General features: G+C 44.6%; 1 protein-coding gene across 1 annotated transcript; it reads right to left on the bottom strand.

Moving 5' to 3' along the window:
- Positions 1-42374: 42374 nt before the first annotated feature.
- Positions 42375-50745, bottom strand: LOC123425624 (organic cation/carnitine transporter 7-like). Its single transcript, XM_045109316.1, has 5 exons — positions 50260-50745; positions 48643-48880; positions 47706-48237; positions 47122-47324; positions 42375-42661 (listed from the first exon to the last, which is right to left on the bottom strand). Exons 1-5 carry the CDS (start codon positions 50547-50549, stop codon positions 42452-42454), a joined length of 1473 nt encoding a protein of 490 aa, XP_044965251.1. The 5' UTR covers positions 50550-50745; the 3' UTR covers positions 42375-42451.
- Between the last annotated feature and the right edge of the window lie 21344 nt (positions 50746-72089).

The following is a 72089-nucleotide window of genomic DNA, read 5'->3' as shown; positions in this document are numbered from 1 at the left end:
TAGATCACACACCCACGATATTAGAGGTGGTGAGTCTGCACCCCCTTAATCAAATCATCATCTTCATCAATGAAACACAAGCAGGACGTAGGCTTTTACCTCCATCGGAGGGGCCAAACCTGGGTAAACTCGCGTCTCTCGGTTCCGACCAACCCCTCTCAAGCCGCCACATAGCTGCGATGGCCTCACACCGAAGTTCTCTCACGAGGACATCTGTCGTGACAAAACCACGACACGCGACCTTATCGACCTACGAGGTTTGTAGTAACTTGATCCGAAGATTAATGATCACCATCATCAGTTTCCACTTCAATTGGTGTAGGCGCCTGATACGTCTCCGTCGTATCTACTTTTCCGAACTCTTTTGCCCTTGTTTTGGACTCTAATTTGCATGATTTGAAGGGAACTAACCCGGACTGACGGTGTTTTCAGCAGAATTGCCATGGTGTTGTTTTTGTGCAGAAATGAAAGTTCTCGGAACGTCCTGAAAATTTATGGAGATTTTTTCTGGAATAAAAGAAAAATACCTGCGCAAAATTCCACGTGAGGGGGCGTGCCAGTGGGCCACAAACCCCTGGGCAGCGGCCACCCCCTATGGCCGCGCCATGAGGGCTTGTGGGGCCCACGTGGCACCACCGCCCCCAAGCTCAGTCCTATATCTTCCGTTTCGCCTGGAAAAAAAATCAGAGAGAAGGTTTCATCGCGTTTTACGATACAGAGGCACCGCCACATCCTGTTCTTCATCTGGAGGGCAGATCTGGAGTCCGTTTCGGGCTCCGGAGAGGGGAAATCGTCGCCATCGTCATCATCAACCTTTCTCCGTCGACAATTTCATGATGATGTTCATCGTTCGTGAGTAATCTCATCATAGGCTTGCTGGACGGTGATGAGTTGGATGAGATCTATCATGTAATCGAGTTAGTTTTTGACAGGGATTGATACCTAGTATCCACTATGTTCTAGATTGATGTTGCTACTACTTGGCTATGCTTAATGCTTGTCACTAGGGCTCGAGTGCCATGATTTCAGATCTGAACCTATTATGTTGTCGCCAATATATGTGTGTTTTAGATCCTATCTTGCAAGTTGTAGTCACCTACTATGTGTTATGACCCGGCAACAATAGCCGGAACCACTCCCGGAGATGACCATAGTAAGAGGAGTTCATGTATTCACCGCGTGTTAATGCGTTGGTCCGGTTCTTTATTAAAAGGAGAACCTTAATATCTCGTAGTTTCCATTAGGACCCCGCTGCCACGGGAGGGATGGACAGTAGATGTCATGCAAGTTCTTTTCCCTAAGCACGTATGACTACATATGGAATACATGCCTACATTAGATTGATGAACGGAAGCTAGCCACATATCTCTCCGTGTTATAGCTGTTACATGATGAATCACATCCATCAGACTCATCCATCACCGATCCACTGCCTACGAGTCTTTTACTACTGGTTCTCGCTACGTTACTTTGCCTAGGCTTGTCCCTTGCTACAAGAGGGATTGGGCCACTTTGTTGCTGTCACTTTGCTGTTGTTACTCGTTACTTTGCTGCTGCTACTGCTACTGTTCCTTGCTACTCCGCTATTACTTGTTGCAAGACTTTGTTGGTGTTAACATCCCGTCAACATGGCCTTTTCTGGCGCCATTGCTGGGAATTGTTAAAGCTTTTTCTGGTGCCGTTGCTATCATACTACCTTGCTACTGATACTTTGCTTGCAGACACAAATCTTTCAGGTGTGGTTGAATTGACAACTCAGTTGCTAATACTTGAGAATATTCTTTAGCTTCCCCTTGTGAGCGAATCAATAAATTTGGGTTGAATACTCTACCCTCGAAAACTGCTGCGATCCCATACGCTTGTGGGACATCAAGGCTTTTTTTGGCGCCGTTGCTGGGGAAGCACAACTATATTCTCTGAGTCACTTGGGATTGACGTCTGCTGATCACTATGAGGAATCCGAAAGATCCAAGAACTAAAATCTTGCCTTCCACTACGAGGAGAGGTAAGGAACTTCCATCTAGCTCTGCACTTGATTCACCTTCAGTTTTGAGTAAGTTTGCGACTTCACCTCCTGCTAGAAATCTTGGTATGTCGCCTGTGCTTGATGATGCTACTTCTGCTATCCATGATGCTTATGATGCTATGCTAGATACTACGCCTGATGATGCTATGCTAGATACTATGCCTGATGATTCTATGCTTGATACTATGCCTGCTATGCCTGATATTGCTTTGCCACTTGGTGCCCTTGATGCACATATTGCTAGAGTTGCTGCTAGATGTGATGATACTTCTGAGACTACTGATACTATTGAAGTAGAACCTGCTACTATGCCTGAATTGCCAGTTATGCCTGATACGCGCTATGTTATGGAGGGAGAGATAGTTGAGGACTTTCTTGCTGTAAGGATAGCTATGATGTTGAGAAACTTCTGCGCAAGTGGAAAGAAAAATCTCTGAACGCTAGGATGAAATACGACCCGAAGTTTTCCACTTCACTTATCTTTGTGACCGATAAGGATTATGAATTCTCTGTCAACCCTGAGTTAATCACTCTGGTAGAATCTGATCCTTTTCACGGTTATGAGTCTGAGACGGTTGTAGCCCATCTTACCAAACTGCACGATATAGCCACCCTATTCACTAGTGAGGAAAAGATCCACCACTACTATATGCTCAAGCTGTTTCCTTTCTTGCTAAAGGATGATGCTAAGACGTGGTTCACTTCTCTTGCTCCTGGTTGTGTGCGTAGCCCCTAGGATATGCTCTACTACTTCTCTGAAAAATATTTCCCCGCCCATAAGAAGCAAGCTGCCTTGCAGGAAATATACAACTTTGCTCAAGCTGAAGAAGAGAGTCTCCCACAAGCTTGGGGGAGGCTCATCCAGCTACTGAATGCTTTGCCTGATCACCCTCTTGAGAAGAACGAAATACTTGATATCTTCTATAATGGACTTACCGATGCTTCCAAAGACCACCTTGATAGTTGTGCCGGTAGTGTTTTTAGGGAACGGACCGTAGAACAAGCTGAGACTCTACTCAATAACATCTTGTGCAATGAGAATGCTGGGACTATTCCCGAACCACCTCCTAAGCCAACTCCGAAGAAAAGAGGTATTCTATTCCTCAGTCCCGAAGATATGCAAGAAGCCAAGAAATCTATGCGAGAGAAAGGCATTAAATCTGAAGATGTCAAAAATCTACCACCTATCGAAGAGATCCATGGTCTCGATAACCCGATACAGGTAGTAGAAGTAAATTCTCTGCGTAGGTTTGATGAGAGTGATATTCCTTTTGATAAACCTGCTAGCTTATGCATGGATGAATTTGATAACTTCGTTGCCAAACAACAAAGTTTCAATGATTATGTTAGCACACAACTGGAAAAGAATGCTCGTATGCTTAGTCATTTGAGTGCTTGTGTGGACAGAAACGTCAATGATCTTAAGCTTCTTAGTAAACATGCCTCTATGGTTACTACTCAGGTAGAACAAGTACTTAAAGATCAAAATGACTTGCTCAACGAGTTGAATGACAATGCCATCAGAGTCGTCACTAGAGGCGGTAGAATGACCCAGGAACCTTTGTATCCTGAGGGTCATCCGAAGAGAATTGAACAAGATTCTCAAGGAGTTAGCACTAGCAACCCTGTTGCTGCTACACCTGAGAGTCCAAACGATGCCCTGTCTCTGATGCTGAAACACAATCTGGTGATGAACATGAGCCTAATGATAATATCAATAGTGATGTTCATGATGATGCTCAACCTAGCAATGAAAAGGATGTGGAGATTGAACCTAGTGTTGATCCTGATAACCCACAGCCTAAGACTAAGAGATACGATAAGAATGACTTCACTGCTAGGAAGCACGGTAAAGAAAGGGAACCGTGGGTTCAGAAACCTATGCCCTTTCCTCCCAAACCATCCAAGAAAAAGGATGATGAGGATTTTGAGCGCTTCGTTGAAATGATCAGACCTGTCTTTCTGCAGATGCGTTTGACTGATATGCCCAAGATGTCTCCGTATGCTAAGTACATGAAATATATTGTGACTAATAAGAGCAGGATACCTGATCTTGAGATCTCCGCCATGCTTGCCAATTACACTTTCAAGGGTGGAACTCCGAAGAAACTAGGTGATCCCGGTGTGCCCACTATACCTTGCTCCATTAAAGGCAACTACGTTAGAACTGCGTTATGCGGCCTTGGAGCCGGTGTTAGTGTTATGCCTCTCTCTCTTTATCGTAGGCTTGAACTGGATAAGTTGACACCCACTGAAATCTCTCTGCAAATGGCCGACAAATCAACTGCTTTCCCTATCGGCATTTGCGAGGATGTGACTGTTGTGGTTGCCAACACCACTATCTTAACAGACTTTGTTATCTTGGATATTCCCGAGGACGATGCCATGGCTGTCATCCTCGGAAGACCCTTTTTAAACACTGCAGGGGCTGTTATAGATAGCAACAAAGGCAATGTCACTTTCCATGTCAACGGTAATGAGCATACGGTGCACTTTCCGAAGAAACAATTTCAAGTACATTGCATCAATGCTATCGAAAAAACTTCATCGATTCTTATTGGGAGCTTTGAATGCCCTATTCCTCGTGTCAAGATGAAGTATGATTTGCTTGTTGGGGAGATACACATCCCCATTGAGGTGACCTAGTGACTATTCGGAAATTCTCTGTCTTCTTTTGCGATTCGAGAAAGTTTTGTCGAGGGGATTTGATCAACCCCATTGACGGATTTCTTTCGATGACCATGAGATGGATGAATCGAGGAGTCGCAAACCTCTCTTCCAAGCTTTCACTTTAGGTTGCTTAGAAGAAAAATAATAGATTTAGTTTAGTTTTCCCTGTTTTCTGTTTTAGCGTCCCATAGAAAAGTAGCCCGAAAATCAAAGTTCTGCGAACGCTGTGAAAATCAAGTATCATTTTTCTGGAATATTTGAAAAATACTGGGACAAAGAGTCTGTCTGGGGGCCACGCCAGTGAGCCACAAGCCCTAGGGGCGCGGGCACCCCCTGGCCGCGCCACCCAGGCTTGCGGGGCCCACAGGCACCCCCTCCACTCATTCTTGCTCCCATCCAGTTCTCCTACCACCAGAAAAAATCGTTTCGCAGTTCAAACCCGTGTTCTTTCTCCTCTTGCTGGGATTTTCGATCTCTTTGCTCAAATCACCGTTCTCCGAACTGTTTTGGGGAAATTACTCCTGGTAAGTGACTCCTCCATTGGTCCAATTAGTTTTTGCTCTAGTGCCTTATACTCCGTGTATTTTTGCTGCATTGGTGACCATGTTCTTGAACTTTGCATGCTGATTCTAGCTGGTCCCAAGTAGTTTTGATGCGTAATCTCTAGGCACTTGTTGGAGTAGTTGCTACAAGTTTCATTGAGCCTTATTCACCTTGCCTTAGAATCACTAAAAATTTCAGAAATTTTCAGAGATAGAAAGTGAAAGGATGAGGAGGTTCTTAAGAGGCTCGTCAAGCCGTGACCCCAAGGATGATGGGAGTGAGAAGAATCCCAAGTATCTGGTCCCTCGAGTCGCAGAAGTTCGAGCGTGTGAGTGGCCAAGCGACGTGTTCTTACGCGCTGCTGGAATTTATGAGGACTTTCATCACTTGGTGGAGAACGTAGGCCTTACCGCCTTTGTTGAAGATAAGTGTTCGCAATACCTCCTCCTCACTAATATCTTCGTACAAAGCTTTAACTTCTAACCGAGGAAGAATCCTCCTATGGTTGAGTTTAAACTTTATGATGTCCCAGTGCATGTCACTCTAGGATTTTTGCAATGTTTGCAAATTACCTTACGTTGGGGATATTTCATGAACCTCATCCACGGGACTTGGAAGCTTTCATCGGTACAATTGTTGTAGGAGAGGAGAGAGGAGTGTCTTGCGCTAGAGCTGCTAGCATTCATTTTCCCGTGCTTCGGTACTTCTCACTATTTGTGGGAAAATGTTTGATTGGCCGTGGAAAAGCTGGGTCACTTAGTTCCCCAGATCTTGCGGTCTTGCGCGAAGCCCTTTATAACGATAAAACTTATAGCTTGGGCGCTACAGTAGCTCAACGGTTGAACCTGAACCGTTCTAAGGGTGTTGTGTATGGAGGTATCTATGCTACTCGTCTTGCTAGACACTTTGAGATACCCATTAGACTTGAGGAGGAAGAAGAGATGCTTCTTCCCGAGAGATATCTAGATTATGATAGCATGATTCGCCATGACTTTCTTGATAGAGATATAGGTGGTAGGATGATTTATAACCTAGTATTTAGTCACGGTACTCGTGAGACTATTACTTTGCCTGATCCTTCTTTGTTCAATCTTCATGCAGACAGGTACACTATTATGCCCTCGGACATCTACGAATATTGGGGCTTGGCCCAACCACAGGTGCCCGTGCCCGAGCCGCCACTCGAGTACCAGATGCCAGTTTATCAGTGGGAGCCATAGGAGCTCACACAGCAGTGGCATCCTCAGTCCACTCCGGAGTACCCCGGAGTTGGTTATTCCCTCCTTGGGAGTAGACCAAGTTAGGCCAAAAGCCTAAGCTTGGGGGAGTACGTGTTTTCACCGACTTTACATTCTTGCTTATGCTTTCACTTTGTTAGCCGGTGTTCACACTTTGCCACTGTATCATCCATGCTAGTTTATTTTTCTTTTTCTCGTTTTCTTTTCATGTGTCTGTCTAGTTTGAGAAAAAAAACCAAAAATGTTTTCTTTTCTTCTTTTGCTTGTTGGGAGCTTTCCCGTGTAGATAGTTTTCTTTTTCTTTGGGTCAACATAGAAGACCATGGTTACAATGTTGAGTGGCTCTTGCATGCATACCTGTTTAGCTATCAAAGAGCCATATTACTTTGTCTTCTCCTTTGTGTTTTCCTGTAGATTCCAGCTTTAGTCCAATGCACGAGCACTCTTATTATTGTTCACATCGTTTGGTCGTGCAAGTGAAAGGCAATAATGACGATATATGATGAAGTGACTGAGCGTGGAAAAGCTGGTATGAACTCGATCTATTTTGTTTTTGTAAATATGACTAGCTCATCATGCCTGATTCAGCTTTGTTGTGAGAGAAACATGTTTGCAATGACAACTTAGAGATCATAGTTGCTTATGCCATGCTTACTTAGCGAGGAGCTTATAATGGTTTGTCTTGGTTGCCCACATGAATGTTGAGATGACTATGATGTAGTATGATAGGATGGTATCCTCCTTTGAATGTTTCAAGTGGCTTGACTTGGCGCATGTTCACGCATGTAGTTGAAACAAAATCAACATAGCCTCTATGGTGTTCATGTTCATGGTGATTTATGTCCTACTCATGCTTGCACTCAATGTTAGTTACTCTCAATGCATTTTGATGACTGTTGTTGCTCTCTAGTTGGTCGCTTCCCAGTCTTTTGCTAGCCTTCACTTGTACTAAGCGGAATACTGCTTGTGCATCCACCTCCCATAAACCCAAAGTTGTGCCATATGAGTCAACCATACCTACCTATGTGCGGTATCTACCTGCCGTTCCAAGTAAATTTACATGTGCCACTCTCTAAATCTTCAAGAAATAATATGTTTTGCATGCCTAAACCGCTCATGTGGTGACAGGGGGCTATTGGTATCTTCCATGCTAGGCATGTTATCCTCGATATGTGTTTATTCACTATCATTCACGAGAAAGGGGTCGGTAATTGGAATTCCCAGTTCCATGCTCAAATCGAAAAGATAATTGCAAACAAAACTCCCCCAGGATTGATGTTGGTTTGGACGGTACCCGAGGATTTGACTAGCCGTGGAGTGTGATTGATTGGTGGTGGGGGAGTCAAAACTTTACTTTTCTGTTTGGGAACCGCCTATAGCACGTGTAGCGTGGAAGATGTTGAGAACTCTTAGTCATTGCGTTGACAATGAAAGCATGCCACCCAAAATTATTATCTCTGTTTTAAAAGCTTGAGCTCTGGCACCTCTGCAAATCAATGCTTCCCTCTGCGAAGGGCCTGTCTATTTATGTTCCTGTTGAGTCATCCCCCTCTTACAAAAGCACCAATTAGAGAGCACCTCTGTCATTTTTATGCTTTGCTTTTAACTGTGTTGAGTATGACTATGACTGGATCTTCATTGCCTTGAATTACAATGTTTAGTCAGCCCTTGGTCTTTTAAGGTGCTCTGCATTTATGTTTTGCGGTCTCAGAAAGAGCTAGCGAGATACCATCTATTCATACTGCTTCATGTTGTTTTGATTGAAGTGTTGACATTTGAGGCTTATTATTATTTGCTCGCTAGTTGATTATGCCATTGATATGAGTTTAGCGTGAGACCTAGATGTCATTTGCTTTTGTGGTTTGCTTGTGATGTTGCTGAAATTCTGGTAGTGAGTTAGACATAGTTGCAACAACAAGATCAAACAGAGTTCGTCAAAGTTTTTATTCTGTCTCTTTCAGTTTGTCAACTGAATTGCTTGAGGACAAGCAAGGCTTTAAGCTTGGGGGAGTTGATACGTCTCCGTCGTATCTACTTTTCCGAACTCTTCTGCCCTTGTTTTGGACTCTAATTTGCATGATTTGAATGGAACTAACCCGGACTGACGCTGTTTTCAGCAGAATTGCCATGGTGTTGTTTTTGTGCAGAAATGAAAGTTTTCGGAACGTCCTGAAAATTTACGGAGATTTTTTCTGGAATCAAAGAAAAATACCTGCGCAAAGTTCCACGTGAGGGGGCATTCCAGTGGGCCACAAGCCGCTGGGTCGCGGCCACCCCCTATGGCCGTGCCATGAGGGCTTGTGGGGCCCACGTGGCACCACCGCCCCCAATCTCAGTCCTATATCTTCCGTTTCGCCTGGAGAAAAATCAAAGAGAAGGTTTCATCGCGTTTTGCGATACGGAGGCGCGGCCACATCCTATTCTTCATCTGGAGGGCAGATCAGGAGTCCGTTTCGGGCTCCGGAGAGGGCAAATCCTCGCCATCATCATCATCAACCTTTCTCCATCGACAATTCCATGATGCTCTTCATCGTTCGTGAGTAATCTCATCGTAGGCTAGCTGGACGGTGATGAGTTGGATGAGATCTATTATGTAATCGAGTTAGTTCTTGACGGGGATTGATCCCTGGTATCCACTATGTTCTAGATTGATGTTGCTACTACTTGGCTATGCTTAATGCTTGTCACTAGGGCCCAAGTGCCATGATTTCAGATCTGAACATATTATGTTGTCGCCAATATATGTGTGTTTTAGATCCTATCTTGCAAGTTGTAGTCACCTACTATGTGTTATGACCCGGCAACCCCGGAGTGACAATAGCCGGAACCACTCCCGGAGATGACCATAATATGAGGAGTTCATGTATTCACCGCGTGTTAATGCGTTGGTCCGGTTCTTTATTAAAAGGAGAACATTAATATCCCGTAGTTTCCATTAGGACCCCGCTGCCACGGGAGGGACGGACAATAGATGTCATGCAAGTTCTTTTCTCTAAGCACGTATGACTACATATGGAATACATGCCTACATTAGATTGATGAACGGGAGCTAGCCACATATCTCTCCGTGTTATAGCTGTTACATGATGAATCACATCTGTCACACTCATCCATCACCGATCCACTGCCTACGAGTCTTTTACTACTGGTTCTCGCTACGTTACTTTGCCTAGGCTTGTCCCTTGCTACAAGAGGGATTGCGCCACTTTGCTGCTGTCACTTTGCTGCTGTTACTTGTTACTTTGCTGCTGCTGCTACTACTGTTCCTTGCTACTCCGGTGTTACTTGTTGCAAGACTTTGTTGGCCTTAACATCCCGTCAACACGGCTTTTTCTGGCGCCATTGCTGGGAATTGTTAAAGCTTTTTCTGGTGTCGTTGCTATCATACTACCTTGCTACTGATACTTTGCTTGCAGACACAAATCTTTCAGGTGTGGTTGAATTGACAACTCAGCTGCTAATACTTGAGAATATTCTTTAGCTTCCCCTTGTGAGCGAATCAATAAATTTGGGTTGAATACTCTACCCTCGAAAACCGTTGCGATCCCATACGCTTGTGGGACATCAGCGCCACAGGAATATCTTCCCGCGCCCTGCTACACACTGGTTGAAGTGGCGGTTCACTAACCTCATCAAGTTCCACCACCCTCCCACTCAATTCTTTCGAGAGAAACTTTTCCTCGAGAAAGGGCACGTTTCTAGAAACAAACACTTCGCTTCCGGATCTGAGATAGGAGATGTACCCAACTGTTTTGGATATCCTATGAAGACGCATTTATCCGCTTTGGTTTCGAGCTTATCAGACTGAAACCTTTTTCACATAAGCATCGCAGCCCCAAAATTTTAAGAAACGACAGCTTAGTTTTCTCCAAACCATAGTGTATACTGTGTCATCTCAACGGAAATACGCGGTGCCCTATTTAAAGTGAATGCATTTGTCTCTAATGCATAACCCATAAATGATAGTGGTAATTCGATAAGAGACATCATAGTATGCACCATATCAAATAGGGAGTGGCTATGTAGTTCGGACACACCATCTCACTATGGTGTTCCAGGTGGCATGAATTGTGAAACAATTTCCACATTGTCTTAAGTGTGTACCAAAACTAGTAACTCGGATATTCATCTCTATGATCACATCGTAGACAGTTTATCCTCTTGTTATGATGATCTTCACTCTAAAATGGCTTTGAACTTTTCAATATTTCATACTTTTGATTCATCAAGTAAATACTCTTGTATCTACTCAAATCATCAGTGAAGTAAGAACATAATGATATCCACTGTGTGTCTCAGCACTCATTGGACTGCACACATCAAAAATGTACTACTCCCAACAAGTTACTCTCTTGTTCCATGTGGTATGATTTTGCATGTCTCAAGTAAGAACATAACGATATACAGGTCGAGGCCTTAGGTTTACAAGAGTCCAGGTTACATTATAAGCCATGACCTGACATGTCTCTAAGCCGCCATGTCTCTTAAACAAGGAAACTCCCCGGCGAGTCTTCCTCTTCTTGGGCCTTCAGTCACCATTTGGGCTCTTGGGCTTGGCAGGCTCTTTGCTGGAGACCACCTTACGCCTTACGCATCCTGGGTCTAAGCCCATCTTGAATCATGAATGTTGAGTCACCATGAACCTGATGTTGGGGAACGTTGCATGGGAAACAAAAATTGTCCTACGCAGACGAAGACCTATCATGGTGATGATCATCTACGAGAGGGAGATCGGATCTACATACCCTTGTAGATCGCTAAGCGGGAAGCGTTAAGAAACGTGGTTGATGTAGTGGAACGTCTTCGCGATTCAAATCGCCGTCCCATGATCCACCTCGATCAAGTACCAAACGGACGACACCTCCGCGTTCAGCACATGTATAGCTCGATGACGATCTCCGACTTCTTGATACAGCGAGAGAGATGGGGAAGTAGATGAGTTTGTCGGCAGCATGACGACGCGCTGGTGGTGGTGGTGAATCTGTTTCTGCAGGGCTTCGCCTAAGCACCGCAAAAAAACCGATCTAGAGGAGAAACTGTGATCTAGAGTTGAGGTAGCACGTGGCTGAAAATATTGTATCTCAAAAGCCCTCAAACCTCTAGTATATATAGGAGGAGAGGAGGGAGGCCGTTGGCCCTAGGGTTTCCCCTTTGGGTCGGCCGAAGTGGGAGGAGAGGAGCATTCCTCTTCCAATCCTACTCCTAGTAGGATTCCCCTTCTCCCACTTGGAAACCTTTTCCACCTTGTGTTTTTCCATTATTCCTCATCCAGCCGCATGGGCCCTTACAGGTGGTGTTGGCCAGACCACCAGGGGCTGGTTTGCCTTCTCCCTTGTCCCATGAAGCCCCTAGGGTCGTTACACCCCTCCCGGTGGTCCCCCGGTACCCACCCTGCACTCCCGGTACACTACCGATGAGCCCGAAACCTTTCCGGTGACCAAAACAGGACTTCCTATATACCAATCTTTACCTCAGGACCATTCTGGAGCTCCTTGTGGTGTCCAGGATCTTATCCGGGACTCTGAACAATCTTCGGTCACCAGCACCTATAACTCAACTATACCGAAACATCATCGAACCTTAAGTGTGCACACCCTGCGGGTTCGAGAACTATGCAGACATGACCTCAGACACTCTTCGGTCAATATCCAATAGCGGGACCTGGATGTCCATATTGGATCCTACATATTCTACGAAGATCTTATCGGTTGAACCTCTATGCCAAGGATTCATATAATCCCGTATACCATTCCCTTTGTCCTTCGGTATGTTACTTGGCCGAGATTTGATCGTCGGTGTCTCTATATCTATTTCAATCTCATTACCGGAAAGTCTCTTTACTCGTTCCATAATACAAGATCCCGCGACTAACTCTTTAGTCACATTGCTTGCAAGGCTTATTGTGATGTTGTATTACCGAGTGGGCCCCGAGATACCTCTACGTCACACGGAGTGACAAATCCCAGTCTTGATCCATGCCAACCCAACAGACACCTTCGTAGATACCTGTAGAGCACCTTTATAGTCACCTAGTAACATTGTGACATTTGATACACACAAGGTATTCCTCCGGTGTCCGAGAGTTGCATGATCTCATGGTCAGAAAACATCAGAACAAACTGACACGGTCATATGCTACGTTTATAGTTTGGGTCTTGTCCATCACATCATTCTCCTAATGATGTGATCCCCTTATCAAGTGACAACACTTGCCTATGTCCAGGAAACCTTGACCATCTTTTATCAACGAGCTAGTCAACTAGAGGCTCACTGGGGACAGTGTGTTGTCTATGTATCCACATATGTATTTGAGTTTCCAATCAATACAATTCTAGCATGGATAATTAATTATTATCATGAACAAGGAAATATAATAATAACCAATTTATTATTTCCTCTAGGGCATATTTCCAACAGTCTCCCACTTGCAGTAGAGTCAATAATCTAGTTCACATCACTTTGTGATTGTAATGAATCTAATACCCATACAGTTTTGGGGTTTGATCATGTCTTGCTTGTGAGAGAGGTTTTTAGTCAACGGATCTGAACCTTTCAGATTCGTGTGTGCTTTACAAATCTCTATGTAATCCTACATATGTTGCTACTACACGCCATTTGGAACAATTCCAAATGACAACTCCACTATATGAATCCGGTTTACTACTCAGAGTCATCCGGATTAGTGTCAAAGCTTGCATCAACGTAACCCTTTACGACGAACTCTTTTATCACCTCCATAATCGAGAAAAAATCCTTAGTCCACTAGTTACTAAGGATAAATTATGTCCGATGTCCAGTAATCCATTACTGGATCACTTTTGTACCCCTTGATAGATTCATGGCAAGGCACACATCAGGTGCGGTACACAACATAGCATACTATAGAGCCTACGGCTAATGCATAGGGGACGACCTTCGTCCTTTCTCTTTCTTCTGCTGTGGTCGAGCTTTGAGTCTTACTCAAATTCACACCTTACCATACAGCCAAGAACTCCTTCTTTGTTGATCTATTTTGAACTCCTTCAAAAACTCGTCAAGGAATGCATTTCGTTGAAAGTTCTATTAAGCGCTTTGATCTATCTCCATAGATCTTGATGCTCAATGTTCAAGTAGCTTAATCCAGGTTTTACTTTGAAAAACTCCTTTCGAACAACCCTTTATGCTTTCCAAAAATTCTACATTATTTCCGATCAACAATATGTCAACCAGATATACTCATCAGAAATTCTATAGTGCTCCCACTCACTTCTTTGGAAATAAAAGTTTCTCATAAACTTTTTATAAACCCAAAAACTCTGATAATCTCATCAAAGCGTATATTCCAACTCCGAGATGCTTGCTCCAGACCATAGAAGGATCATTGGAGCTTGCACACTCATTAGCATCCTTAGGATCGACAAAACCTTCTGGTTGTATCACATACAACCTTTCATCAAGGAAACCATCGAGGAAACAATGTTTTGACATCCTATCTGCAAGATTTCATAAATAATGCAGCAAGTGCTAACACAATTCCAACAGACTTATAGCATCGCTACGAGTGAGAAAGTCTCATCATAGTCAACTCTTTGAACTTGTCGGAAACATGTTTGCGACAAGTCGAGCTTTCTTAATGGTGACTTTTCACCATCATCGTATGTCTTCCTTTTAACTATCCATCTGTACTTAATAGTTTTACGACCATCAAGTAGTTCATCCAAATTCTACACTTTGTTTTCATACATGCATCCTCTCTCGGATTTCATGGCCTCCAGCCATTTGCCGGAATCCGGGCCCACCACTACTTCTCCATAGCTCGTAGGTTCATTGTTGTTCAACAACATAACCTCTAAGACAGGGTTACCGTACCTCTCTGGAGTAGCACGTGACCTTGTCGACCTACGAGGTTTGTAGTAACTGGATCCTAAGCTTCATGATCACTATCATCAGCTTCCACTTCAATTGGTGTAGGCGCCACGGGAACAATTTCCTGCGCCCTCTTACATACTGGTTGAAGTGAAGATTCAATAACCTTATCAAGTTTCCACCATCCTCCCACTCAATTCTTTCGAGAGAAACTTTTCCTCGAGAAAGGACCCGTTTCTAGAAACAAACACTTTGCTTCCGGATCAGAGATAGGAGATGTACCCAACTATTTTGGGTACCCTATGAAGATGCATTTATCCGCTTTGGGTTCGAGCTTATCAGACTGAAACATTTTCACATAAGCGTCGTAGCCCCAAACTTTTAAGAAATGATAGCTTAGGTTTCTCCAAACCATAGTTCATACGTTGTCATCTCAACGGAGTCACGTGGTGCCCTATTTAAAGTGAATGCGGTTGTCTCTAATGCCTAACCCAAAACGATAGTGGTATTTCGATAAGAGACATCATAGTATGCGCTATATCCAATAGGGCGCGGCTATGACATTCGGACACAACATCATACTATGGTGCTTGCTACCTCTTGAGCTTGCGTTGGTTTTTCCCTTGAAGAGGAAAGGGTGATGCTGCACAGTAGCTGTAAGTATTTCCCTCGTTTTGAGAACCAAGGTATCAATCCAGTAGGAGTATCAAGACAAGTCTCCAAAGTACCTACGCAAAAACAAACAAACTTGCACCCAACGCTATAAAGGGGTTGTCAATCCCTTCACGATTAATTGCAAGGTGAGATCTGAAGGTGGAAAGTGCAACAAAGTAAAAGTGTAGAGCTGAAAATATGATGTGAAGTAGACCCGGGGGCCATAGTGTTCACTAGAGGCTTCTCTCATGATAGCAAATATTACGGTGGGTGAACGAATTACTATCGAGCAATTGATAGAACCGTGCAAAGTCATGATGATTTATAAGGCAATGATCATACATATAGGCATCACGTCCGAGACAAGTAGACCGATACTTTTTGCCTCTACTACTATTACTCCACACATCGACCGCTATCCAGCATGCATCTAGTGTATTAAGTTCATACCAAAAAGAGTAACGCCTTAAGGAAGATGACATGATGTAGAGGGATAAATTCATGCAATAGATATAAACCCCATCTTTTACCCTTGATGGCAACAACATGATGCGTGCCTTGCTACCCCTTCTGTCACTGGGTGAGGACACCGCACGGTATGAACCTAAAACCAAGCACTTCTCCCATTGCAAGAATTATAGATCAAGTTGGCCAAACGAAACCCACAACTCGAAGAGAATTACAAGGATACGAAATCATGCATATAAGAGATCAGAGGAAACTCAAATAATATTCATAGATAATCTGATCATAAATCCACAATTCATTGGATCTCGACAAACACACCGCAAAATAAAGTTACATCGGATAGATCTCCATGAAGATCGTGGAGAACTTTGTATTGAAGATCCAAGAGAGAGAAGAAGCCATCTAGCTACTAGCTATGGATCCGAAGGTCTGTGGTGAACTACTCACGCATCATCGGAGAGGCAATGGTGTTGATGAAGAAGCCCTCCGTGTCCAAATCCCCCTCCGACAGGGCACCAGAACGTGCCCCATATGGGATCTTGCGGAGACAAAAGCTTGCGGCGGCGGATAAGTATTTTCGTTGCTCTCTCTGGCAGTTTCATATTTTTGGAGAATTTATAGGCGGAAGAAGTAGGGCAAAGGAGCCACGGGGGGGCCACAATCCTGCTAGGCGCGCCCCCCAGGCCGCGCCTAGGGGGCTTGTGACCTCCCCGGGGTCCTTTTCCTTGGTTCTCAAGTTCCCTCCGTATCTTCTGTTATGGAAAAAATCATTCCGCGGGTTTTATTCCGTTTGGATTCCGTTAATATTCTCCTCTGAAAAAGGTCAAAAACACAGAAAAAACAGGAACTCGCACTTGGCACTGAGTTAATAGGTTAGTCCCAAAAAAGATATAAAATAGCATATTCATGCAAACAAAACATCCAAAGTTGACAAGATAATAGCATGGAACCATCAAAAATTATAGATACGTTGGAGACGTATCAAGCTTCCCCAAGCTTAACTCTTGCTCGTCCTCGAGTAGGGAAGTGATAAAGACTGAATTTTTGATGTGGAATGCTACCTAACATATTTGTCCTTCATAACTTCTTTCTTGTGACATGAATGTTCACATCCGTAGGATTCAAAACAACAGTTTACTATTGACATGAAAACAATAATACTTCAAGCAAACTAGCAAAGTGATCATAAACTTTCGAAATGACAAGGCCAAAGAAAGTTATCCCTACAAAATCATATAGTCTAGTATGCTCCATCATCCCCACACAATGAATTTAAATCATGCACAACCCTGGTATTGTCCAAGTAATTGTTTTCACACTCTTACTTTCTCAAAAAATTTCAACTCTCACGCAATACAAGAGCGTGAGCCATGGATATAGCACTATAGGTGGAATAGAGTGTGGTGGAGGTTGTGAGGCTACAAAGTAGGAGATGGTCACATCGACTCGGCATATCAAAGGGCTATGGAGATGCCCATCAATAGATATCAATGTGAATGAGTAGGGATTACCATGCTACAGATGCACTTAGAGCTATAAGTGTGTGAAAGTTCAAGAGGAAAACTGGTGGGTGTGCACTCAACTTGCTTGCTCACGAAGACCTAGGGCAATTTGAGGAAGCCCACCATTGGAATATACAAGCCAAGTTATATAATGAAAATTCCCACTAGTATATGGAAGTGTCAAAACGAGAGACTCTCTATCATGAAGAACATGGTGCTATTGTGAAGCACAAGTGTGGAAAAAGATAGTAGCATTGTCCCTTCTCTCTCTTTCTCTCTCTTTTTTTGGACGGGCTCTTTGGCCTCTTTTCATTTTTTTTGTGGGTATATTTGGCCTCTTTTTTTCCTCACATGGGACAATTCTCTAATAATGATGATCATCACACTTTTATTTACTCACAACTCAATACTTAGAGCAATGATGACTCTATAGGAAATGCCTCCGGCACTGTACCGGGATGTGCAATGATCTAGCTTGGCGTATGATGTTGAAACATCTCGCTAGCTATCTTACGATCATGCAATGGGAATATGAAAGTGACGGCACAAGTCATGAGACGGAACGGTGGGAGTTGCATGGCAATATATCTCGGAATGGCTATGAAAATGCCATAATAGGTAGGTATGGTGGCTGTTTTGAGGAAGGTATATGGTGGGTTTGTGCACCAGCGAAAGTTGCGCGGTACTAGAGTGGTAAGCAATGGTGGAAGGTGAAAGTGCATCTATACCATGGACTCACATTAGTCATGAAGAACTCATATACTTATTGCAAAAGTGTTATTAGTAATCGAAACAAAGTGCTAAACGCATACTCCTAGGGGAAGGGTTGGTAGGCGTTAACCATCGCGCGATCCCGACCGCCACACGAAGGATGACAATCAATAAATCAATTATGCTCCGACTTCCTAACATAGCGGTTCACCATACGTGCATGCTACGGGAATCACTAACTTCAACGCAAGTATTTATAGATTCACAACACCCTACTAACATAACTCTAATATTACCAAATCCATGTCTCAAAACTTAATTGTTAGGAATAAAATTTCTCTTACTAATCAATGCACTTGAATATGGAAGTTTTTATTATATCCTCTTTGGATGCCTATCATCTTTACGACTACTTTCATAGCACAAGCCAACTACCAAGTTACTGAGAGAGAGCACTCTCAAAAAGATATAAGTGAAGATCGAGAGTTCTTATTTCTCCAAAATATGACACCACTGTGCTCTAAAAAGATCTAAGTGAAGCACTAGAGCAAAGTTATCTAGCTCAAAAGATATAAGTGAAGCACATGTGAGCTAAATTGCTTAACTCAAAAGATATAAGTGAAGCTCAATGAGTATTCTAGCGAATTCACGATGAGTGCATGTCTCTCTCAAAAAGGTGTGCAGCAAGGATGATTGTGACACAACAAAAAGAAAATACTCCTATAATACACGACGCTCCAAGCAAAACACATATCATGTGGTGAATAATAATATAGCTCCAAGTAACGTTACCGATGGATTGAAGACGAAAGAGGGGATGCCTTCCCGGGGCATCCCCAAGCTTAGGAATTTTGGTGTCCTTGAATTTGGCTTGGGATGCCCTGGGCATCCCCAATCTTGATCTCTTTCCAATCTTTATCCCATCGTCCATGAGAACATCACCCAAAACTTGAAAACTTCACAACACAAAACTTAAACAGAAACTCGTGATATCATTAGCACAAGAAAACAAACTACCAACTCTTTAGGTATGGTAGCAAACTTGATTTCTATTTATATTGGTGTTATATTACTGTATTCTCACTTTTCCATGGCTAGTACCCCCCCCCCCCGATACTATCCATAGTTTCATCAAAATAAGCAATCAACACAACAAAAACAGAATCTGTCAAAAACAGACCAGTCTGTACCAATCTGTATAGTTCGTATACTTCTGGTATCTCAAAAATTCTGAAAAATTATGAAAATTAGGGAAATTAGCATATCAACCAGCAGCGGAAAGAATCAACTCAAAAGATCTTTCTTGCTAGTAATTAAAAATAATTTCGCGAGCACAAAGTTTTTGTGTTTTTCAGCAAGATCAAACAACCATCACCAAAACTAGTCATAAAGGTTTTACTTGGCACAAACACAAAAAGAAACACAAAAACACAATAATAACAAAATTATGATGGTGTGGACACAACAAAACAGAAAGCAAAAAAGCAAAGATAAATTCATTGGGTTTCCTCCCAACAAGAGCTATTGTTTAACGCCCTTAGCTAGGCAAAAGGCGATAGAATCAAGTATCATCGTCTTTGGTGCTCAAACCATAAGTAGCCCTCATCATGGATTCATAAGGAAATCTTATTTTCTTTCTAGGAAAATGTTCCATGGCCTTCTTTAATGGAAATTTAAATCTAATATTCCCTTCCTTCATATCGATGATAGCACCAATGGTCCTAAGGAAAGGTCTACCAAGAATGATGGGACATGTCGGATTGCAATCAATATCAAGCACAATGAAATCCATGGGTACATTGTTCCTATTTGCAATAATAAGAACATCATTGATCCTTCCCATAGGATTCTTCATAGTAGAATCCGCAAGATGCAAATTAAGAGAGCACTCATCAATCTCGTTGAAGCCTAGAACATCACATAAAGACTTTGGAATAGCGGAAACACTAGCACCCAAATCACACAAGGCATTGCATTCATAGTTTTTAATCTCTGTTTTGATAGTAGTTTCCCACTCATCATGAAGTTTTCTAGGAATAGAAACTTCCAACTCAAGTTTCTCTTCAAGAGATTTCATCATAGCATCAACGATATGATCGGTAAAGGCCTTATTTTGGGTATAAGCATGTGGAGAGTTTAGCATGGATTGCATCAAGGAAATACATTCAATCAAAGAGCAACTATCATAATTGAATTCCTTGAAATCCAAAGTAGTAATTTCATTACTACTCAAAGTTTTGATATCCCCTACTCCACTTTGAGTGCTTTTAGCATCAAGAAAGATATACTCCGAATCATTGGGGTGTTTCTCAACCAAAGTGGATTCATATCCAGCCCCATAATCATTAGGTTTGACATTAGAAAATAAGGATTCAATGGGAGTCACACCAAGCACTTTAAGATCTTCGTGATTCTCATCACGAGAACACGCCTTTTTAAGCCATTCATGTCTAGCACGAATTTGGGCGGTTCTTTCTTTACTCTCACTCATCGAAACACGCATAGCTTTCAAAGTTTCATACATATTAATATTGGGAGGAGCCATCTCAATTTCAAAGCATCAATATCAAGAGATATTCTATCAACGGTCCTAGCCAAGTCATCAATTTTGAGCAGTTTTTCTTCTATGGACGCATTGAAAATCTTTTGCGAGTTGATAAACTCTTTAATATTACTCTCAAGATCAGAGGATAATTTATTTTAATTTCCATGAGTATTGTTGTAGTAATTGCCAAAGTTATTAGAGGGATTACTAGGAAAAAGTCCTAGGAATAAAGTTACCTCTAAAAGCATTGTTGTTGCCAAATTATTCCTACCAACAAAATTAACATCCAAGCTCTCATTGCTATTCTCAATCAAGGAAGACAAGGTCATATCATTTGGATCTAAAGGAGCACCTTTACTAGCAAACAATTTCATTAACTCATCCATCTTAGCACTCAAAGAGTTAATTTCTTCTATAGCATGCACTTTTTTACTAGTAGGTGACCTTTCAGTGTGCCATTGAGAATAGTTTGTCATGATATTGTCTAGGAGTTTTGGGGCTTCTCCTAATGTGATTTCCATGAAAGTTCCACCACAGGCGGAATCCAAGATATTTCTAGAAGCAAAATTCAAACCAGCATAGAAGATTTGTATAATCATCCAAAGACTCAAGCCATGAGCGGGACAATTTCTAATCATCAATTTCATTCTCTCCCAAGATTGTGCAACATGTTCATGATCTAGTTGCTTAAAATTCATGATATCATTACGGAGAGAGATAATTTTAGCCGGTGGAAAATACTTGGATATATAAGCATCTTTACACTTGTTCCAAGAATCAATACTATTTTTGGGCAAAGATGAAAACCAAGTTTTTGCTCGATCTCGTAATGAGAACGGAAATAGCTTCAATCTAATCACATCATTATCCACATCTTTCTTCTTTTGCATATCGCATAACTCAATGAAGGTATTAAGATGGGATGCGGCATCTTCACTAGGAAGGCCTGAAAATTGCTCTTTCATAACAAGATTCAGCAAAACAGCATTGATTTCATATGATTCCGCACTAGTGGTGGGAGCAATCAGAGTACTAATAAAATCATTTTTATTAGTATTCGAGAAGTCACACAATTTGGTGTTTTCAGTCATGTTGACTTCAGCAAGTAGACAAGCACACAAGCGAACAGAAAGCAAGCAAAAGAAAAGGGCGAACGAAAAAGGCAAATATTTTTGTAAATTTTTGTTTATCAGAAGTGGGGGAGAGGAAAACGAGAGGAGAAGGCAAAAAAAAGTAAATGCAAGACATGAGTTTGTGACAGTTACTCGGATAAGCTTCACTTAGGATACTCCCCGGTGCCAGAAATTGACACGTTGGAGGGAGACTATTCTTGACTTGATACTCCCCGGCAACGGCGCCAAAAATTGGCATGTTGACGGGAGACTATTCTTGACTTGATCCTCCCCGGCAACGGCGCCAGAAATTCTTCTTGCTACCTCTTGAGCTTGCGTTGGTTTTTCCCTTGAAGAGGAAAGGGTGATGCAGCACAGTAGCAATAAGTATTTCCCTCGGTTTGAGAACCAAGGTATCAATCCAGTAGGAGTATCAAGACAAGTCTCCAAAATACCTGCGCAAAAACAAACAAACTTGCACCCAACGCTATAAAGGGGTTGTCAATCCCTTCACGATTAATTGCAAGGTGAGATCTGAAGGTGGAAAGTGCAACAAAGTAAAAGTGTAGAGCCAAAAATATGATGTGAAGTAGACCCAGGGGCCATAGTGTTCACTAGAGCCTTCTCTCATGATAGCAAATATTACGGTGGGTGAACGAATTACTGTCGAGCAATTGATAGAACCGTGCAAGGACATGATAATATCTAAGGCAATGATCATACATATAGGCGTCACGTCCGAGACAAGTAGACCGATACTTTCTGCATCTGCTACTATTACTCCACAATCGACCACTATCTAGCATGCATCTGGTGTATTAAGTTCATAACAAACAGAGTAACGCCTTAAGCAAGATGACATGATGTAGAGGGATAAATTCAAGCAATAGATATAAACCCTATCTTTTTACCCTTGATGGCAACAACACGATGCGTGCCTTGCTACCCCTTCTGTCACTCGGTGAGGACACCGCACGGTCTGAACCCAAAACCAAGCACTTCTCCCATTGCAAGAATTATAGATCAAGTTGGCCAAACAAAACCCACAACTCGAAGAGAATTACAAGGATATGAAATCATCCATATAAGAGATCAGAGGAAACTCAAATAATATTCATAGATAATCTGATCATAAATCCACAATTCATCGGATCTCGACAAACACACCGCAAAATAAATTTACATCGGATAGATCTCCATGAAGATCATGGAGAACTTTGTATTGAAGATCCAAGAGAGAGAAGAAGACATCTAGCTACTAGCTATGGACCCGAAGGTCTGTGGTGAACTACTCACGCATCATCGGAGAGGCAATGGTGTTGATGAAGAAGCCCTCCGTGTCCGAATCCCCCTCCGGCAGGGCACCAGAATGTGCCCCAGATGGGATCTAGCAGAGACAGAAGTTTGCGGCGGTGGAAAAGTATTTTCGTGGCTCTCTCCGGCAGTTTCAGATTTTTGGAGAATTTATAGGCGGAAGAAGTAGGGCAAAGGAGCCACGGGGGGGCCACAAGCCTGCTAGGCGCGGCCCCCCAGGCCGCGCCTTGGGGCTTGTGACCTCCCCCGGGGTCCTTTGCCTTGGTTCTCAAGTTCCCTGCGTATCTTCTATTATGGAAAAAATCATTCCGCGGGTTTTATTCCGTTTGGACTCCGTTTAATATTCTCCTCTGAAAAAGGTCAAAAACACGGAAAAAACAGGAACTAGCACATGGCACTGAGTTAATAGGTTAGTCCCAAAAAAGATATGAAATAGCATATTCATGCAAACAAAACATCCAAAGTTGACAAGATAATAGCATGGAACCATCAAAAATTATAGATACGTTGGAGACGTATCAGTGCTCCAGGTGGCATGAATTGCGAAACAATTTCCACATTGTCTTAACTGTGTACCAAACTCACAGGTCAGATATTCATCTCTATCATCATATCGTAGACATTTTATCCTCTTATCACGACAATCTTCACTCTGAAATAGCTTTTAACTTTTCAATATTTCAGACTTGTGATTCATCAAGCAAATACTCTTGTATCTACTCAAATCGTTGGTGAAGTAAGAACACAACGATATTCACTCCATGCCTTAGCACTCATTGGACTGCACACATCAAAATGTATTACTTCCAACAAATTACTTTCTTGTTTCATCTCACTGGAAAAACGAGGCCTTCAGTCATCTTGCCCATGTGGTATGATTTGCATGTCTCAAATGATTCAAAATCAAGTGAGTCCAAACGATCCATCTGCATGGAGTTTCTTCATGCGTTTATACCAATGGGCATGGTTTGCATATCTCAAACATTTTCAAAAATGAGTGAGTACCAAGATCCATCAGCATGGAGCTTCTTCATGCATTTTATACCAATATAACTCAAGCGGCAGTGCCACAAATAAGTGGTACTATCATTACTACTTTGTGTCTTTTGGCATCAATATTATGAACATGTGTATCACTATGATCGAGATTCAATAAACCATTGAAGATGTTTATTCAAGTAAATAGAATAACCATTATTTTCTTTAAATGAATAATCATATTGCAATAAACACAATTTAATCATGTTCATGCTCAACGCAAACATCAAATAACAATTATTTAGGTTTAACACTAATCCCGATGGTAGAGGGAGCGTGCGATGTTTGATCACATCAACCTTGAAAACACTTCCAACACATATCGCCACCTCGCCTTTAGCTAGTCTCTGTTTATTCTGTAGCTTTTATTTCGAGTTACTAACACTTAGCAACCAAACCGGTATCTAATACCCTCGTTCTACTAGGAGTACTAGTAAAGTACACATCAATATCATGTATATCCAATATACTTCTGTCGATTTTGCCAGCCTTCTTATCTACCAAGTATCTAGGGTAGCTCCTCTTCAGTGACTGTTCCCCTCATTACAGAAGCACTTAGTCTCGGGTTTGGGTTCAATCTTGGGTCTCTTCACTAGAGCAACAACTGGTTTCTCGTTCCATGAAGTATCCCTTCTTTCCCTTAACCTTCTTGAAACTAGTGGTTTTACTAACCATCAACAATTGATGCTCCTTTTTGATTTCTACTTCTGCGGTGTCAAACATTGCGAATAGCTCAAAGATCATCATATCTATCCCTGATATGTTATAGCTCATCATGAAGCTCTAGTAGCTTGGTGGCAGTGACTTTGGATAACCATCACTATCTCATCTGGAAGATTAACTCCCACTCGATTCAAGCGATTGTAGCACTCAGACAATCTGAGCACATGCTCAACATTGAGAATTTCTCCTTTACTTTGTAGACAAATAATCTTGTCAGAGGTCTCATACCTCTCAACAAGGGCACGAGTATGAAATCCCAATTTCATTTTTTGGAACATCTCATATGTTCCGTGACGTTCAAAACGTCTTCGGCGCCTCATTTCTAAGCCGTTAAGTATTACGCACTGAACTATCACGTAGTCATAAAAAACGTGTATGTCAGATGTTTGCAACATCCACAGACAACGCTCGAGGTTCAGCACATCGAGTGGTGCATTAAGGACATAAGCCTTCTGTGCAGCAATGAGGACAATCCTCAGTTTACAGACCCAGTCCGCATAATTGCTACTATCATCTTTCAGCTAAATTTTCTCTAGGAACATATCAAAAACAGTAGAGCTACAACGCAAGCTACAACATGATTTGCAAAGACCTTTTGACTATGTTCATGATAATGAGTTCAATTAATCATATTACTTAAGAACTCCCACTCAAATAGACACCCCTCTAGTCATTCGAGTGGCACATGATCCAAATCCACTAACTCAAGTCCGTTCATCACGTGAGTTGAGTTTAGCTTCAATGGTGAACATATCCATGTTGATCATATCAACTATATGATTCATGCTCGACCTTTTGGTCTCTTGTGTTTCGAGGCCATGTCTTACATGCCAGGATCGTCAAGTTTAACCCGAGTGTCCCGCGTGTCCAACTTTTTTGCATCCGTTGTATGTGAACGATGAGTCTATCACACCCGATCATCACGTGATGTCCCGAAACAACAAATTGTCGCAACGGTGCACAGTCGGGGAGAACACAATTTTATCTTGCAATTTTAGTGAGGGATCACCTTATAATGCTACCGTCGTTCTAAGCAAAACAAGGTGCATAAAAGGATTAACATCACATGCAAATCATAAGCGACATGATATGGCCATGAACTTGTGCTTCTTGATCTCCATCACCGAAGCACCGGCATGATCTCCATCGTCACTGGCGCCACACCATGATCTCCATAATTGTGCTGCCATCTTGGTTGTCAAGCTATCTATGCTATTACTACTAAAGCTACTACCTAGCAATATAGTAAACGCATCTGCAAGCACAAACGTTAGTTTAAAGACAACCCTATGGCTCCTACCGGTTGCCGTAGCATCGACGTGCAAGTCGATATTTAACCATTACAACATGATCATCTCATACATCCAATATATCATATCATGTCTTTGGCCATATCATATCACATGCATACCCTGCAAAAACAAGTTAGACGTCCTCTAATTTGTTGTTGCATGTTTTACGTGGCTGCTATGGGTATCTAGTATGATCGCATCTTACTTACGCAAAGCCACAACGATGATATGCAAATTGCTATTTAACCTTCTCCAAGGACCGCCTCGGTCAAATCCGATTCAACTAAAGTTGAAGAAACAGACACCCGCCAGTCATCTTTATGCAACAAGTTGCATGTCAGTTGATGAAACTAGTCTCTCATAAGCGTACGAGTAAAGTTGGTCCGGGCCGCTTCAATCCAACAATACCGCCGAATCAAGTAAAGACTAAGAAGGGCAGCAAATTGAACATCAACGCCCACAAACTCTTTTGTGTTCTACTTGAGATATCATCTACGCATGAACCTAGCTCTCATACCACTGTTGGGGAACGTTGCATGGGTAACAACAAATTTCCTACGCACACGAAGACCTATCATGGTGATGATCATCTACGAGAGGGAGATCGAATCTACATACCCTTGTAGATCGCTAAGGGGGAAGCGTTAAGAAACGCGGTTGATGTAGTGGAACGTCTTCGCGATTTAAATCGCCGTCCCATGATCCGCCCCGATCAAGTACCGAACGGATGGCACCTTCGCATTTAGCACACGTACAGCTCGATGACGATCTCCGCCTTCTTGATCCAGCAAGAGAGATGGGGAAGTAGATGAGTTCGCCGGTACGTGATGGCGCGCCTGTGGTGGTGGTGAATCTGTTTCTGCAGGGCTTCGCCTAAACACCGCAAAAAACCGATCCAGAGGAGAAACTGTGATCTAGAGTTGAGGTAGCACGTGGCTGAAAATATTGTATCTCAAAAGCCCTCAAACCACTAGTATATATAGGAGGAGAGGAGGGAGGCCATCGGCCCCAGGGTTTCCCCTTTGGGTCGGCTGAAGTGGGAGGAGAGGAGGATTCCTCCTTCAGTCCTACTCCTAGTAGGATTCCCCTTCTCCCACTTGAAAACCTTTTCCACCTTGTGTTTTTCCCTTATTCCTCATCCAGCCGCATGGGACCTTAGAGGTGGTGTCGGGCAACCCACCAGGGGCTGGTTTGCCTTCTCTCTTGGCCCATGAAGCCCCTAGGGTCGTCACAACTCTCCCGGTGGTTCCCCGATACCCTCCCGGCACTCCCGGTACACTACCGATGAGCCTGAAACCTTTGCGGTGACCAAAACAGGACTTCCTATATATCAACCTTTACCTACGGACCATTTTGGAGCTCCCCGTGACGTCCAGGATCTCATCCGGGACTCCGAACACCCTTTGGTCACCTGCACCTATAACTCAACTATACCGAAATGTCACCGAACCTTAAGTGTGCAGACCCTATGGGTTCGAGAACTATGCAGACATGACCTAAGACACTCTCCGACCAATATCCAATAGCAGGACTTGGATGTCCATATTGCATCCTACATATTCTACGAAGATCTTATTGGTTGAACCTCTATGCCAAGGATTCATATAATCCTGTATACCATTCCCTTTGTCCTTCGGTATGTTACTTGCCCGAGATTTGATCGCCGGTATCTCTATACCTATTTCAATCTTTACTCGTTCCATAATACAAGATCCTGCAACTAACTCTTTAGTCATATTGCTTGCAAGGCTTATTGTGATGTTGTTTTACCGAGTGGGCCCCGAGATACCTCTCCGTCACACGGAGTGACAAATCCCAGTCTTGATCCATGCCAACCTAACAGACACCTTTGGAGATACCTGTAGAGCACCTTTGTAGTCACCCAGTAACGTTGCGACGTTTGATACACACAAGGTATTCCTCCGGTGTCCAGGAGTTGCATGATCTCATGGTCATTGGAACAGATACATTGATATGCAGAAAACAACAGCAAGAAACTGACACGATCATATGCTACATTTATAGTTTGGGTCTTGTCCATCACATAATTCTCCTAATGATGTGAACCCGTTATTAAGTGACAACACTTGCCTATGGCGAGGAAACCTTGACCATCTTTGATCAACGAGCTAGTCAACTAGAGGCTCACTAGGGACACTGTGTTGTCTATGTATCCACACATGTATTTGAGTTTCCAATCAATACAATTCTAGCATGGATAATAAACGATTACCATGAACAAGGAAATATAATAATAACCAATTTATTATTGCCTCTAGGGCATATTTCCAACACCTTACCCGGCCCAATAGGGCGGGTCATACAACGGGTAATATCCCCAACAGGTACCTTGCCAGAGGGGGTATCAATTGCGGAGGGCCTCTACATCAACCTTGCTGCTCCTATGGTGATGTGTGAGTAGTCTACCATAGATCTACGGGTCCATAGCTAGTACCTAGATCTCTCTCTCTCTCTCTCTGTGTGTGTGTGTGTGTGTGTGTGTGTGTTCTTCAATACAAAGTTCACCGCAATTCTCATGGTTATATATTCGATGTAATCCTGTTTGCGGTGTGTTTGTTGGGATCCAATGAATTGTTAGTTTATGATCAGACTATTCATGAAAATATATTGAGTCTTCTCATGATTATTATAGTTTTGTATTTCTCTCCGATCTATCAGGTTCGTTTGGCCAACTAGATTGATTTATATTCGGTGGGAGTGTTGCATTGTGATGGGTTCAATCTTACGGTGCTCAATCCAACTAACGGAAGGGGACATGACACATATTTGTATTGATGTCATTAAGGATAAAAAGATGGGGTTTATTCATATTCGTTGAGCTTACGTTGTCTATATCATGTAATCTTGCTCCAAGCAGTACTTTGTTTTTACTTAATACTCTAGATGCATGTTGGATAGCGGTCGATGAGTGGAGTAATAGTAGTAGATGCCGATAGGAGTCAGTCTACTTGCTTATGGGCGTGATGCCCATATATATGATCATTGTCGTGAATAAATATTTCATAACTACACGCTTTTCTATCAATTGCCTAACAGTAATTTGTTTACCCACTATATGCTTTCTTCGAAAGAGAAGCCTCTAGTGAAAAATATGGGCCCCTGGTCTTCACAAATTAAATTACAAAAAACCTACAAATATTGTTGCCTTTTATATTATGTTATTTGGTTTTATATCTATATCATATATCTATGACTAGTTAATACTTGCAAGTAACGAGTTCAAGGGGCTTGACAACCCTCTTAACCGCGTTGGGTGCAAGTGTTTGTTTTTTGTGTGTAGGTGCTGAAGACGGGAATTTGCGTGGTTCTCCTATTGGTTCGATTACCTTGGTCCTTATTGAGAGAAATACTTATCTCTACTATGTTGCGTCTCCTCTCCTCTTCGGGGAAAATCCCAACGCATCTTACAAGTAGCAGGATGAATTTATGGCGCCATTGCGAGGGAGCATCACAAATTCTTATCAGGTTACCTCACACAAATTATCATTCACTTTACTCTTTAGTTGTCTTTATATTTACTTGCCCAAAAAATATCAAAAACACAAAAGTATTTAGCTTTGCTAATTTACCTGTTTGCTTGCTATACTTGTTGGTTTACTTGTTTCGCTTGTTAGATTACTTGTTTCGTCACTATGTCTCAAGATAATACCAAGTTGTGTGATTTCTCAAACACTAAGAATAATCATTTTATTAGTACTCATATACCACCCACGAGTAGTACGGAGTTTTATGATATTAATGATGCATTGCTAAATTTTCTTATCCTTTTTCACTAAGAGATAAAGGTAAAGCTTGTTTTCGTCTTTACCTCATAATAGCATTGGAACATGGGATAAGTGTAAAGATGCTTTCATTGCCAAGTATTTTCCTCCCACTAAGATTATCTCTCCTCATAATCAAATTATAAATTTTAAACAACATGAGCAAGACCATTTTGCACAAGCATGGAAGAGAAAGAAATTGACGATTAGAAATTATCCAACTCATGGTGAAGTTTATGGATGATTATATAAAATTTCTATGCGGAACTAAATTTTGTATCTAGAAATTTTCTAGATTCTGCTACAGGTGGCACCTTTATGGAGGTGACACTCGGAGAAGTGATGCTTGTGATCTATGTTGGGTTTTCTGTGAAGAAGAACAGGTGATGTAGCACAATATAGGTAAGTATTTCCCTCAATAGAGAACCAAGATTTATCAAACCAATAGGAGAAACAACCATCCCCCGTCTTCAGGTACTGCACACAAAAGAAACAAACACTTGCACCCAACACGGGCAAGAGGGTTGTCAATCCCCTTGGACTCGTTATTTGCAAGCAAGTAAAGTGTGTAGATAAAAGTTGTAAAGTGCAAAGTAAATAAAAATTAAATTAAGGAAGCAAGGAAATTATAACATTTGTAAACTTATAAGTGAATATACCCGGGGCCAAAGTTTTTCCTGATGGTATCTCTCATGTAGTAGGCATACAGTGGGTAAACAAATTAGTGCCGGGAAACTAATAGAAAAGTGCATAGTTATGTGATATTCACGTCAATTATCATATGCATATAGGCATCACGTCCATAAGTAAATAGGCCGAATCCTGTGTGCACCTATTACTACTACTCCACCCATCGACCGCTATCCATCATGCATCTAGAGTATTGCGTAAAACAGAGTAATGCTTGAAGAACAATGACATGATGTAGACAAAGAGAACTCAATCGATATAACTTAACCCCATCATTTTATCATTAGTGGCAACAACAAAAAGACGTATCTTGTCCCTTATGTCACTGGGATATAGAAACCCGTGAGGTTGAACGCACTACAACGCACCTCTCTCATTGAAGAAATATCAATCTAGTTGGCCAAACTATTTCAATAGATCGGAGTGATTTGTGACGCTATAATAATCATGCAAATAAGAATCATAATTATAATTCAGAGAAGACTCATACCTTTATCATGAATAATCTTAACATAAACCCACAATTCATTGGATCCCAACAAATGCATCACACAAAAGGATTACATTGGATAGATTAAAGCAAAGATGTGATATTTGTATTGAAGATCAAGAGAGGGATAGATAGTCATGTAGGTACTAGCTAAGGACCCGTATGTCTGTGGTAAAGTACTCACACATCACCATGCGGGCAGAAAGGTTAATGTAGAGGTCCTCCATGATCGATCCCCTCTCCGACAGGACACCGGAAAAGGGCTCCAGATGGCCTCACGGCAGAACAAAGACTCGCGACGGTGGAAAAAGTGTTTCGGGTGGCTCCCTAGGGTTTTTGGGACATGTAGGAATTTATAGGATGGAGAGGGTTGTTAGGAGGCGCTAGTGGGGCCCACCACACATCAGTGCACGACCACCCCCCAGGGCGCGCCCTGTTATGTGGTGGCTCCCTCATGTGGCCTCTGGCCTCCTTCCGAAGCTTTCACGTCTTCTTTTGGTCCAGAAAAAATCATAAAAAACTTTTGGGGCAATTGGACTTCGTTTGGTACTATAAACGTGAAAAGCCAAAAACATGCAGAAAACGACAACTAGCATTGGACACTGGGTTAATAGGTTAGTGCTAAAAAATAATATTCGTGGTACAAAAACACCAAAAAGTATCTTAAGATGATAAATATAGCATGGAATAATCAAAAACTATAGATACGTTGGGGACGTATCAAGAAGCTACAAAACTTCTGGACAACATCATGACAAATTATTCTCAATGGCACGCCGAGCGAGCTCCAACTAGTAAGAAGGTAAAGTTTGTTGAAGAAATTGCTACTTTGAGTGATAAAATGGATGCTCTTATGAATTTGGTTGCTAGTAAACATGCCCATGTTAATCCCAATGATATGCCACTATCTACTTTTCTTGAGCACAATAATTATGTTATTGATGTGAACTTTGTCTCTTGAAGTAATTTCAACAACAATGCTTATAGAGGAAATTTCAGTGCTAGACTGTTCCCCAATAATTCCTCTAATAATTACAGTAATTCCTATGGAAATTATTCTAATGATAATAATAGGATACCTTTTGATCTTGAGAACACCATTTAAGAATTTATTAGTTCTCAAAAGATTTTCAACTACATAAAGTTGATGATATGGATTGCTCATGATGTGGAAACTCTTAAAAATAAAAAATTGCCCCCAAGCATGATATTAGCGAGTCAATTAAATCTATACAAATCCCTATTAATGAAAGTAAGGAGAGAGCCACTAAGTTGAGAGCTAAGCGAGAATTCCTAGAAAAAGCTCTTCCACCCGGTTTTCACGTAATCATGTTGAAGATATTAAAATGATTGGTGTTCTCCTATTGAATATTTAATTAATAATCTGAAATTTTATGATAAATAGATTGGAGATTAGTCAACTTTACCTATAAGGTGTCCCGTTTGTTTGGAGGATGATGATCTTAATGATAAAAATGAAAAATGGGTTTCGAGAGGTCAAAACTTTAACTAGTGATGTCCCCACTGTTTTGGATTACAAGCACTATAATTATGAGATTTTTTCTTTAGTAGAATGTATTTCCTTGTTGCAACCCATAATTAGCTCACCCAATGCCTATGAACAAAATAAATATTTTACTAAACATATCGTAGAAGCGATGATAGAAGCTCATGAGGAGAAACTTGAACTAGAAGTTTCTATACCTAGAAAATTGCATGATGAATGGGAACCTACTATTAAAATTAAGCTTAAAGAGCATGAATGTAATGCTTTGTGTGACCTTGGTGCTAGTGTTTCAAATATACCTAAATCTCTTTGTGATGTGCTTGGTCTCACCGATAACAACATTGTTTCCTTAACTTGCGTCTTGCGGATTCTACCATTAAGAAACCTTTGGGTAAAATAAATGATGTGATTATTCTTGCTAATATAAATTATGTGCCTGTAGATTTCATTGTGCTTGATACTGAATGCAATCCCTCTTGTCCAATTATACTTGGTAGACCTTTCTTACGAATTATAGGTGCTATTATTGATATGAAGGAGGGAAACATAAGATTCAGATTCCCATTAAATAAATGGATGGAACATTTCCCTAGGAAGAGAAATTAAACCACCTTATGAATCTATCATGAAGGCCACTTATGGACTGAATGTCAAGGATGACAACACTTGATACTATGCATTATGCCTAGCTAGGGGCGTAAAACGATAGCGCTTGTTGGGAGGCAATCTAATAGTTATCTTGTTTTTTGTGTTCTACTTTATGTTATTTTATGTTCACATGATTATTTATAGTTTAATTATTGTGTTTTATGTTTCAATTAGTGTTTGTCCCAAGTAAATCCTTTAGGATGATTTGGATGATGGTAGATTTGATCCCATGCAAAAACAGAAACTTTTACTTCTCGTGCATAATTTTTGTGATTTTATCAGAACGTATTTTTTATCTTAATTTTTACACAACATTTATATACAAATTTACCAAGTTTTCCGAATTTTTCAGATATTTCGGAGTTACATAAGTATGGTTTTGGTACTGATCATTACAGATTGTTCTGTTTTAGATAGATTCTGTTTTTTTGCTTGCATAGTTTGCTTGTTTTGATGATGCTATGGATTATATCAGGGGGTACAAGCCATGAAGAAGTTATAATACAGTACCTTATGCAATAGTTAAATATGAACCAATTTATAACATTACCTAAAGTTTATGATTTTCCTATTATACTAACGGATCTCACGTGGTTTCTATTGAGTTTTGTGTGCTTTAGTTTTCAAGTTTTGGGTGTGATCATGATGGATGACGGAATAAGGAGTGGCAAGACCCTAAGTTTGGGGATGCCCAAGGCACCCCAATGTAATATCCTAGGAATACTCAAGCTTCTAGGCTTGGGGATGCCTTGGAAGGCATGCCCTCTTTCGTCTCTGTTCCATCAGTATGTCACTTGGAGCTATATTTTTATTCATCACATGATATGTGTTTTGCTTGGAGCGTCATGTATTATAGTTTTCTCTTCTTTTTGTTTTGCACAATCATTGTTTTCTGAACACACCTATTTTAGACAGACACATGTTCATCATGATTTGTTAGAATACTCTATGTGCTTCACTTATATCTTTTGAGCTAAGGAGTTGCTCTAGTGCTTCACTTATATCTTTTAGAGCACGGTGGCTCTGGATTTTATAGAAATAATTGCACTCTCTTTCTTCACTTATATTTGTTTGAGAGTTTAATAGGGAGTAATGGTAATTTTCATGGGTTATAATACTAGTTCAAAAATGATATGTATTCAAGGAGGATATAATAAAAACTTTTATGTAGCACATAAAAGAGAAATTGTGGGTTAATGATATTTGAAAGGACGTGGATGTCGCCTAGAGGGGAGGGGGTGAATAGGCGCTTTAAAATAATTACGGTTTAGGATTGAACAAATGCAGAATAAAACTCACGTTTAATTTGTCAAGCACAAAACCAAAAACAACTAGGATCACCTTTGTGCACCAACAATTTATGCTAAGCAAGATAAACAACTAAGTGATAACAAGATATACAACAAGAAACAATATGGCTACGACAAAGTAAAGTGCATAAGTAAAGAGCTCGGGTGAGAGATAACCAAGGCACGCGGAGATGATGATGTATCCCAAAGTTCACACCTTTGAGGATGTGCTACCTCTTGCGCTTGCGTTGGTTTTCCCTTGAAGAGGAAAGGGTGATGCAGTGAAGTAGATAAGTATTTCCCTCAGTTTGTTGAGAACCAAGGTATCAATCCAGTAGGAGGAACAAGCAAGGCTCCAATAGTAGTACCTACACAAATAATCAAACACTTGCACCCAACGCTATAAAGGGGTTGTCAATCCATCAATACCTTCAGAGTTATTTGCAAGGATGAGATCCGATATAGATAGATATAAAATATTGATAGATCTGAAAGTAAAACAAAAGTAAATAAATTACAGCAAAGTACTTTTGGTATTTTGGTTTATAGAACTGAAAATATAATATGGAAAATAGACCCAGGGGCCATAGGTTTCACTAGAGGCTTCTCTCATAAAGGAAAAATAATACGATGAGTGAACAAATTACTATCGAGCAATTGATAGAAAAGCGAATAATTATGAAGATATCGAGGCAATGATTATGCATATAGGCATCACGTCCGTGTCAAGTAGACCGAAACGATTCTGTATCTACTACTATTACTCCACACATCGACCGACTCCTGCGTGCATCTAGAGTATTAAGTTCATGAAGAACAGAGTAACGCATTAAGTAAGATGACATGATGTAGAGGGGAAAACTCAAGCAATATGATCAAAACCCCATATTTTTATCCTCGATGGCAACAATACAATACGTGCCTTGATACCCCTACTATGACACTGGGTGAGGACACCGCAAGATTGAACCCAAAACTAACCACTTCTCCCATTGCAGGAATTACCAATCTAGTTGGCCAAACCAAACAAATAATTCGAAGAGACTTGCAAAGATATGAAATCATGCATATAAGAATTCAGAAGAGACTCCAATAATATTCATGGATAATCTAAACATAAACTCACAATTCATCGGATCTCGACAAACACACCGCAAAAGAGTATTACATTGGATAGATCTCCATGAAGATCATGAAGAACATGGTATTGACGATGAAAGAGAGAGAAGAATCCATCTAGCTACTAGCTATGGACCCATAGATCTATGGTAAACTACTCACCCATCATCGGAGGGGCAATGGGGTTGATGTAGGTGCCCTCCATGATCAATTCCCTCTCCGACAGATTACTGGAAAAGGCTCTCAGATTGGATCTCTCGGGAACAGAGGCTCCCAACGGCGTAAAATTATTTGCATGACTCTTTTTGGCGATACGGGGATATTTGGGAATTTATAGGCCAAGAATTAGGGTTAGGAGACCTGCAGGGGGCCCACAAGCCAGGGGTCGCGACCACCCCCCTAGGGCGCACCCTGCAGGCTTGTGGCTTCCCGGCAACTGCCTTTCCCCCTACTCAAAGTCTATTGCGTGTCTTCTGGTCCAAGAAAAATCTTTCCGGAGATTTATTCCGTTTAGACTCCGTTTAATATTCCTTATCTGCAATACTCAAAAACATGGAAAAACAGAAACTGGCACTAGGCTCTAGGTTAATAGGTTAGTCCCAAAAATAATATAAAACAACATATAAATGCATATAAAACATCCAAAACAGATAATATAATAGCATGGAACAATCAAAAATTATAGATACGTTAGAGACGTATCAGGATGGTAATCTATGTTTGGAGCGGTGTGGAGGCACAATGCTCCCCAAGATGCCACTAAGGCCACTGTAATCTCCTCACGCCCTCGCACAATGCAAGATGTTGTGATTCCACTAAGGGACCCTTGAGGGCGGTCACCGAACCCGTACAAACAAGGTTGGGGCAATCTCCACAACTTAATTGGAGGCTCCCAACAACACCACGAAGCTTCACCACAATGGCATATGGCTAAGAGGTATCCACAAATACTCGGGGCAATCTCCACAACTTGATTGGAGACCCTGACGCTTGCCAGGAGCTTTACACCACAATGATTGAGCTCCGAGGCACCACCAAGCTTCTAGGATGCCAAAGCATCCACGAAGAACAATCTCTAGGGTACCAAGTACCAAAGGGTAATAAGCTTCTCAAACTTCACTTGCACGTATCATCGTGGAGAACTCAAACCTATGCACCAAATGTGGCACACGAAGTGCCCAAGTCCTTCACTCCCAAATCCCGCCACAACAAATAATGTTATGGTGGAGAATGGGAGGAAGAACAAAGAAGAACACCAAGAACTCCAAGAACTAGATCTCCTCTCTCTTTTCCCTCAAAAAGGAGCAAGAATTAGTGGAGGGATTGAGAGTTAGCAAGCTCGAAGAAGGTCAAAATGGGGGAAGAACACGAGCTCAACGGATAAGAACTATTGGGGAAGAAGACCGCCTTTATATAGTGTGGGAAAGAATCCAACCATTACCCCCACTTACAACCCGAGCAAAGCGGTACTACCGCTGCCTGCTGTGGTACTAACGCACGCACGGTAGTGGCAGAGGGAGGAACTACTGCCTGGGGCAATGAGCGGTAGAACCGCTGGAGCAGTACTACCGTGCGCCCTTACGGTACTACCGCAGGGTAGTGTCCAACTGCCACGGAAGTACAAAATTACTTCCATGTCTACCTCCGCTGAGGCTACGGCTGTGCAAAAGTCCTGCGGCACGGTAGTACCGAACATAGTTGCGGTACTACCGCGTGTGGGATGTTGTAAAGAAATACGTCCGCTCTTTACACAGCGGAAGTAGCGCCCAAGCAGTACTACCATGGTACCGAGCGGTACTACCGTCTGTTTAGAGAAAAACAGCTCTGGAGTGAAACTGCTATAACTCTCGCATACGAGCTCCGAATCGAGCAAACTCAAGCTTGTCGGATTCAGGACGACAAGAACTATCCAAACAGGGAAATCTTAAGAACATGCAGTTATGAAAATGCCAATGATATAGAGATGTGATACCTCTATGAATGAAGAGCCGGAAAAAACTTCCAACATCGAAAACATCATAGAAGATGCATATGGACTCCGTTTTCGATGAACTCGAGCTTGTCATGAAGGTGACCATAAGCTCTAAGAACTAACAAAGAGAAACACCAAACAAGAACCAAAAAATATGATGCAAGGATGCAAATGGTTTGAGCTCTCAACGAACAATACGATGAAGCTACTCACTTGAGAGCCCCCTTGACAGTACGACAATCTATCCTAAAATAGAAAAACCTATCAAGGGCTAACCTATACCTTGCACCTAGTCCTCTTGAGCTAGATGACGATGATCTTGACTTCCTCAAGATGGACCATCTTTCTTGATTGCGTTGGTTTGATGAAGACTAGTTGATTGCTCCCCCATACTCACTATGGGTGAGCCACTCTTCACCACATCTTCACAAGTCCATTGCCACCACAATGGACAGCAAGCTTCAAGCATGATATCTTCGTGATGCTCCACTTGCACTTGCACACCACAATCTTGATGACGATCACCACTTGATGTCATCCTTCATAGGTTGAATGAGATCTTCTTTTTAACGCAAACCCATGGAAACACACCTAACCCCACATAGAACTCTCAGGAAGACCATGGGTTAGTACACAAAAGCGTTATGGACAATGCTTACCATTCCACGGGATCACTTGATCCCTCTCGGTACATCTTGTACGCTTTGTGTGTTGATCATCTTGATTTACCATTTTCTTAGTCTTGATCAACCTTGTGTCTTTATGACCAATCTTTGGATAATACTTAGAATACCACCTTGGTTATCATATAAACTCCTTGAAACCAATAGATGGACTTCAAGAAGTGCCTATGGACAAATCCTTCGAATATAACTCAATGCAACCATCAGTCCATAGGGATTGTCATCAATTACCAAAACCACATACGGATGTGGTAATATGCTCTAACAACATTGATGTGGTAATATGAAAGGGCGTGAGTACATGGTTGTTGGTTAGTAGAAATATCGATAGTTAAAGGGTGTTACTTGTTGTTCATCTAAATATTCGTTATGACATGGTGATGATGTGTGAGCATTCTAAATCTTCGTTGAAATCCTAGTGTTGTTCAGGTGAGGGATGCGCGATGATTAACTCTTACCAACCTCCTCCCTAGGGGCATGCAATAGTATTTTGCTTTGAGAGAGCTAATAAAGCTTTGCAATAAGTATATGAGTTCTTTATGACTAATGTGAATCCATGGATGTACACACACTCAACTTTCCATATTTGCTAGCCTCTTCGGTACTGTGCATTGTCCATTCTCATCTCGAGGATAGATGCAACCCTCGTCGGTGCATCCAAACCCCGTGATATGATACACTCTATCACACATAAGCCACCTTATATATTCCCCAAAATAGCCACCATACCTACCTATCATGGCATTTGCATAACCATTCTGAGATATATTGTCATGCAACTTTCACCGTTACATCACATGTCTTGTGTGTGCATCATCATATTGATTTGCATGATCGTAAGATAGCTAGCATGATATTTCCATGAATTTTCCATTTTTTGATATCTTTGCTACGCTAGATCATTGCACATCGTGGTACACTGCGAGAGCCATTCATGAAGAGTCATTTCTTTCATCATCATTGAGTTGTTATATCGAGTTGTCACTAAATAAAAGTGTGATGTTCATCATTATTAGAGCACTACCTGATTGAGGAAAGGATGATGTAGACTATGAATCCCCATAAGTTGGGATACCACTCCAGACGAAGAAAATAAAAATAATAAATAAATAAAGGAGAAAAATAAAAAGGGAAATAAATGGGAGAAAAGAGAGAAGGGAAAATGCTACTATACCTCTTTTTCCACACATGTGCTTAGATAAAGCACCATGTTTTTCATATAGAGATTCTCATGAGTTGTCATTTTCATATGCGAGTGAGAATTTTTCATTATAGAACTTGGCTTGCATATTTCGATGACGCGCTTCGTGAAATACTCAAGGTCTTCATGAGCAAGCAAGTTGGATGCACACCCACTTAGCTTTTGTTGAGATTTTATACATTTTTATTTCTATTGCACCCGTTGGATGGCATCCCTACTCCTCACATTGATATCGATTGATAGGCATCTCCATACCCCGTTGGTCCGCCTAGTTGCGAGACTTTATTTTTCCACTTTTACTCCTTTGATATCTATCACGATACTCTATTCCACCCATATGTTATGTCCATGGTTCACGCTCATGTATAGAGGAAGGTTGAAAATGTTGAAGCATGTTAAGAAGTACGATCCAATTGCCTGACTTAACACTGTTGTGCTCATCATTTGTATTTAGGTGGTGAAGATGTAACCATGCCATGCTAATAAGATAAAACGAGTGGGGGTAAAATTCTTTAGGAATCACATATTTTGAAAGTTAATGATTGTGTTACTTATGTTTATCGATATTAGTATGCTGATATTTATTAGTTCATCATTTTTCAATGATCATATATGAAAAAGATTACATGTCATGTAGCATGTCACATCAAAAAAATTGTTTTTATCATTTACTTATTCGAGGACGAGCACGAATTAAGCTTGGGGATGTTGATACGTCTCCAACGTATCTATAATTTTTCATTGTTCCATGCTATTATATTATCATTTTTGGATACTTTATATGCATTTATATGTTGTTTTATATTATTTTGGAGAATTAACCTATTAACCCAGCGACTAGTGCTAGTTGCTATTTTCTGCGTGTTTTTGGCTTTTCCGAAAATCAGTGCCAAACGAAGTCTAAATGCAACAAAACTTTTTGGTGATTTTTTCTGGAAAAAATAAGACCTCGAAGCTTCGGAGGGAGACCGGAGGCCACACATAGTGGTGCCAAGCCAACAGGGCGCTCCCAGGGGTGTGGTTGTTCCCTGATGGCTTGGGACCACCTCCTCACGCCTCGTGACCTAACTCTGCATCTATAAATCCTAAAATATTAGGAAAACACCATAGAGCCACCCGAAACACTTTTTCTGCCGCCGCAAGTCTCTGTTCCGCCATGATCCCATATGAAGCCCTGTTCTGGTGCCTTGCCGGTGGGGGGATCAATCACGGAGGGACTCTACATCAACCCTGCTGCTCTCATGATGATGTGTGAGTAGTCTACCACAGACCTACACGTATATATCTAGTACCTAGATGGCTATCTCTCCCTCTATGTTCTTCAATCCAAGGTTCACTGTAATTCTTGGGGTGATCTATTCAATGTAATCCTCTTTGCGGTGTGTTTGTTGGGATTAGATGAATTGTGGGTTTATGATGAGATTATTCATGAAAATATATTGAGTCTTCTCTGAATTTTTTATGCATGATTATTATATCTTCGTACTTCTGTTTGATCTATCGGTTTGGTGTGGCTACCTAGATTGATTTATCTTCGCTGGGAGTGGTGCGTTGTGATGGATTCAATCTTGCGGTGCTCAATCCTAATGACACAAGGGAACATGACTTGTATTTGTATTGTTGCCGTTAAGGATAAAAAAGATGGGGTTTACTCATATTAGTTGAGTTTACTTTTTCTATATCATGTCATCTTGCCCCCAACATTATTCTGGTTTTACTTAATATTATAGATGCATGCTAGATAGTAGTCGATGAGTGGAGTAATAGTAGTAGATGCGGGCAGGAGTCGGTGTACTTGTTTATGAACGTGATGCCTATATATATGATCATTGCAGTGAACAAATATTTCATAACTATGTTTTTTCTATCAATTGCATACAAGTCATTTGTGTACCCACTGCATGCTTTCTTCGAAAGAGAAGTGTGTAGCGAGAACTATGCCCCCGGGTATTCACAAATTATATTACAAAACCTAAAAAATATTGCTGCATTTTATATTTTGTTATTTTATTTTCTATTTATAGTATCTATATATCATTATTTAATACTTGCAAGTAACGAGTTTAAGGGGCTTGACAACTCTCTTGCCTGCATTGGATACAAGTGTTTGTTCTTTTGTGTGTATATGTTAAAGACGGGAATTTGCATGGTTCTTCTATTGGTTCGATAACCTTGGTTCTCACTTATCTCTACTATGTTGCATCTCCTTTCCTCTTCAGGAAAATTCCAACACAATTTACAAGTATCACTGGACTGTTCGAGGAACATCAGTCCTTATTGATTTGATAACCTTGATTCTCACTTATCTCTACTATGTTACATCCACTTTCCTCTTCAAAAAAAATTTCATTCTCACTTATCTCTACTATGTTGCATCCACTTTCCTCTTCGAAAAAAATTTCAACACAGTTTACAAATAGCACTGGACCGTATCTCGGTTTCGCCTATCAGCATTTGTAAATGAGTCGGTCAAATACTGTAGCGCCTCTGGCTTACTTTGTTTATGTTCCTTTAAAAAAAATCTATTTTGTGTGCATGTGTGCGTGTGGAGGGGGGAGGGGGGGGGGGGGTTCTTTCTTCGGTTTTCACTAGTTCCTTCGCCTCTCTGCCTCTCTACTTTCTTTCTTTCTTTCTTTCTATTCTTTCATACACATTCTACATTTTATCATATAGTACATCAGGAACCTTTCTTAGACTTGTTTAACATTTTTGTAAATACATGATTAGCTTTTTCAATATGTCTATTCTTTCATACACAATGCACATTTTTATACATATAAAACATTTTTGATACATATTTAACATTTTCCAAACACATGATTAACATTTTTTTAAATGCAAAGATATTGTTGACCATTTTTCAAATGCGAATGAACTATTTTTCAAATACACATGGAACATTGGTTTGAATGATACATGACTTTCTTTAACTATGCGAACATTTTTATAAAACGTGAGTATTTTTCATAAAATGACACGATTTATTTTTTGAAACGTGTGAGCATTTTAATAAGTTTAATGTACATTTTTTTAATGATATGGGACCATTTTCTTGAAATACACTAACATTCTTTTTACATTGTATAAACTTCTTTTTTAATGTCACGTACACTTTTTTAAACGTGTGAGCATTTTTAAATACGACAAACATTTTTTGTAAAAACTACTCTAACAAATTTTTACACTAAGCTAACATTTTTCAAATTCGCAATGTTTAAAATGTTAAAGTTTTGCGGTACATGCATTTATAATATTTCTTTCGAAAATATGAAGAAAAGAAAATCTGATGGCGCTTCCTGGCAAATGTAGTTGTATGGTAGCTAACTAGCTATAATTTAATCTGATGGGTATGCAACTGTCCGTCCATGGGAATTGTGGAGCATGAGATCTTACTGAATCTGGCAGCCCTTGGTCTCTAGAGGGAAGAGGGCACAGGCAATTGCTGCAAGAAAGAGTACAAGATCGAAGACAAACACAGCTTCTTTCTGATGACAGCTCTCTAACAATCCTACAGCTATGAGTGGGGCAATCATGCCACCTATCCGGCCGAGAGAAGTCGCGACTCCCACTCCGGTGTTTCGACATGATGAAGGGTAGATCTGGACAAGAGTAATATGCAAGGAATAAGTCAGTGTTTGCCGATTGTGTTCTACATTGCACATTTCTATGTATTTCTGAGTAGTGAGTACTAACCACTAAAAAAAAATATCGCACTATGGAACATTGCGTATAAAGAATTGTCTCGCTAAATTAATCAGTGTATAATGTCTCGCTAATAGCACGTTATAGCGCTGTTATAACTGGCGCGCACTATAGCCGGCGGAGGGCCACGGGCAGTTAGGCCCAATAGCAGTTAGGGACTTGGTCCAACTTATCGTTATTTTTATTAGCAGCTAGGAGATTATATAAACTCATATAAAGACTCATTTTGGAGTTTGAAGATTAAGAAGTAGCAATCATTATTGCTCGGCTTCTGCCGAGACCCTAACCCTAGCAGCCGTTGCAGCCGTCTTCCTCGCGCGACCACGGCGCAGCAGCACCGTCGCCCGCGTCCCCAACCTTGCGAGCCAGCCTCCCACCCCTATAACCTACGTCAGCGCCCTAGTAGAGACCTGCTCCTATCAATCTGGTATCAGCCGTCTCTGGCACTATCATGTCCACCCAGCCGCAGCCCGTCACCACCATGTCGTCGGCCCTCTCGGGGTCGATCGCCTCTGTCGCCGGGACATTGCCCGGCTCCGCCCCCTTCGTCTTCATGCCGGAGGAGACGATGGCTACGCTCCAGGAGCTCGGGCAGGCGGTTGCGGACATCCGCACCTTCCTCTCGGGACCTTATGCCCCGCAGCCGCCCGGCTCCTTCGCCTACACTGCGGCGCCCCAGCAGCAGTTGTCGCCGCCGCCTCCACCAACCTTCCCGGCCACCCCACAGTCCCAGGGAGCCCCGGCCGCCGGCTTGGGGCGTCCTCGGGCCCGGGGATCCCCATCCACCAGGTCCGGTTTCCCCCGTCGTCGGCATGGCTCGCCGGGTCCCTCAGGCCGGTCTACACAACGGCCTCGGTCCAACCGCATCTTCCACCGCCAGCGATGTTGCGCCAGGCCGTGCAGTACGGCAGGCCCTCCGGCGCCACCGGCCCTACGACGGCGTGGACAGTCCCTTCTTCCATGAGGGCTCTTTGATGCCCGCCAACTCGGCCTGTCGTCCTTGTGTTCAGCGCCGAGTGCGCGCATCCGCCCGCCCTTCACGCCCAACAACCGCTGCGTTTCTTCAAGCTGGAGTTCGCCACCTACGACGGCACCGTCACCCCCCTGAACTGGCTCAACCAATGCGAGCAGTTTTTCCGGGGGCAACGCACGCTCACGTCCGACCGCACCTGGATCGCCTCATATCATCATGGGGAGCTGCTCAGACGTGGTACTACGCCCTCGAACAGGACGAGGGCGGCATGCCACCATGGGAGCGATTCCGCGAGCTGTGCCTCTCGCGCTTCGGCCTCCGGTCCGCGACAGCCGACTGGCGGAGCTGGGACGCCTGCCTTTCCTCTCGACGGTGCAAGACTTCGCTGACCGCTTTCAAGCACTGGCGTGCCACGCCCCTGGCGTCTCGGGCCACCAGCGGGCTGAGCTCTTCGTGGATGGTCTGCCCGACCACATCCGCGTGGACACGGAGATGCGCGGGCCACAGGACCTGCAGACGGCCATGTACTACGCCCGCGCTTTCGAGCACCGCGGGGCGGCCATGCAGCAGGCGTCCACATCCCGGGCCGACACGTCCCCAAGCCCCCGCGGCACCCAACGCCGCGGCTGCGGCGCGCCCATTCCATCGGCTCACTCCGGTCGAGCAACTCGAGCGCCGTCACCAGGGACTATGCTACAACTGCAACGAGCCCTACGTCCCGGGCCACGTTTGCCCGCGCCTCTTCTACCTGGAGGCTGCGGACTACATCGAGGAGGACACCGTCGCCGCCGCGCTCGGTGACCTGGCCGTTCCTCCTAGTGGGGAGGACGCTGCAGGGGGCGCTCATGCGAACACCTTCGTGGTCTCTCTCCATGCTCTCACGTGTATCCGGACAAAGAAGACAATGTTGTTGTCAGTGACGAACAATGGTGAGCGCCTCCTGACCCTACTGGATACGGGCTCCACCCATAAATTCCTGTCGGGGCCCATCATGCGCTGCCTCGCGCTCCATCCGACTGGCGGCGAGCAACTTCGGATTACCGTGGCGAACAATGGCGAGCGCCTCCTGGCCCTACTTGACACGGGCTCCACCCATAACTTCCTGCCAGGGCCCATCATGCGCTGCCTCGCGCTCCATCCGACTGACGGGGAGCAACTTCGGATTACCGTGGCGAACGGTGACCGCCTCCACTACCAGGGTGTTGCCCGACATGCCCCCCTCGTCGTCGGCGACGAGCACTTCGCAATCACGCATCAGCATCAACTTGGGTTGTTTTGACGTCGCCCTTGCGTCGATTTTCTGCGGACACTGGGTCCCATTCTTTGGGATTTCGACGCTCTGACGATGATATTCTGGCGCCTGGGTCGCCGTGTCCGCTGGGAGGGTGTGGGGGTGCTGCCCCAGCGAGCCCCCAACCCCAATTGACGGCGACCTTCCTCAACTCTGCGCAACCCCTGTTGGATCGCCTGTTGCAGCAGCACAGCGACCTCTTCGACGAGCCACATGGACTTCCAGCAGTTCGGGCCTACGACCACCGCATTCACCTGTTGCCGGGCACACCACCAGTCGCCGTTCGACCGTACCGCTACCCATGTTGCAGAAGGACGAGCTGGAGCGGCACTGCGCGGCCATGCTCGCCCAGGGCATCATCAGACCGACCTCGCCGTTCTCGGCGCTGGTGCTCCTCATCTGCAAGACCGATGGCATGTGGCGCTTTTGCATTGACTACCATGCTCTCAACATCAAGACATCCAAGGACAAATTTCCTATTCCGGTTGTTGAGGGACTCCTGGACGAGCTGCACGAGGCCTGCTTCTTCACCAAGCTCAACCTCCGCTCCGGCTATCACCAGGTGCGGCTGCACCCGGACGACATAGCGAAGACGGCCTTTCGCACTCATCATGGCCACTTCGAGTTCTTGGTCATGCCCTTCGGCCTTGCCAACGCCCCGACGACATTTCAGGCATTGATGAACAACGTCCTCCGCCCCTGCTTGTGGCGATTTGTGCTTGTCTTCTTCGATAACATCCTGATCTACAGTTCGTCTTGGGCGGAGCACTTGCAGCACGTCGCCATCGTCCTCAACGAGCTTCGGGCGCACCATCTGTACCTCAAGCGATCGAAGTGCTCGTTCGGCACACCGTCTGTTGCTTATCTTGGCCATGTCATCTCGACGAAGGGCGTTGCCATGGATGCGGACAAGGTCGCGGCCGTCGCCACCTCGCCGACGCCGCAGTCGCCACGGGCTCTATGAGGGTTCTTGGGACTCGCAGGCTACTACCGAAAGTTCATTCGGGAATTTGGGCTCATCGTGGCCCCGCTCACGCGGCTGCTGCGTCGCGACGCTTTCGCCTGGGACACCGACTCGGTCGTCTCCTTCCGGGTTTGGAGAAGGTGTTGAAGGCCCAGCTGAGCCGCGGTGTTTGGTGCCTCTTGATACAATGGCAAGGCCTTCCGGAGGAGGACACCACTTGGGAGTAGCTCGAGGAGTTCCGACAACATTTTCCAGACTTCCAGCTTGAGGACGAGCTGTTTGCGCAGGCGGGGCGCATTATAGCCGGCGAAGGGCCACGGGCAGTTAGGCCCAATAGCAGTTAGGGGCTTGGCCCAACTTATCATTATTTTTATTAGCAGCTAGGAGATTATATAAACTCATGTAAAGACTCGGTTTTGGAGATTAAGAAGTAGCAATCATTATTGCTCGGCTTCTACCGAGACCCTAACCCTAGCCGCCGCCGCGGCCGTCTTCCTCGCGCGACCATGGCGCCGCAGCGCCGTCGCCCGCGCCCCAACCTCGCCAGCCAGCCTGCCACCCCTATAACCTACGTCAGCGCCCTGGTAGGAGACCTGCTCCTATCAAGCGCGCTGTACAACGCTAATAGCAGACGCTATTTTGTATAGCGCGCTATTTATTTCCTTGGTGCTAACTGTGTCAGATTAACGCCAGAAGGCATCATGACTCATGAACACTTAAAAGTGAAGTACTATTGACCTATTTCTAATGTCTGAAGATGCGTCACTACACCACAGCTTTTTATGTTGAAATGGATGCGGAGTTGTTTTCATTACCAGAGTTCTTTATCCTTCTTGGTACTGCATCACATAATTCAAATATAATTAATATAGGAGAAGATTTAACAAATATAAAGATATGATGGAAAGTCGTGGGGAACATGAAAATAGGTTGCAACTATTTCGTGTCATTATATCTTCAAAAAAATGGCAATGAGAAACTTGTACTTGGCTACTAGCTAAATTATGTCCCTTGTTTTCTCGTAGACGGTGGCACTGCAATTTCAATTTTCAAGCATGGATTACCAGTTGGTGATCGCATAAGTTAACATATTATCATATACAATGATACTACTTATATATATACTAACCTCAGGGCCGTAAATATAGAGAACAGCATAACTTCCAGTGATACTAGTCCGGGCACTGAATAGAAGGACGGTTGCTAAACCTTCTTCTAGAGGTGCAGCAAGTGGAGCGATGGAAACAAGGCACAGAAAAGCAAACGCTCCCATTGACAGTTTGCGACCAACCTTGTCAACCAATAGAGCCGCCAAAATCAGACCAGGAAATTCTGTCATGGAATAAACCAAAGCTTTAGCTATTTAATTAATAAATCTCATTGATTTAGGAAATGGTATTGTTCCAGTAATCCTGAAACCAGTTTTTAATCCAAACATTCAGAAATTAAACAGGTATAGGACGAAGACATTTCCAAATCAAGAACAATACTCTGTCTCCCAGCCCCCTTACAAAATCTACCGTTTTATAGATGACTCTTTGATACTGATTGTATACATTTGTCTGTGCATGCAAATGAGAAGCACCGGCAAGATCTATGATCACATTTGTTAACCAAACTCGATGAATAATTGTAGAAATAGATAGATAAACAAATGGATAGAAGATCGAAGATAATAATTGGCTATTTGTCAGAAGCTTTTTACGCACTTACCCGCAATACTTGTCACCAGGACATCTCTGTAGAGTCTGGCATCATTTTGCTGCCAGAAATGCATACCAACAGGTCCACATCTCCTTGCACCATTGCTTAGTTCCGATGTTAGCAATACTATGCCATAGTAAGCAAAACAAAATGCAAAGTAGACAAACCAAAGAAGAAGTGTAGATCTAATCAGGCTTCGCGACACAAGTGTGCACAATGCATTAATAGATCTGGATATAGAGGAGCTCATGCACACGTTAGTTGCAGCACTATCTTGTGAAAGAATTAGCGGTACTATTGTCTCCAGATCAACAACATCATCAGACCTTCTTTGTGGGACAACTATTAAGATGCCAGAGGGCAGAGCCATGTTGTTCATTATTGCTATTCTCTCCAAAATAAATTGAGCATCAGCTGTTCTACCTCTTGAGCAGAGGTACCGTGGTGATTCAGGTGTTATACAGTAGAAAATAAGCAGAATGAAACACGGTGTTGAAGACATCGCTATCAACCACCTCCATCCAAGTACTGGCATGATAGCCTGCAATGATCATAGATGTCATGAGTAGTTCCAGTTACCAACCATATTTGTGTCTCCTCTGGCTAAAGTACTGATTCTTAATGATGGGAAATCAAATAACTTTTTACTAACAGAACAAAGACATGGAAAACATTCTGAAGTGTATTATATGGCACATTAAACATTACTGTTAAGACCCAGGAGACTAGGACTACAATTAAAGAAGTCACCTTTTAGGTTAGTCATCCTTTTTTCCTTTTAAATAGCTATTCTCTAGGATACTTTCCTGCTTTTAATATTAAAAGAAGAAAACCTAGAATAACACTAATAAGTAATGTAGACTAACAAATAGAGTATGTGAAATTGTAAATTGACAGTGCAGACTGATAATTGGGCTCTAAAGGGCAGGGAAATTTAGAAAATTACCCATGCAATAAGAGCCTGAAGGATTGTTCCGAAAGTCCAAGTACAATGGAAGACAACCACCCAAGTACCCCTATTTGCAGCAGGAACAAACTCTAGGAACCAAGTACCAAGAACATGACCAGAACCCAATCCCATACCGACAATAAAGCGGAGGGATAATAGGCATATGTAGTTAGGTGATAAAGCACTAAGAAAACCAAATATGCCAGTGACAACAGCAGTGAATAGAAAACCAGCCCTGACGATGGAAAACAAAATTAAAACAATCTGTTAGACTAGTTTTGGGGAATCAAATACAGACATTATGAGGTGCAACATGAATCTTCAGTTCCCTTTTCCCCTCAATAATTCAAAGATGAATTTCAGTATCATTTGTGCTTAGCTACACTTCTTCAAGAAAGCAGCTTGCTTTGCTTCACAGAACAAATTCACCATGATATTCCCCTAAAGTTTACTTCATATAGATGAAACAGAACCCTATATGCACTGTTTTTAGGAAAACGTTTAGAATCAACCGGCTGATTTCTCTGCAAATCAGCCGGGTCTTCCGCACGCCACGCGTCGTGGTCCACGCACCACGCGAGACACCCACATGCTGCCTCTCCTGTTTCTTTTTTTTACTCCCAACCTTATCTCTTCCCCTCCTAGAGCCAGATTCATTTCTACTTCGTCTTCTACCTCCATCCCCATGCTTCGCCTCTCCTCATCACCCCGGCCCTCGTCGGACCAGCCCACGGGGCGGCTTTTGCAGCACCCGGTGTCAAGCTCACACTCCGGTGGCGGGCTTTTGCAACGACGACCGCGACGAGGGCCGACGTGGGCGCTGCAACTCCGGTGATGTTGCCTTCAAGCTATTGGGAGCATCGACTTAGCTGCAATGGAGCAACGCCGGGCTGCAATGAAGACTCGTCGGAGTTGTAATGGAGCTTCGTCGGACACGCCTTGTTGCGTTGAAGCTACGACGGAATTGCAATGAAGCTTTTCGCGGACGCGCCTGTGCTGCGTTGAAGCTCCGCCGGAGTTGTAATGGAGCTTCGCCGGAGCATCGGTGCTGTGTTGGAGCTCCACCGGCTGCAATGGAGTTTCTCGAAGTTGCAATGGAGCTCGTCGGACGCTGTCGGTGCTGCATTGGAGCACCACGCTGCCTCTGGTCCATGTCGGGAATTTAATCTGACAATGAGGGCTCGTTCAATCGGACGGCTACCTAGGGGGATTACGACTGGTACAAATCAGGCGACAGATTTGTAGCAGCCGCCCTGTTTTTATTACCACAGGCTGGAGTTTGCATTCAGGGGGATAAGTTATTCTGATTTGGTTAATCCCGCAAAACAATATCTCCGGAAATTTGTGGCTCTGACTGACAAAAGACAATTGGCTGTTCACGATATACCTGAATAAACCAAAAATTGTTTGTCAGATTATTTAATATCATGCGTTTGAGTTTACATGGATGTACTATGCGGTAGAGTAATTTATGCAGTATGTTCAGCCCTGTACTTAGTTACTGGTGTATCTACAGACAAAGAAAATATACGACTATTGTAAGTAATTTAGCCACAACACACAGGCAGAATATGGCCTTGAAAGATTTGCAAGATTCAGGTTTGTTCGCCCAACCTTCTGCCATATGAGTCCGAGATGACGCCCCCGAGGCAGCCCCCGATGATCATCCCGGCGAAGACGACGCTGGTGATGAGCCCTTCCTGCTGGCCCGAGATTCCCCACTCGTCCTTCACGGACGGGCCGACGAAGGACAGCATCATGATCTCCATGGCCTCCGCGGTCCAGCCCACGCCGGCGTAGGCCAGCACCAGCGCCTGGAACCTCCCGAAGCCCACCTGGGACAGCGCGTCGTCCGTCGTGTAGTAGCAGCACTCACCGCCCCTGGCCTCGCTGCCTCCCGCCATTCTCTTCCAAAGAAACCTGCAGCACGGCGCACAGCGGTTGACTGGCGGGAGACTTCGGCGCAAGCGCCGCCGCGCCGGTGGGAGATGAGGCGCGACTCGGCGGAGGGCTGGGGGAGGAGGGTATGGAGCCGGTGGAGAGCGCCCTGTGCCGTCAGGCGTCAGCTTATCACCTTGTCCGGCGATGAGTAGGGCGTTGACGCCTTAACTAACGGCTGCCGATAGAATAATGGCAATGCGATTGTTTTTCCCTTCACATTTACATGCTCAAATGTATTAAGTTTTTTCTTTCAAAATGGCAGTTATCCTGCTGCATTAAGAAGAAAAGAGTTACCCAGTTAATTAAGAAAAATCGGACGAAAATGTTATTCAGTTTATTATGAAAAACGGACAAAAATCGTTACAATCCTTGAGCATCACTCAAAAAGAGCCCACACACACCTTCAAAGAGGGTCTCGGCGAGACAACACGGAGGCGTCATCGTCATCACTCCTCCCCTATAAGCGTCCTCGCCATCCCTACACTCTGAGCAAATGACTCTGACTCCGACGTAGGCGATCGTCGACTCAACCCACACTGAAGAGGACACGTGAAGCTGCGTGAAGATCTATGCCAAAATCTCAATCACCCGCGTCCAAACGACGCAACTCCGACTCTGACGAAGAGTTCTGCACGACAAAACCAGGCACGACTGGGGCCACGGGAGATCGCCGAATGGTCTACCTGCAGCCAGTCATCGTATACCACAGGGCTCGCCGACGCAGCTTCGACTTCATAGCAACAAACAAACCGAGACAAAACCGTGGACATGTCGAAGAAGAGCCGACTACCGCAACCATTGCCGCGTCGGCCATGTGACATCCCCGGATTATGCTACAGTAATCATTGTAATTAAGCTTTAGTAATCACCATGGTCAAGCTAATTGAAAGGCATGGATGTCGCCTAGAGGGGGGGGGAATAGACGCTTTAAAATAATTACGGTTTAGACTTAAACAAATGCGGAATAAAACTAACGTTTAATTTGTCAAGCACAAAACCTAAAACAACTAGGCTCATCTATGTGCACCAACAACTTATGCTAAGCAAGATAAACAACTAAGTGATAGCAAGATATATGACAAGAAACAATATGGCTATCACAAAGTAAAGTGCATAAGTAAAGGGTTCGGGTAAGAGATAACCGAGGCACGCGGAGACGAGATGTATCCCGAAGTTTACACCCTTGCGGATGCTAATCTCCGTTTGGAGCTGTGTGGAGGCACAATGCTCCCCAAGATGCCACTAAGGCCACCGTAATCTCCTCACGCCCTCGCACAATGCAAGATGCCGTGATTCCACTAAGGGACCCTTGAGGGCGATCACCGAACCCGTACAAACAAGGTTGGGGCAATCTCCACAACTTAATTGGAGGCTCCCAACAACACCACGAAGCTTCACCATAATGGCATATGGCTTTGAGATGATCACAAATGCTCGAAGGAATCTCCACAACTTAATTGGAGACCCCGACGCTTGTCCGGAGCTTTACACCACAATGATTGAGCTCATAGGCACCACCAAGCTTCTAGGGGTACCAAGTACCCAAGGGTAATATACACTTCTCAACTTCTCACTTCCACGTATCACCGTGGAGAACTCAAACCGATGCAACTAATGCAATGGCAAGAACACACGAATTGGTCAAGTCCCTCACACTCAAATCCCTCCACAAGAACAAAATCTATGGAGAAATATGAGAGGAAGAACAAGGAGCTCGCAAAGAACTCCAAGATCAAGATCCAAGGGGTTCCCCTCACATAGAGGAGAAAGTGATTGGTGGAGATATGGATCTAGATCTCCTCTCTCTTTTCCCTCAAGAACTAGCAAGAATCATTGGAGGGATCGAGAGTTAGCAAGCTCTAAGAAGGTCAACAATGGGGAAGAACATGAGCTCAACGGATAGATAAGGTCCAATGGGAAAGAAGACCTCCTTTATATAGTGGGGGAAGAATCCAATCGTTACCCCCACTCACAGCCCGACTGGAGCGGTACTACCGCTCCTAAAACGTCCAAGGGAGCGGTACTACCACCCGGGAGCGGTAGTAAAAAGTTACTACCGCTCCGGGAGCGGTACTACCGCTGGCACCAGGAGTGGTACTACCGCTGGATACTAAAATTGCTCTAACTTTCGCATATGAACTCCGAATCGAGCAAACTCAAGCTTGTTAAATTCACAACGACAAGAGCTATCCAACAACGACATAAAATCTTAAGAACAAGCAGTTAGAAAATGCCAATGATATAGAGAGGTGAGACCTCTATGAATGAAGAATCGGCAAAAACTTCCAACATCGAAAACATCATATAAGATGCATATGGACTCCATTTTCGATGAACTCGAGCTTGTCATGAAGATGACCATAAGCTCTTAAACTCACAAAGAGAAACACCAAACAAGAACCAAGAAATATGATGCAAGGATGCAAAAGGTTTGAGCTCTCAACGAACGATACGATCAAGCTACTCACTTGAGAGCCCCCCTTGACAGTACGGCAATCTATCCTAAAATAGAAAACCTATCAAGGGCAAACCTATACCTTGCACCTAGTCCTGTTGAGCTAGATGATGATGATCTTGGCTTCCTCAAGATGGACCACCTTTCTTGATTGCCTTGGTTTGACAAAGACTAGTTTCCCCATACTCACTATGGGTGAGCCACTCTTCAGCACATCTTCACAAGTCCATTGCCACCACAATGGACGGCAAGCTTCAAGCATGATAGCTTCGTGATGCTCCATTTGAACTTGCACACCGCAATCTTGATGACGATCACCACTTGATGTCATCCTTCATAGGTTGAATGAGATCTTCCTCTTGACGCAAACCCATGGAGACACACCTAACCCCACAAAGAACTCTCACAAGGACCATGGGTTAGTACACAAAAGCATTTATGGAAAATGCTTACCATACCATGGGATCACTTGATCCCTCTCGGTACATCTTGTACACTTTGTGTGTTGATCATATTGATTTACGCTTTGCATAGTCTTGATCAACCTTGTGTCTTTATGACCAATCTTTGGATAATACCTTGAATACCACCTTGGTCATCATATAAACTCCTTGACACCAACAGATGGACTTCAAGAAGTGCATATGGACAAATCCTTCGAATATAACATAAGGCAACCATTAGTCCATAGGGATTGTCATCAATTACCAAAACCACATATGGAGAAATATGCTCTAACACTAATGCTTTTGCTAATCTGTTATGTTATGATCGGGGTTGGAATCAAACCCTGATTTAAATTCCTTTGCAATTAAAATTCATTTCAAAGGTGGAATTAAGAGTATTGCAAGCTTCAAATTAAAAATCATGCATGGGTTGCAAATATTTCCTATGCTATTAAAAAATGCAACCAACATTTTTTAAATAATTTTGGTGCCTCCAAATAATTATGGCATGGACAAAACATTATTTAAAGGCCTTTTCGAAATTATGAAATACAAAATGTTTTAGATAAGTCCCCAAAACTTTTTGGGATAGTGCCAAATATTACAAAGTAATCATGTGGCTGAACCTCATATTGTACAAAATGATTTTGTTATCCAAGTAAAATAAAATAAAATAAAAAGAAAAAGGGAAAACAAAAGAAAAAAGAATAAATCCTCCCCCGGGCCGGCCCAACTGGGCCTCGGCCCACCAGCCAACCCAACCAGCCCCCCCCACCGACCCACTAAACCCTGGGGGTATATCATCCCCAAACCCTAAACTCCCGAGCACCTCCTCATTACTCCCCCCCTCGGTCCCCAGAGCCACCAGGGCTCGCTCCCCAACCCCTGCATCGGCGCCGGCCTCCCCCGCACACTACGGCCGACCATCGCCCCGCTCCGGCCACTGGGTCCTCGCCCCGCTCGCTGGTCGTGCCCCGGCCGGCCCCCGGGCCACTCCTATTAACCAGGGGGGTTAACCCCCGTGTATGGTTAGATTAGTTTGGGGTAAAGCCCCCCGCCCCACGTGGATGAGAGCACGGTCCCACACCCCCGCTAGTTAGAATGTTAAAAATGAATATATAATAATAATTATTATTAAATAAATAATTATTAAATTAATTAAATAGTTAATTACCTTAATTAGAGTAATTAGATAATTTTAAAACTCTCTTAAGTTGTGAGAATGACATATGGGTCGAGCCGCATTAACAACTAATTAAACGTGTTAGTTTAATTCTGTTAATTATTAATCTGATCAGAGAATGACAGGTGGGTCCCCCCTAAATTAATCTGATTAATTATTAATTAAACTAAATTTAAATGTGGGTATGACACGTGGAACCCACTGGTCAGTTTGACTAGTCAATACGACTGTAGACCGCTAATGTCACCATGACATCGTCATAACTATTTAATGAATTAAAATAAATCTATTTAATTTTTGAATATTAATAAAACTTTTAAAATTAATATAAAATAATCCGTAATCCGTATGAAAATAGTACATGAAAGTTGATGAGAAAAGAGACGAACCCAGATACACTATCTATTCATGTGTCACGCGTCTCTATCATAGCGAATGTGGAACTTTTCCATCCGTTTCGTCTGTCCGGTAGTAGCCAGAGACACGAAAAATATCGCCAAATATTTTCCCGATCCTTCTATAACGGGTGATACTGCGTTAGTGCATGCCTAGCCGTGCATATTGCCATGTCATGCATAGTGTTACATCTATGTGTTATATTTATTGTTTCTTCCCTCTCTTCTCTCGGATAGACCCCGAGAGTTTTGATGCTGTCGTGTACGACTACCCTCCTGACGACCAGCCCTTTGCCGCAGAGCAACAAGGCAAGCCAACCCCCCTTGATCATTCCTATATCGCCTATTCTTTCTCCCTCACGCTTGAATTAGATTTTGCTACTATTGTAGATAGCTCCTATATCTGATGCATGGCCTGTTTTTTATGAACTGCTACTTTATTGTACCACACTTTAAATTGCTTAGTATAGGTGGATCTGTCATCCCCTTTGCCCCCTTGGAGCATCTCCAACACAAGGTCTTAATTTGTGCGCGGCATTTTTTTATCGAGCGCTCCATTCGTCGCTTTCGCGCGTGCAACGGTGGTACGGTTCAGCGGAGGCATTAAATTAAAACGCTGGATACAATGCGCTCCGACAGGCGCTAGATAAAACACAGTTTTACAAAGATCAAGCGGACAAAGAAAAAAAACTAGTTCATCCTCGCGCTTCTTCGATGCCTAGTCCTCCCAATCGCCGTCGTCCGATGTCGTGTACTCGGACGACAGCCAGAGGTCAGCCCACCTCGGGTCTTCATCGTCCCACTGCAGCGCGGGGTTGTTCTCGTCGAGCTGCGCATGGGCGGCGGCCTTCTGGGCATGTCTCTCCGCTCGCGCCACCACCCTCACCGCCCTCTGCCCGTCCCAGAACGCGCATTCCGCAACGACATCCTTAGGGAACTGCTGCTTCCAGCGCGCCATGGCGCGCTCGTCCTGCTTGGCAATGAGGAGGCGCTCCTCCTGCTCGCGGGCGCGTTGGCGCTCCTCGGCAGTGACTAGGCGCGGCGGCGCGCGCTTCTGCGCCTGCTCGCGCGTCCGTGCGTCCTAGAAGTTCATCGAGCGGCGGAGATGGTCAAGGCGCCATGCCACGGCGTCGTAGGCGCGCGCCACTTCGTGCGTCATCTAGAAGGTGCCAGGCGAGAGTCGCATCTCGCCGGAGCGGATCTTGGCGGAGAACGTCCATGCGGGATGCGCGCACACGCCGCGGTAGCCGCTGTCGTTTCGGTGACGCGGTGGCATCTTCTCCAGGCGTAGGCAGCAACAGCGGTGCGGTGGGGATTTTCTGTGCGCGTGCGGGAAGAGAGAGGGGGGAAGAGGAGTGGCCGGTGAGCGGCGCGCGCTGTACTAGACACGACATTTAAAGCATGCGCGCTGCCGCTTAATCTCGCGCGCGGGGCCCGAATTTTTTGCACGCGCTATTTTGCCGCCACCGCTGGAGAGCGCGCGGAGGCGCGAACGCGCCATTTTGGCGGTTTTTCGCGCGCAACGCGGTTTTACCTCTTCCGTTGGAGATGCTCTTAGTCTAGTTGCCCAGCGTTATCATCAAGTCTCGATCATCTAATCGACGAGCCATGACCTGTCACAACACTCACACCCCCCTTAGTTGTACGACGCTGTAGAGCTACTATCGAGTACCGAGGGTGACACCTCGTTACGTACTCTGATGTTAACATTGTAGTATAGTTGACCGACGATAGTTCTGGAGGGTGGTTCCTCCTTTACCACTTCCGATTGTGACTCCCCATCAAGCGTGGTCCAATATGGGTGATTCCTCCCTGGCCACCTTGACGATTACATCGTTCGGAATCCATCGAGGGTGATACCTCAAATCCCTCTGATGTTACATCCACACAACTACTTGACCTTGTTACTGGGAACTTGATGAATGGTGTGTTGCGGGTGGATTCCTGGTTGGATGAGATGATGAGTTAATTAAAATTCTAATGGATTTGGGTATTTGATCTAAGTTGGTCGGGAGACCCATTTCGCACCAACCTTCAAGTGGGAGAAGTTATGGGTACTCAACGCCGTGGTATCAGCCGAAGCTCTTCATACGTCAGCAATGGAGCAGCGCGCGCCTGAGGGGTATGGATAAGCATCATTCTTGTATAAGAGGTGTTGATACTGACATCGGCCACCCACACATCATGCAGGAGCGCAAAGGGTGATGGGCACATGACACCTACGCGCTTAGGATTTATACCGTCGGGCTGGCCTCTCTGTTGAGCCTAGGTAGGGCTGCGCCGTGTTGATGTTCCGAGGCCGGGCATGACCCAAGAAAGTGTGTCCGGCCAAAGTTTATCAAGCGTGTTGGGTACTGTGGTGCACCCCTACAGGGATGAAATTAACTATTCGAATAGCCTTTTCCACGATTACATGACGATTTGGAGTTGTGCCCCGATCTTATACAACTACGACTGTTACTTAACTTGAATGTTTGCTCCGGGATTGCTTTCTTGCAGGGAGTCGAGGAAGAATCTCTGGGCGTGACGTTAATTAATATTGATGCAACAATATGACTATATTTTTGTGTTACTTGCTCTACTCTCGTCTATTGTTGCAAGACGCTGAAGATGCTAGGCTTCGATAGGACTAGGCCTTCTTTCTCTATTCTCGCATTGCTGCAGTCAATCGACATAAAACCCCTTCCCTTGATACTGATGCATACCTTAGCATAGTTCTGATGTCATTCTTGCGAGTACTTTGGATGAGTACTCACTGTTGCTTTGCTCCCCCTTTTCCCCCTTGATATGTTGTTGCGACCAGATGATGGAGCCCAAGAGTTGGCGTATCCCACCGAGGACGACTGCTACCCCGACGGTGTCTACTACTGCGTGGAGGCCGCTGATGACCAGGAGTAGTTTAGGAGGTTCGCAGGCAGGAGGCTTCGCCTTGTTCGATCTTTGTACCTTTTGTGCTAGCCTTCTCTAAGGCATTATCCTTGTTTTATGTCTGTACTTAGATATTTGTTGCTTCCGCTCACTCGTGTGTTTATTGAGCTTTTGTATTCTAGCCCTCGAGGCCCATGGCTTGTAATATGAAGCTTGTATGTTTTTACTTGTGTCTTGAGTTCTGTTGTGATATCTTCCTGTGAGTCCTTGAGCTTGATTGTACGCATTTGTGTGTATGATTAGCGTACGATCAAATCGAAGGCGTCACAAGTTGGTATCAGAGCCGACTGCGTGTAGTTATCCCCCATTCCAACTCCTTGGCCGAAGTTGAGTCTAGTACTTGAAAAGCTTTTACTAACATTGTTGTGTGGCTTACGGGTCCACATCTCAATCGGGTGGTATTAGTATCTTTTACTTCTTTTCTATACTCTGGGTTCTCATCTCTCTTCTATTTCGGGTTAAAGATTTTACAAACTCTAACATTAGGTTCTCGTAATCACATCAACTCGGAGAGCTAGACTATCTACTGTTGTTCTTCTGATAATATGTTACACACACTGTCATTTGACATCTTTGAGTCTTTCTTTTCAGATGCGTCCCGCAAGGCAGATTGTATGCGTGACTATGGTTGTCGATGCGTCTGGGTTCCCGGCCATTCCGCTCAACCTCTTGACTAGGCTGGGATATCGCTGGTACCCCGAGTGGACTGTCTACGAGGACTTCCGTGAGTTCAACCAGTACCAGTACCAGGCCGAGGTTCGCATCTTCGATCGGTCGGACATCTCCACCCACGAGCTCCACACCTTCTGCGGTGTTGGGTTGACAATCGATATGGCCGTCCATGATGCAGCCTATATCGCTATCACCCGCCTTCGTGGAGCGTACCCTTGCCTGGAGGAGACTGCATTCAGATACATACCGTATGTTCATGCTGGGGATGAGACTGGATCTGATCTCATGGCCTACGCTGCTCGCGTTCGGGAGCGCAACGATCGGTCCCACATTGTTGTCTGCACCCCCTACGTGAGGCGTCGCTACGACCCACATGTTTTGGTGCAGTACATGAAGGCGTTGGATCGTGCCTTCCGAGCTTAGACTGTGGAGCTGTACGCCATGCATACCCGTCTTTACGACGCGTTGACACAACCGCAACCAGCAGCCGACACGAGGATCCAACCTGTGTTCATCCTCCACCCGTGCAGGATAGAGCTACCACCAGGCCTTGAGTGGCCTGCTGTTGGAGGTCGTACCCCTGCACTTGGACCTCTGCTCCCCGATTCGATGTGGTACGAACACATGAGTCACCACGGGATGCAGAATCCCACCCCTAGGTTCTCCTATCAGGGTCACCGTCACCTACCTGGATCTAGCCGTTTTCTCCGACGTGGATGTAGCATTATTACTATGTCTTGTTGTCGTATCCCTCCACCGTGTGCATGCGTCCCGCCTAGTGAGTCTAGGTTATCGCCTAGTGCGTCCAGGTTATCGCCAAATTTCGAATTTGTAATCGATGGTCTGTAATCGAACTTATGTATGCGTCTGTATGTCGAACTTGACTACTAAGAAGTATCTATTGCATTTCCTTTCGTCATGCTTGATTACTTCATGAATGACTACTATGCCTTTGCAATTACTTTATGCTAAACTACCCGTGTTAAATTTTAGCAGGATGGTTATACCAGTTGGCCGCCCGCTTGGCCCCGCAAATGATCCACCACTCCCACTTCCTGATATATGGTTGGGATGATCCAATAGTTTGAACTGAACCGCCAGTTTATGCAAGGGCTCATGGACCACTTCCAAAGGCCGGACATGAATCAATAGCAAGGCGTGACCCTGCAAGACTTCTCCCGCCTCAATCATGCGATCTACCATAGCTCAACTCAACCTCTTGATGCCGATGACTGGCTCCGTGACATTGCTTATGAGCTGGAGTGTGCCAATGTGCCCCTAGCGAGCTATGTCAATTTTGTAGCTTACTTTCTGAAGGGTCTTGTTGCTCAATGGTGGGACAGTCATAGGCGCTCTAAGCCTGCTAGAACCGTCATCACTTGGACGGAGTTCACGGCTGCCTTTCATGCTCGCTACATTCCCCAGAGAACCATGGACCGGAAGAAGCGTGAGTTCCGAAACTTTGTCTAGGGCAATAAAACTATGGATGCTTATCAGCGGGAATTTCTGGACTTATCGTGTTATGCCGAAGAAGACATTGCAACTGATGCACGCAGACAAGAGAAGTTCCGTGATGGCCTCCACCCTGACATCAAGATGGCACTCCTTGTTCAGGACTATGCTGATTTCGCCACCCTAGTGAACAAGGCCATTCAGGTTGGGACTGGTGTGTAGGAATACAAGGAAAGCAGCAAGCACAACCGTGACATGGGTTCATTTTCGGGCTCATCTGCACAGAAGTGGAATATCTGAATTCTCCACAACATGTACCATGCACCTGCTTCTCCTTAACTCAGTACCTGTTTCTGTATTGTTTGATACAGGAGCATCACATTCCTTTATGTATTTTTTTTGCATCATGCATGACATTAGAAGCGAAGAGATGAACCTTCCGATAGTGGTAAACACCCCCAGGGGCCAATGTCGAACCTCTATGGTTTGCCCCAATGTTCCTGTAGAAATCGAAGGATTGAAATTCCTTGCCTCTCCCATTTTACTAAAGTCTTCCAACATTGACCTTATACTGGGAATGGACTGGTTGAAAGATCATACTACTTCAATCATTTGTGCCACCAAAACCGTCCACCTCCTACACCCTTCAAATGAATTAATAAGCTATCATGCTCATCTCGTTCGAGATGCTGAGGCACGGCTATATGCGTTGAATGCATTAAACGCGTCGCCTCTTGAAGGGATTGAAAACATTCCAATTGTCCAGGAATACCAAGATGTTTTTCCAGAAGAACTTTCGGGGATTTCCCCTGCTCGAGCTATCGAGCTTTTCATCGACTTGGTACCCAGTACCACTCCTATCGCTAAGCATCCTTATAAGATGCCACCACATGAACTTCTTGAACTTAAGCAAGAAATTGAAAATTTGCTTCGTTTGGGTTTCATTCGTCTGAGTTCCTCTGCTTGGGGAGCAACTTCTCTCTTTGTTAAGAAGAAGGATGGAACATATCTTTGGTTTAAGACTACCGTCCTATCAATCAGGCCACTATTCAAAATAAATATCCTATTCCTCGGATAAATGATCTGTATGATCAACTTGCTGGTTCCTCGGTCTTCTTTAAGCTCGACTTGGGGTTGGGATACCACCAGATCCGTGTTCGCAAAGAGGATATCCCAAAGACCGCATTTTTTACTCTCTATGGATCATACGAGTACACCATCATGTCCTTCGGCTTAACCAATGCATTGACAACCTTCTCTTGATTGATGAATTATATATTCATGGACTAGCTCGACAAGTTTGTCGTGGTATATGTGGATGATATTATGGTATATTTGAAGAATAAAGAAGAGCATGCCAAACATCTTCGTCTTGTACTAGATAAGCTTCGGGAGCATAAACTTTATGCGAAAAATTCCAAATGTGAGTTCTGGCTGGATGAAGTGACGTACCTTGGTCATGTGATCTCCAAGGATGGTACTGCGGTCAACCCGGAACGAGTTCAAGCTATTCTTGACTGGACTCCCCCGAGGAATGTCAAGCAAGTCAGCAGTTTTCTCGGTCCCGCCAACTATTATCGTCGATTCGTCGAGAACTTCTCCAAGATTGCAAAGCCCTTAACCAATCTGCTTCAAAAAGGTGTTAAGTATGAGTGGACTCATAAATGTCAGGAAAGTTTGCAGGCACTCAAGGATAAACTGACATCCGATCCAGTACTTGCTCCTCGGATACAAAAAGGGATTTTGTCATATATTGTGATGCTTCTTGTCATGGAATAGGTTCTATCCTTATGCAAGATCACAAAGTGATTGCTTATGTGTCACGTCACATGCGTGCTCATGAAGAGAACTATCCAGTTCATGACCTCGAACTTGCTGCAGTTGTACATTCACTAAAAGAGTCGCGGCAGTACCTTCTCGGTAATCGGTGTGAGATCTACACCGATCATCAAACTCTGAAGTATCTGTTCACTCAGCCAGGTCTGAATCTATGTCAACAGAGATGCATGGAGCGTATAGCAGATTTTGACTATGGTATATCGTATACCCCCGGCAAGGCTAACGTAATGGTTGATGCCTTGAGTCGCAAGTCATAGTGCAACCACTCCAGGTTCATAAGGTTCATGACCGTCTTCAAGAGGAATTCCGTAGGCTGAACTTCCATATTGTTCCTCAGGGATACCTTGTTCCCTCTCCTGAAGAGTTTCAAAAGATGAACCTCCGTTTTCTTAATCAGGCTTCCCTCAGTAACCTGGTTGTTGAACCGGATCTCGTGAGCAGCATCAAAACTATTCAACTATTTGACCCTGGAGTCGATAAGATTAAGAGCTACCTTGCAGAAGGTAAACCCTCTTGTTTCACTCTTGCTGATGATGGCGCTTTGTACTTCAAGGGTCGTCCTTACGTACAGGAATAAGAGGGAAAACGTGAGGATGACCGGAAAGGTGATGGAAGAAGCTCATGATACCCCGTTGTCTATCCATCCGGGTAGTACCAAGATGTACCAAGACATCCATCAAAGATTCTGGTGATCAAATATGAAACAAGACATTGCATGCTATGTTGCAGAATGCGATATTTGCCAGCGAATCAAAGCAGAACATCAAAGGCATGCTGGAACTCTACAACCTATCTCTATTCCTCAATAGAAATGGGACCATGTTGAAATGGACTTTGTCACTGGTTTTCCCAAATCTCAGAAAGGTAATGATGCTATTCTTGTCGTCATTGATAGACTGTCCAAAGTTGCACATTTTTGGCCGTCAAAGAAACAATTACTGCTAGTCAGCTGGCAGATCTTTATATGTCGAGAATTGTTTCACTTCACGGTATTCCATTGGTAATCAACTCAGATCGTGGCAGGTTGTTCACTTCAAGATTCTGGGAAAGTTTTCAGAAGGCTATGGGGAATCATCTGTCCTTTAGCATGGCATTTAACTCTCAATTCGAGGGACAAGTTGAATGAGTCAACCAAATTATCAAAGACATGCTTCGAGCTTGTGTCATTTCTTTTGGTAAGAAATGGGAGGAATCTCTCCCGTATGCCGAGTTCTCCTACAACAGTAGCTATCAAGCTAGTCTCAATATGGCCCCTTTAGAAGTATTGTATGGGCAAAGGTGTCGAACTCCTCTGAATTGGTTAGAAACTGTGGCACGATCACTCTTAGGTCCGGATATTATCCAACATGCTGAAGATCAAGTCCGCATTATTCATGAGAATCTGAAGGCTGCTCAGTCTTGTCAGAAAAGTCAGTATGACCGTCATCATCAAGGTATGGTCTATCAACCTGGCGAAAAGGCTTATCTTCGTATCACACCAATGAGAGGTGCACACCGTTTTGGGATCAAGGGCAAGCTAGCCCCCAGGCCACTCCTGTTAACCACGGGGATTAACCCCCGTGTATGGTTAGATTAGTTTGGGGTAACCCCCCCCCCCCCCGAGGTAGATGACAACACGGGCCCACACCCCCGTGCTAGTTAGAGTGTTAAAAATGAATATATAATAATAATGATAATATAAATAATTAAATAAATTAAATAATTAATTAAATAGTTAATTACCTTAATTAGAGTAATTAGATAATTTTGGAACTCTCTAAAGTTGTTGTGAGAGTGACATGTGGGTCGAGCCGCATTAACAACTAATTAAATCTGTTAGTTTAATTCTGTTAATTAATTAATATGATTAGAGAATGACAGGTGGTTCCCCCCTAAATTAATATGATTAATTATTAATTAAACTAAATGGCTCCTCGACCTCCCGAAGGCGTCCATCACCTCCTGGGACGCCCTGCGCGAGCGCTTCATCGCCAACTCCCACGGCACCCGTGACCGCGCCCCCACCATGAACGACCTGCGGCGCGTCAAGCAGCAGGAGGGAAAGACCCTGCACAAGTTCATACAACATTTCACTGTCACGCGCCTCAAGATCCCCAAGGCGTCGGATGAGGCCGTCATCTCGGCTTTCTCCAACGGAGTCACCGACTTCAAGATGAAGGAAGAGCTCGCCATGAACGATGGAATGAGCACCGCACTGGAGATGTTCAACTTAGCAAGCAGGTGCGCCAAGGCCGAAAAGTACGCCTGTCGCTCCTTGGGCCCCAGGGCGGCGGACCCAGAAAAGAAGAAAGCCAAAGCCAAGGAGGTGAAGCGCAAGGCCCCGGCGGTGCTTGCTGCTGAGCCTGAGGCGAAGCATACCTGAGGGGAGAGCGCCCATCTGGAGGAGGGCCGACATGCATCTTCCATGGCACTAGCGGCCATGACACCTCTGAATGTCAAGAAATACATTTGGTTCGTGTCGAACACTTCAACAGGCGCCCCAGACGATTCGACAGAAGCCCTGCACGCGGAGGAGGCCGCAATGGGGGCTGCTAGGATGATCGTGAGCCACGTCAGGGGTGGCGCGACCAGTCTCAGGAGGACCCCTAGCGTGGCCAGCCTCAGGAGGACCGCTGGCGTGATAATCCTCAAGAGGGGCACCGACATGGCCAACCTCGTGAGGCTCGCCCTCGGGAGGCCGGGCTGTCCCCCGCAGCCTCCGCAGCCCACGAGGAGGGATGAAGACATGCAAGACGATGGGGCTGGGGGCTTATATGAGGCCAGGGCAGTGGATTCCATCCTGGGTGGTGCCCCGACCCTAGCCTCCAACCGCGCCTTCAAGCAGTTTGCCCGGGAGGTGAATGTCGCCCTCCCGAGGCCTGAAGCGATGCGTCCCCTCAATTGGTCTGAGACCACCATTGCTTTCAACCCAAGCGACCAGCTCAGGTGCTCCCTCATGGCCGGCAAGCTCCCAATGATGTGCACCCCAACTATCAGCAACGTCCTCGTCACCAAGACCCTCATTGACAGTGGAGCTGGGCTCAACGTCCTCTCAATCGAGACCTTTGAGAAGCTCCAGCTGCCGTATGAGCAGCTCATGCTGACCAAGCCCTTCTCAGGGGTAACAGAGGGATCCACCGTACCCATTGGGCAAGTGCATATGCCCGTAACCTTTGGTGAACGCCAGAACTACCACACTGAGTTCATCTCTTTGACGTGGCGCACATCCACCTGCCATACAACGCCATCCTTGGGTACCCAGCGCTTGCCAAGTTCATGGCAGTGGTCCACGATGGATACAATGTCCTCAAGATGCTGGGGAGCGGTGGCGTCATCATCATTCCCTGTCACGACAAGGATGCCGTCTGCACACTAGAGCGAGCGTATCAGGCGGCAGCGGCGGAACGCTCAGACGATGAAGACGACGAGCTGCCTCACGAGGACCCGCGCCAGAAGAAGAAGGAGCTCCTCCCCACAGAGTGCCCCGGGGCTTTGGGTTCCATGCCCGGGGACGGAGCCCATCCCCCATCGCATAGGGATGTGCGCTCGGTGCCCCTCTTGGGTCAGGACTGGGGGCTCCCACCGGAGAGGCCCCTAGCCTGGTCAGTGAGGCGGAGGCGGCGTCCGAGCACATCCCGAGGGCGCACCCCAACAACACGTCCGACCAGCTCTCACGAGCCCGTCATCACAACAATCCATGAACTTCGCGAGGCCCAGATCATGCGACGCGGTGACTGCCCTGCACCACCTATCGCAGTCGCCGTCGTCGACACAGTTGACCGAACCCGCATCTGCATCAACGCGTCCACAATCAACTCAGTCGCGGTGCATGGCCCCTTCTGGCCTACGCAGACTGGCTACCGGTGGGAGTACCCGGGCTCCCGCACCTTCATGCCCTTCGGGTTGAGGAACGCGTCTGCCACTTACCAGAGGCTCCATCAGGCCATGCTCGTACCCCGCCTACTGGGGTGCCGCAAGGAGGAGGAGGAGATACTCAAGCCAAACGAAGGCCCCAAGCCTTGGGAGGCGGTGGACCCGTAAGGGTCGCGACCGTGGAGGCAAGAAATCAAGTGACAACGGAACCTCTGGCACTTCAACGGCTCAGCCGCCAGGTGACTTTTTGTTGGCCACTGCCATGTAACTTTTCAGTTCACCCCGTCCGTGGGCAACCCCGGGACCATTCGGCCTCCCCCAGCTCTGAACCTTCCCCGGCTACTACTTTCATTTATGCATCGTTTGGTTGTTCAATTTCACCTTTTTGGTATCCTAACTTTCTGCCTTGGTTATATTGTCGAGCGATCGGCCCCCCGCTCGGGGGCTCTGGTCAAAGTTTGTCCATGCAAATGCGCAACCTCGCTCGTGAAGAAGAGGAAGTCAGCAGGGTTTGCCAATGACTCAAACCAAGTCAATTCAGTCCACCAATGACTCGGGGGTAGGGACACTCGCGAGGCCATAGCGTCCTCGCAACCTCCCATGTACACCCCCACCATGACACTCTCACATAATAACGAGCCGAGGCTGTATACGCCCAGGGCCCCCGAGGACGTGGGGGGTCCATCCCACGCTTAGTGGCAGACCTACGCTCCGCGCTAGGGAGAAGATCAGTCCCAATGCCTCGGGGGTAGGGACACTCGCGATTCATAGCGTCTCTCGCGACCTCCCATATACACCCCCACCGTGACACTCTCACGTAATAACGAGCCAAGGCTGTATACACTGAGGTCCATCCTACGCCTAGTAGAAGACCTATGCTCCGCGCTGGGTACAGACATGGGCAACCAATATAGTCCGCCAATGACTACGCCCCCAGCTAGCACCAACACAGCCCGTCAATGGCTACACCCTCGGCCGGCAAGGAGATCAACGCAGTCCACCCGCGACTTCGCCCATGCCCAGCGCGTGGGGCAAATAGCTGAAGGTACGGAGCCGCTCGCACGTCAAGGGGGACCCCTGAGCATCACGACCCAGGGGCCTAACTGTGCCCGTAGCCCCTTCCCCCTTTGGGCCGTCCCTGGACGGTTCAAACGCGGGGAGGTACGCGCGGGGTGGGACTTGCGGACGCAGAGCCCAGTGCGCTAGACAAATCGCTTTGGCTCCTTTAGGAAGAACGCTGGAGTCACTCGTACGTCAAGGGAGCCTCCTGAGCATCGCGACTCAAGAGCTTGAACTGCGCCCGTAGCCCCTTTACCTTTTGAGCCATCCCTTTTCGGTCGGTCCAACCGCAGGGAGGTACGCGTGGGGCAGGCTCTGTAGACGCAGAGTGTTGAAGGAGTTCGAGAGTCGTAGGCCATCGGTTTCTTAGGAGGAGCATCGGAGTCGCTCGACCTCAAGGGGGAACCCTCAACATCACGACTCAGGGGCCTAACTGCGCTCGTAGCCCCTCCACCCTTTGGGCCGTCCTTGGTTTCCGGTCGGTTCAATCACGGGGAGGTATGCGTGGGGCGGGCCCTACCGACGCGGAGTGCTGAAGGTGTTTTAAGTTTCTGAATCTTTGCCATGTTCTTGTTGGAAATATGCCCTAGAGGCAATAATAAGTTAGCTATTATTATATTTCCTTGTTCATAATAATCGTTTATTATCCATGCTAGAATTGTATTGATTGGAAACTCAAATACATGTGTGGATACATAGACAACACACTGTCCCTAGTGAGCCTCTAGTTGACTAGTTCGTTGATCAAAGATGGTCAAGGTTTCCTGACCATAAGCAAGTGCTGTCACTTGATAATGGGATCACATCATTAGGAGAATCATGTGATGGACAAGACCCAAACTATGAACGTAGCATATTGATCGTGTCGTTTTATTGCTATTGTTTTCTGCGTGTCCAGTATTTGTTCCTATGACCATGAGATCATATAACTCACTGGCACCGGAGGAATACCTTGTGTGCATCAAACGTCACACCATAACTGGTGACTATAGAGGTGTTCTACAGGTACCTCCGAAGCTGTCCGTTGAGTTAGTATGGATCAAGACTGGGGTTTGTCACTCCGTGTGACAGAGAGGTATCTCGGGGCCCACTCAGTAATATAACATCACACACAAGCCTTGCAAGCAATGTGACTAAGTGTAAGTCACGGGATCTTGTATTACGAAACGAGAAAGGAGACTTGCTGGTAACGAGATTGAAATAGGTATGCGGATACCGACGGTCGAATCTCGAGCAAGTAACATACGGAAGGACAAAGGGAATGACATACGGGATTACCTGAATCCTTGACACTAAGGTTCAACCGATAAGTTATCCGGAGAATATGTAGGATCCAATATGGGCATCTAGGTCCTGCTATTGGATATTGACCGAGGAGTACCTCGGGGCATGTCTGCATAGTTCTCGAACCCGCAGGGTCTGCACACTTAAGGTTCGACGATGTTATAATATAGTTGAGTTATATGTGTGGTTACCGAATGTTGTTCGGAGTCTCGGATGAGATCACGGACGTCGCGAGGGTTTCCGGAATGGTCCAGATATGAAGATTTATATATAGGATGACCTCATTTGGTTACCGGAAAGTTTTCGGGCATTACCGGGAATGTGTCGGGAGTGACGAATGTTTTTCGGATGTTCACCGGGAGGGGCTAGTCCACCCGGGGAAGCCCATAGGCCTTAGGGGTGCTGCACCAGCCCTTGGTGGGCTGGTGGGATAGCCCAAAAAGGGCACTATGCGCAGGAGATAAAAAATCAAAGAGAAAAGGAAAAAAAGGTGGGAAGGAAGGGAAGGACTCCACCTTCCAATCCTAGTTGGACTAGGATTGGAGGTGGACTCCTCCACCTCCTTGGCTGGCGGAACCTTGGGGTCTTGGACCCCAAGGCAAGCCTCCCCTCCCCTACTCCTATATATAGTGGAGTTTTAGGGCTGATTTGACACAACTTTTGCCACGGCAGCCCGACCACAAACACCACGGAGCCCTGCAGGAGTAGATCCTTCACCACCACCGGAGCACCGTCACGCTGCCGGAGAACTCATCTACTTCTCCGTCTTGCTTGCTGGATCAAGAAGGCCGAGATCATCATCGAGCTGTACGTGTGTTGAACACGGAGGTGCCGTCCATTCGGCACTAGGTCGGAGCGGATCGTGGGACAGATCGCAGGACGGTTCGTGGGACGGTTTGCGGGGCGGATCGAGGGACGTGAGGATGTTCCACTACATCAACCGCGTTTCTTAACGCTTCTTGCTGTGTGATCTACAAGGGTATGCAGATCCAAATCTCCTCTCGTAGATGTACATCACCATGATAGGTCTTCGTGCGCGTAGGAAATTTTTTGTTTCCCATGTGACGTTCCCCAATAGTGGCATCATGAGCTAGGTTCATGCGTAGATGTAATCTCGAGTAGAACAGAAAGGGTTTTGTGGACGGTGACGTTCGATTTGCTGCCCTCCTTAGTCTTTTCTCGATTCGGCGGTATTGTTGGATTGAAGCGGCCCGGACCGACATTATTCGTACGCTTACGAAAGACTGGTTTCATCGCTCGACATGCGACCTCCTTGCATAAAGATGACTGGCGGGTGTCGGTTTCTTCAACTTTAGTTGAATTGGTTTTGACCGAGGCGGTCCTTGGAGAGGTTAAATAGCAATTTGCACATCTCCGTTGTGGTTTTTGCGTAAGTAAGATGCGATCTACTAGATACCCATAGCAGCCACGTAAAATATGCAACAACAAATTAGAGGACGTCTAACTTGTTTTTGCAGGGTATGCTTGTGATATGATATGGCCAATGACGTGATGTGATATATTGGATGTATGAGATGATCATGTTGTAATATTTAATATCGACTTGCACGTCGATGGTACGGGAACCGACAGGAGCCATAGGGTTGTCTTTAAACTAACGTTTGTGTTTGCAGATGCGTGTACTATATTGCTAGGAAGTAGCTTTAGTAGTAATAACATAAGTAGCACGACAACCCTGATGGCGACACGTTGATGGAGATCATGATGATGGAGATCATGGTGTGGCGCCGGTGACAAGAAGATCTATCATGTCACTTATGAATTGCATGTGATGTTAATCCTTTTATGCACCTTATTTTGCTTAGAACGACGGTAGCATTATGAGGTGATCTCTCACTAAAATTTCAAGACGAAATTGTGTTCTCCCCGACTATGCACCGTTGCTACAGTTCAACATTTCGAGACACACTACTGGGATCAGAGAATTTTCCATCTACAGCTTCTTTGGCGTCTGCTGGCTGATGTCAAAGACACTCTTTGCCATCAGCTACCCAAAACCTGACGGCCAAGAGCAGGTTGATGGCAAACAACATCTTTGCCATCTGCTGCTTCTTTGCCGTCTGCCAGCTGACGGCAAAGCACATTCATGCAGACGGCAAAGAATCCACCCCACATCGCCCTCTAACCCGTAACGGTCCACTTCTTTGCCGTCAGCCTGTTACCACTTTGTCGTCGGGGGCAGACGGCAAAGAGGCAACTAGACCTAAGGTCATCAACCCCCACCCCACCCCTCTCTCTCCCCCATAACGGCTCACCACAACCCCCAACTCTCTCCCTGCGCCGCCGCCGGAGCTCGTCCTCCCTCCTCCCTCCTCCCCGTGACCCGCCGCCGGAGCTCGCCCCTCCTCCTCCCTGCGACCCCCTCCTCCACCATCGTGCGCCTGCTCCACCACCGCCCCTCCTCTCCGTGCCCTGCTCCACCACCGCCCCTCTTTCCGGCGACCCCCTGCTCCACCACCGCCCCTCCTCTCCGTGCCCCTGGTCCACCTTGCCGCCGGCATTTCCCCCGAGCTCCACCTCGTCGTTGACGTCTCCCCTAGCCCCTTGTAAGTCCTCCGGCCCTCCTTTCCTCTCTTTGCCTCTTTGCTAAGGGTAATTTAGTTAAGTTAAGTTACTTAGGTTAATTTAGTTAGGTTATTGTTATTAGGTTCTTGTTGCTATTAGGTTCTTACTTTAAGTTGTTTAAGTTAATTTAGTTAAGTTACTTAGGTTAATTTTTATTAGGTTCTTAGGTTAAGTTACTTAGGTTAATTTTTATTAGGTTGCAAATTTTTCTTCAAGTTTCATATAGGCTATTTAAAGAAAAAAAAACAAAATTGATTAACACTAGTTCCAAATATTGCGAAGAAAAAAGACTCTTGCATTTTGCTTCAAGTTCTATATTGTTCTTCCTATTATATGAAAATTTGAAGTGGACATGTCATATGTGGACATGTGATTTGGACACGTGATATTTGGAATTGGGACATGTCATGCCGAAATTTCCCGTGAAAGGAGAAGAAGAGGAGATGAGGAGGAGAAAAGGAGAGGAGGAGGAGGAGGAGAAGAGGAGAGGAGGAGGAGGAGGAGGAGGAGGAGGAGAAGAAGAAGAAGAAGAAAAATAGCTTCTCCTTCTTCTACTCCTTCTTCTCCTCGTCCTCCTTCTCCTTCTTCTTGATTTCTTCTTCTTCTTCTCCTCCTCCTCTTTCTTCTCCTCTTTATTATTCTCCTTACCTTATTTTCCCCAACAATGAGATAATTATCCCATTTAGCTATAAAATGACATAATTAGCATATTTGTGTTGATCGGGTGGATTTACATGTGACAGTTGTCTCTACGCTGTGAGGTCTGCTGTGCGAAGACCTCCCCGTGCGTTGTACTAGCTCCGCCCTGCATTCGTGGGTTAGTACACATGTCATCTCCTCCTCACCCCTTCATTTACTATGGGTCGGTTTCTGGATGAAACTTCCTAGATTTAGGTAATTAAATTAATTTATCAGTATGCGTGACCAGTATGCGTCTCCCGTTCGAAAGGGCGACATCTATAAATATGCATGTCTTTGCATATTTATAACCGCCATCCTTTCGAATTGTCCAACATTATCCATGGACAGCCCGAGTATGTGTAGATTGGGTTCGTTTTCCCGTATGCTGTGCTCTGGATCCGATGCGGAATTTCGTTAGTGCCTCCCTGTTGTTCTTCGGATGCACATCCTCTCTGTTTATTGCGGAGACGTGTATCAGGAGAACAACGGGGAGGTGCTGCCGAAATTTTGCATTGGATCCGGAGCAGAGCATGGGAAAACGAACCCAATCTACACATACTCGGGTGGGATTAGGACCTATCTTTACCTATTAGCGTGTAGGTTGCCTGGTCGTAATAAAAATGGCGAACCTGATTAACCGATGAATATAAATGCTAAATTATATATAAATA

Source organism: Hordeum vulgare, chromosome 2H (assembly GCF_904849725.1).
Source record: "Hordeum vulgare subsp. vulgare chromosome 2H, MorexV3_pseudomolecules_assembly, whole genome shotgun sequence".
NCBI lineage: Eukaryota > Viridiplantae > Streptophyta > Magnoliopsida > Poales > Poaceae > Hordeum > Hordeum vulgare.
The sequence above is the reverse complement of the archived record's forward strand: the minus strand, read 5'-3'. Positions and strand labels throughout refer to the sequence as shown.

Bases quoted from the DNA above. Each gene is read 5' to 3' on its own strand.
- LOC123425624 (XM_045109316.1), bottom strand. From the start codon at position 50,549: ATGGCGGGAGGCAGCGAGGCCAGGGGCGGTGAGTGCTGCTACTACACG. The intron at 48,881-50,259 runs GTTGGGCGAACA...TTCCATCGTCAG, and splicing joins TCGGACTCATATGGCAGAAG to GGCTGGTTTTCTATTCACTG. The intron at 48,238-48,642 runs GTAATTTTCTAA...TGATCATTGCAG, and splicing joins TTCAGGCTCTTATTGCATGG to GCTATCATGCCAGTACTTGG.